The 72,089-nt window shown below is 40.4% G+C and overlaps 1 long non-coding RNA gene across 1 annotated transcript; it reads right to left on the reverse strand.

Annotated features, from left to right (window-relative positions):
- Positions 1-15,070: 15,070 nt before the first annotated feature.
- LOC127204460 (uncharacterized) lies at positions 15,071-56,862 on the reverse strand. The gene is made up of 2 exons (XR_007832470.1): positions 56,584-56,862; positions 15,071-15,279 (listed from the first exon to the last, which is right to left on the reverse strand). It is a non-coding gene; the product is annotated as an uncharacterized LOC127204460 (long non-coding RNA).
- Between the last annotated feature and the right edge of the window lie 15,227 nt (positions 56,863-72,089).

The raw sequence follows: 72,089 nt of genomic DNA on the forward strand, positions 1-72,089 counted from the left end.
AATGGAAACTGTTATGGTTCCCAGAGACTATCTTTCTGATAGTCTTCCTACCCAGATTTGCGACTGAATATATTCCAGACACTATGAGAAATAAATAATCGGAGTCTTCTTGGAAAGTAAAGGTAAATAAAGCAGAAAAGGAAGCCAGAAGTGGAGGAAAGGTGGGAATGATAAAGAGAAAAGAGTAGAGGGTGAGAGAGAGAGAGAGAGAGAGAGAGAGAGAGAGAGAGAGAGAGAGAAAGAGAAAGAGGGGAAGAAAGGAGAATGGCAGAATAAGAAGAGGGAGAGCATGGGAGGGGGACTAGGGTGGGTGGTTTGGAGGGAGAGGGTGGGAGGTGGGAGGGAGATTCGGGGCGAAGGAGGGGGAGGAAGGAATGGTTACAATCTGGTGCACTCACTGGCTCTGTGAAGTTAAGCCTTTCAGTTGCTGCTCTGTAAAAGGAAGCTCATGGGACCAGATGATTTTCTGGTATTTGAAAGAGAGGATTTAATTTTTATTAGGAAAATTAGAGTTTGGACTAGGTGGTATTATAGACTGGATCAATATTCACTAAACAGAACTTAACTTGTCGCTTGCCTGTGAATAATTTACTGAGTGAGGTCTTTGCACTCACACTCAAAGTCTGCACTAATGACTTGGTAATTATTTCAATTGATTTTTCATCAACTGTTGACTACTTTGTTGGCGTACCAATAAACAAAGACAGACTGTGCAGTCTCAGTGTCTCATACTTACATCTTACCACTGTGCTTCTGAGTGGAAATAAATGCATTGAAATAAACATCTCTGTGTATGTTTTACAAGAATTACCACTGAACATATGCAGTGTCTTACAGAATCTCAATTTGAACTACAGTGAGCTCAAGGAAAGATAATTATGTGACATGAGGAATTGTGAAGCTGACAAAATTCCATATACTATGTGGCTCATTCATTAAAGAAACTCTCAGAGTCATGAACAGACAGAGTATAGCAGTTAAGTGAGCAAACTGGAATTATACAAAATATAAACAAATCCCCCAGACCTACTGTTAAATGAAAAAAAAAAAAGAAGTTATAAAAGTGTTTATGCAAATATATGCCCCGCTACGGATGTGAAAAATGATACACACTTGAGTTAAAAACTACAGAAACATACCCATGCATACAGGAATAACCATCCAATTTAGCATGATGCTATCTCAAGACTGCCAAAAAGAAGATGGAAAGGTTGGAAATATGAAGACTAAATGGGATCTAGAAGAGTCAACTAAGTGAGGACACAAAACAGGTTAGAAGTAGTTAGAAGCCAGGGGCTCACGCTTCTGAGACTTTCTTTATTAATGTCTCTTTTAAGTATACAATGAAGTTTTCAGAAATTCACCAGCATCAAAGACTCTAAAAGAGCAACTGGGTGATTCATTTAAGTTGTCTTATTGTTTTGTTTGACACAGAGTCTTACTCTGTAGCCCATGATGTCCTGGAACTCACTATGTAGCCAGGTTGGCCTTGAACTCAGGGTGGTCATGCTCTGTCACCCTTCCCGGTGCTTGGATAACATGCGGGCCACCCAAGCTCCAATTTGAGTTTTCACTTTTCTTCCCAAAATCAATAACTCAGTTTTTGTTAAAAAAACAAAACAAAACAAAGGTTTTAAAAGGGAAAAACGAACCTTTTCAGGTTATACATTGGGCAGAGAAATATTCTGTGTTTATGCATTTCACACTTTGTTTCACGTGACACATTTGTGATTCCAGTGGAAGCATTTCAGGATACCCTTGGAGAAATCTCATGGCTCACCAAGCATTTTCATTTCTGAAAAAGGCAATGGTAAGCGTCCCCCTCACCTTTCCCCCTTAGCTAGTGGATCCTTTGTCAGGCATGAATTCACTCATCCAGCCAGTATTCACTGTGTACCTAGTTAAGTGCCAGGTACCAACCTGCAAGCTTCTGCATAGTGTTGAGCAGGCAGCGCTTTGAAGTCTATGGTATACAATGAACTCAAAGCACTGATAAGGGAATCTTCAGTGTCATGTCCTGTCTATTCTATCTTGCAGGGTAAATAGTTATTTAATCCATGATGATGGCCCCTGGAAATCAATTACTCCCCTCCAGGAATGAGGGCTGCTTCTTGAACATGACAAGAGTGTTTTTAAAAGAACAGGGACACTTTAGGACTTTGGAAGACATGGACCCAAGACACAAACTTTTAACTGTTCCTAACTTCCTGTCCACCCAAGCCTCAAGTCCAGTGCTCAAGTCTCTATAATGAGAAAGCCACACAATTTTTGAAGTTTGCAACAGATAATCTAGATACCCAGACAGACCCACAATCCAGTTCTTAAATTCAAAATCCACCCCCCCCCCAAAAGTATTCGTTATGCTTGGGCCATCCTCTCATTTTCTGGACTGTGTCCATCCACTGGTCCACGGTACCCTGGGAACAGTGTAGATGCCTGACAGAGGAGCACATGATGGGTTACTTAGCAACATGGTAGTTCCTGGTACATCTAGTAGGGATTATCAGAGAAGAGAAGTCTGAATGGATGCCACAGAAGGTGAAAATTGAGCTGAAGAAACTCCACCACTGCACACTTGAATTCACAGTGTGGTAACAAATGCACTCACTGCACCACCAAATTCTTAAGGATCTTTTTAAAGGTACGAACAGTGATAATACTAAGATATAATAGTTGTGTTTTTTTTTCCAGATTCAGACAAAATTAGAACCAGAAAATAATTAAGGAAGAGAGCACTTACCTGCTTGCCCCAGAAAAGTATTGTCTGAGGGATTTTGCCAAATACCTTGTAAGAAATCCACCCCCCCATAGGTTTGCAAGGCCTAAACACATACACACACACACACACACACACACACACACACACACACACACACACACACACACTTCTCTAAAAAAATTTAATTCTGATATTGTTAAGTAAGTCCAAGAAGGGGCTCTGGATGAAACACTTGCCAGAAACAACAGGTCCCCAAAGAGCAGCTGCTAACTCTGCCTCCTAATCTCTAATGCCAACAGACTTTGTATCTAAGCAGCTCACATGTATTTTCCCTTTCACTGGTAAAAGCTTCACTTTGCTCTACCTCCTTGAATATGGACACTTCCCCATGACCCCACACTCTGAATCCCTCAGTCCTGCCTTGTTTCTGGAGATGCTCCATTCCTCACTGGAAAGCCTCTATGCATTTGGTTCTCCTCTGTTATGAAGTACGGCTGCTGAACGCTAGTCACTGTCAATGGATGTGAAAGCGATCACTCTTTCACTCCTGGCAAATAGAGCAAAGGAAGGAACATCGCTCAGCCATTTAGGAGACCTGGGCACTTGGGCGGAGAGATAGGACACAACACATAAGGCCATCAGATTACAGGAGACTGTGTGATTGAGGAGTAAATTGAGCTTGAAGGATGAGATGGGTGCATAGCAGGGGGAGGGCTGACCATGTTTACATCTGGAGGCATGAGAGGGCAACAGGTACATTGGCCACCAAGTAAGTGCAAGGCCTCCTCCTTCAGAAAGCCTGTTTACTATCATGAGAACAAGGTCATATGTAAGTAAAACAATTAATACACACTGATCTAATCACCATAAAACAACAACAAAAAAAGCAGGTATAGGAGATGTAGGTCAGGGACACTTGCTTTAGGATGCATAGGACCACTCAAGCTGCACTCTACAGGATAAGGGCCAACTCAGCCATGCAAACAGCTGAGGAGATGTGTCCTGGGAAAAAGAGCAACTGATAGAAAGGCCCAGCCATGGGCAAGCGTGTCCAGATGAAGGCAGCAGCAGTAACCACTCATTTCATTTTTAAAAAGTTGGGCACAGTGAGCAAAATCAGGGGAAGCAATTCACATGAGTGGATTTTTAATAAAGAGCAGTCTTAGTCCCCTGAAACGATGATTGACAATAGATCTGATGCCCTTCTACATTAACAGTGCCTCTGGTATAGTTCAGGTGTGTGAGGAGAAGCACATACAATTTCACAGTCTCACAACCAGGAGAAGTAGCCTGATTTTTGGAGGCAAAGAGTATATTCTCTCATCAGAGAGTCTTGGGAGAAAAGAATTGTATGAATATAGTCCAGAAGCAAAATTTTGGAGGCTAAAACTCAAAGAGTTTGAAAGACAAAGCTAAGTGGAGTCTCTTCAGAATTTGCAAGAAGCACAGAAACCAAAAACCTGAATCAGCTCTCAGAGGTTGTCTTTTGCTTCTGTACTTAAAAATACAGGAGAATTTATGTGAAACTGATGTCCATTGAGCTGGGAAAGAAAATGTTGCTATCTTGCTTTGGTCATCTTGAGGTTAGATGCAGCGCTTGACATACAGAAAATCGTATGATTGCTCATCAGGAGCATGGCCAACATGAATTTTGGGCCAGAGATCTACAGAACTGGATAGTGAACATTGTTTTCTTTTGAAGTAGGCTCTCACTATATAGTTCAGACTAGTCTTAGGCTCGTTATGTAGGTGAGACCAACCTCACACTTGTGATCCGTCTCCCTGAGCATCTGCACCGCTGGGCTTAGGAGTCCTGTACCACCATTTTTGAATGTGATATTACTTCCCTTTGTGCCATAGTTAGTTTTTGCCAACCTGATACACCTAGATGCGCTTGGGGAGAGGGAATCTTATCGAAGGAGCTGCCTCCATCAGACTGCCTAGCAGGTGTGTCTGTAGAGCGTTGTCCTAATTGCTAACTGCCGTGAGAGGACTCTCCGTGATGGACTGTGACCTGTAGTGTAATAGATCCTGTCCTTCTCAGGGTACTTTTCGTCACTGGTCTGACACAACAGAACACAAACTACAATAGTTAGCTAGTTTACTAGTTTACTTACTGGTTTATGTCATGGTGCTGGGAGCTGGGCTGAAGTGTTCACACATAGCTAACATACATTGTCATCACTCAGTCTCAATCCAGCCCAGGGGAGAATTTAGTTATGTGATTTTTCATAGATATTAATGATAACATACAGCAAAACAGTTGATTTGGGGTTCCAATAATGTCAACTCCTAAACCAGATACAGATATCAATACTTACGGTGCAAGTCAGAAAAAAAAATTGGGAGAAGTCTGAGAAAATATGTATATTTAAAGATACAAAAGATAAAATTAGAGTTGGGGTGTTTACAATAGACATAAGAATCATCATCATTAAGTAGCTAAAGTGATTGGTCTTGAATAAAAAAATGCTTAGATGTTGTTTATAAATGTCTCCATAATTGATACCTTAGGAAGTTTCTTTATTTTGAAAGGGTGAGACTAAACTTTATAGTGGGATATTTCAGAGAAAAAAAAAAAAAAAGAAATAATGAAAGCTTTCAGATGAGGCTCACCTTAGGTTTTCCTTCTTCGAACTTAAAATATATGTGTTACTACCTCACTACTTGATAGTGAGTGTTATGCACATGTATCTACAGCAAGCCGGGTCAAAGATACAGGAAGGATGAGGCGGCAGAGGTCAGGATGCAAGCTGAACTAATAACACCGAGGACTCTCAAAGGATAGCGTTGTAAAGACAATGGATGCCTTGCGAGTGCAGAACTTGGTTCCTAGGAACATTGAAACAAGTCTAGGGGAAGTTTTGGGTAGGATCTTGGAAAATCAACACAAATATTATGCATTCACCTATACGGCAAGATGGTGGAGCACCTGTCCCACTTTAGGCTCTGTGTTGTTGGAAGGGTGAGCTGAGATAAATTAGTCAGGATGAGTGATCTGTAGAGTGGTCAAAGAATAAGTAACTTGAGCTAAGTTCTAAGGGTGAGGTTTGGAGGTAGGACACAGGTCTCAGGTCCTGCAGCTGTGAGCATGGAGTCAGGAGGAGTATGTAGCTCTAGGCTAGTCTTGACTGTGTGCCTCATGGTCAGGTTCTGTGAAAGACAGTGCCAGATCATGAATGTTCTAAATGGAGCAATGCAATTAGGTTTATACAGTTTTCCAAAAATAAACAAACAATGACTGAGCTCATAATGAGATATGACAGATGGGATAATGTTAAAAGGTTTGCCTAACTCATGGATTCACAGGCTAGGACCTTCATGTTTGGGCAGCTAGAAGTAATGAGGGATTTTTTTTCCTGCTGGAAAAGCTTTAGAGTTCTGAGGCAGCCAAGTGTAGCACACAACAAGAGAGCCTGTGTGTCCCAGAAGGCTCCCTCTTCTCATGAAGGCATGGCACTGCTGGTTTAGGGCCCCATGCTTATGCCTTCATTTATTTCTAACTACTGCTCCCCGGACAGCCAACTGCCAGGTACCATTAGGTTCAGAATCATCCTCATTGTCTTCACAATGGGAATCACATTTAGACAATAACTGTGTTGGGCTTTGTGATGTGGTCTATCTAAGTCTGAGATTCTGTTTCCTCAGTCCTATGACAAAAATACAAAACAGTTCCACACCACACAATGTTACTGCCCTTTTGGTATTAAGAAAGAGGTGGTGCGTGTGCTCCACAGGCCTGTGCTCTGTGCCTGATCAGGATCCTTGCCTCCATGCTTTTCTGGTGCACCCTTCGCTACAAGAACCATTTCTAGAGCTGCCATCTGGTTTGCAGTTGTATCACTGACAATTGGATGGGCTCTTTCTCTTCACCTTAACTCATTAATTTGTCCCATCATAGACGGAGCTTTTGCTTTTTGACACAATTGATTGTCCTTGTGTACCAATGTGTTGGCTGGTTACAGGGCCATTTTTGTCCTCTGCTATTTATGGGACTAGTATTCTTGAGAACAAGAATTTTCTCTAGGTTACTTACAGTGGCAATATGACAGTGGTAATACCTTTGCATTCACTACACTGTTTGGTACCGGCAGCTGTGAAGTCCTTGGGAGAAACTGCTGACTGAATGCCTGACGTGGTTGGTGGCTTGTGAAGGCAGGAGATATGGCCAGACAGTGATTCTCCCTGTACTCAGTTGTTGGGCTCTATGGCCAAATCTGTCAGCCCTCTGAGGCCTTGAGGACAGACCCGAGCCTGGCTCCAGTTTCAGCAACAGTCTCTGGTAAATACTTCTGCATAGGAATGACTCATCACGGTCCATCCAGGTACATACTGGTGCAAGCCCTGCCTGCCAACAGTCACGTAAACCAAACCCGACACTTAGTCTTGTCACCTGCTTCCAACTTCCACAGGAGCCACCAGACTAGCTTGACATTAAATAGCTTCTTCCAACCATTCTACCTAGAGTTAGAACTTAGGATTTTATTTTATTTATTTACTTATTTTTTCCATTTGAAATTTCTAATATTTTTTACATATACATTCATCTTATTACACAATACAATAAACTACATACAGCAAGAAGAACCACAAGACAATCAGGAATTATAAAAATGTTGCATTCATAGTGTTTACTTCACAGCCTTGAAGAAAACATCTTTCCTATCTTAGCAAGTCTAAAATTCTGAATATAAACCAATATCTATCATATCTCATCTCTATCAACTTAAAACATCTATCTATACCTAAAAACATCTTAATCTCTAAACAACTAAGCTTAATTGTAAAACCAAATTATCTGGTCTTCAATCCCATCAGAGACTTGAGAAGGAATAAAATTATTTACCTGAGTAGACAAGAAGTGCAAGTTAGCAGCTTCCAAATGAGAAGATGACAGAGACAGTCTTTAGCTTTTTGGCCCAGTATATCTGACAGACATATTTGTGAAGCAGGAGCTATTAAAGACTTGCTTACCCTGTCTTATCAGAGTTTGGCCGTCAACTCTGCCTGCATCTAAGCTTGCCCATTTTTAGGCAGAATTTTGTCTGTGGATGAAACAAGGACCTTTTGCCCAGTAGCTGGTTTGCTGCATTTGAAACTATCTCCATAAGGAGGTTCTTTGATGCTCATTATCTTCTTTGAGGTAGGCTGGGTGTTGTCAGGAGTTAACCTGCCTTGTTGTCAAAGAATCTTAAAAATAATAAAAGCATCTTTGAATGTCATAATCTGTATGTCTCTCAGGTTTTTGAGGACCTTAGCTATTTTATCTTATCTGTCTATAGAGTCATGTGTATCTGTAAAACCTAGGATTTATATTCTTGTGATAAGAATAGACTAGTAATTGGCATGACTATGATTTGATCAACTAACAATTAACTTGTATTACTTAATTGTCCTAAACAGCCTGCAAGAACACTTTCAATATATTGGAAGTAACCTTGCCTTATAATTGAGTTGTACATTTAATATTCATCAAAGGAAAAATACACCAAGAGGACATCTCAATTCTGAACATCTATATCCCAAATGCACATTCATAAAAGAAACATTTCTAAAACTTAAATCACACATCAAACTCTAAACATTAATGGTGGAAGACTTCAACATTCCACTCTCACCAACAGATAGATAGAGACAGAAATTAAATGGAGAAATAATGAAACTAATAGACCTCATAAATCAAATGGACCTAATTGATATATATATAGAACTTTCCACCTAAACACAAAAGAATTCACATTCTTCTCAGTACCTCATGGAACCTCCTACAAAATCGACCAAATAATTGGTTACAAGGCAAACCTGAACAGATACATAGAGTTGAAATAACCCCATGAATCTTATCAAACCACCATGGATTAAAGCTGAAACAACAACAGAAACAAGAGGAAGCCTGAAAACTCACAGAAACTAAACAACTCCCTACTCAATGATATCTGGGTAAGGAATGAAATTAAAAAAAAAAAAAAAAATTAAAAGCTTCCTAGAATGAAACTGAAGGCACAACATACCCAAACTTATGGGACACAATGAAAGCAGTGCTAAGAGGGAAGTTCACAGCACTAAGTGCCTTTTTAAATGAGGATTTTATTTTTATCTTTAAATTTTGTTTCTTAATCAGTCAAGGTGCAAGATTGGGCAGCATCCAATCCCTGTGAGGTGTATCCAAGTCTTAATTATACAGCTCAGAGCACGCAAGTCTGTGGTTGCCCAGCCTCATTCTCTGCTAAGCGTAGCAGGTGGCAGCCATGAACCTCTGCTTGCCAGGTACCATGCTGAGTGCCTTGCAAACACAGGGCTCTTTAAGGATCACTGATGCTCAGGTCTCTCATCTTTCTCTAAGGGCAGGCTCCCCTTGCATTGGCATCTTACCTGAGACCTTTACTTGTCCTTAAGTCACTTCACCCCTAAATACATGGAAGGTGTTATTCCCGTTTTATAGGTCACGAAACTAAGTGTCAGAAAAGCTAAGGAATGTGCTCAGGTCGCAGAGCTAAAGAGGAGGGACTGAGCCAGACAGCTGGACTCCCCATAGATTTCTGAATAGGAAACTTGTGCTCTTAACTGCAAAAAAAAAAAAAAAAAAAAGTTTAAAATAAAACTTAGAATAACATCAACAAAGCACACAAATGGATACTTTTAATTGGGTATTAACATGGGGCTGTGGGAATGGCTGAGTGGATAAAACACATGCTACATAAGCATGCAGACTAGACTGGAGGAGCCCAGAATCCACATAAACAGCCAGGTGGAAAGGTGACCCTGCATTTAGGAGCTGGAGTCAGGATGCTTCAGGCAAGATGGCTAGCTAGACTGGCCAAATCACGAGCTCCAGGCTCAGCAGAAACTCTGCCAGGCATAGAGGAAGACATCTGAGTGCAATGTCTGGCTTCACATGCATGCTCACAGCACCACATGAAGTCTTACACACACCTGCACCTACATACATGTATACACGCACATGCACACCACATGCACACATGCAAATAAATAAATGTTTAAAGAAAGGAAAACATGGGTACTATAAAGCAACTATCTGTCATATGATGCCTGGACAAGTTTTCATTTCTCTGCCATCCCATTTCCCCTTCCTTTCCAAAGGACTGTCTTCATAATCTTCCACGAGCATGTCAAGGCATTTTAAAAACACCTGGTTTGGGATTTTAGAATATTTTGTTTTTTAAAAATCCCAAGAAAATGCAGGAAGCATAGAAATGACGCCGCAGTCCCTGTTTCAAGGGCCTCAAGCAAGGGCCTGATGAGAAGTTAGGAGTTCTGTGATACAGTTGAAGTGCACACGCCGTCCAAACTACTGCCACAGACCCAAGCAGCTGCCTCACCTGCAGGAGCTTCAGGAACTGAGGCCAGCTCTTCTAACAAGCTGTCTGTCTCTGTGTGTGCACATGCGGGAGGGCGTGCGCAAGTGTGTGTGTGTGTGTGTGTGTGTGTTAAAGTGTCCAAAAGACAGGCTTTTTTCAAGGTTTTTCTTACCATCAAAACATATATTCAGATTTTTCTTAGATTTGAAAAAGTGACTGCCTTTTAAAATACCCAGCACCATCCCCTGGAGGGAGAGACCTGGTGGCACTCAGAGGAAGGACAGCAAGTAGCCAAGAAGAGACTTGATACCCTATGAGAATATATAGGGGGACGTAATCCCCCTCAGGAACAGTCATAGGGGAGGGGAATAATGGGAAAATGGGGGGGGGGAGGAATGGGAGGATACAAGGGATGGGATAAACATTGAGATGTAACAAGAATAAATTAATAAAAAAAAATACCCAGCACATTCTTGATGTTATTTAGATGGATACCAAGTACTTAGGTATGTACTTTGTAATGATGTAATGATAGACAAGTTCCTCTCACTCCATCTGGTCCTAGGGAGAATAGGACTCATCTTTACCTTTACCATGTCCAAAAAGTATACAGATGTGGTCCTCACGGTGATATAACCTTGGTTCAAGTCTGCGATTGCCCTCTGCACAAATTTCTTGAAATATGAAGCCATTAGATAAATGGTTCATCCTCTAGAGTCTCAGTTTCTTTGACAATCAATCGCCCATCTACTCAGATATTATGAGGCTAACACATGATACTTAGTGTGCTCTCAATTAGCAAAGGCCGTGGGTACATGTTGTGAGGTGCATTTTATTTTTTTAAAAATAATTGTGTGTGTATACAAAAACACATGTACCACAGTATGTATGTAGACATTAGAAAACAACACTGTAGAGTTGGTTTTCCCCTTCCATTTTTGTCTGGGTTTTGGGCATGGAACTCAGGTCACCTGTCTTATTCAGCAAGAACCTTTAACACTGAGCCATCTTGTCGGCTCTGAGATGTAGTTTATTTGTGGGCTATTGTCACATGACCTGACTGTTTCTTAGTGCATATTGCTTCCACTGTCAGATTAAGCTACATTTCTCATGTAGTCTATCTAGATGAATCTATTTTCCTTTAGGTACTGTACTGGAGACTGGGAGAGCTCTCTGAAAGTTTTAGGCAATCATTATGCTTTCAAATAGCTAAGAACGAGATCTTCTCACATTTTCCTTCTTTGCTGGACTCCAGTCTACAGAGTCTCAACCTATTCCTTCATTCAATCCTCACCTCTAGAGGCCTCACCATGACATAAAACCAACATCAGGAGTGAGTTTTCAAGAAGATTAGATTATGTACTTTATCGCATTAAATAGTATAAGTACTTATGCAAGATTATCCAATAATTCAGTGTCTCACAGTCACAGTTTGTATGGATTGAAAGAATGTGTGTTGGGAGTACATCACAAACTCTAGAAAACAAGTACAAATACCCCTGTCAACAAAGGCCACTGCACAAATTCAACAAATCCAAATGATGTGCAGAGATAAACCCAAGAAGATACTGAGGCATGGAAACAATTTCTAAACCTGTCATACTGGCAGCTCCACACTGCTGTTTAATGTTGTTTAGAACTTTTATGGTTGTTTTATAGAGAATATCTTTAAAGTAGATCACAACTGGAACAATTGAGAAATCACTCTGCTTCTATCTTATTTTTCATAATAATCATAAATGAACACCCATTTCTCCCAAAGGAAAAAGAGTGAACTTAATTAACCGATAAGCATATACATTTCTGAAATATTCTCTGACATTTCTCTTAATAATATCATTTGCATTATAAAGATAACCCATTTTAACAGTTACTGAACACCTTCTATACACAGGCATTTTAAATAGATTGACCAAATCTGGCCCATCTCTTGTAAATAAAGTTTTATTGAAACACAGGCCAATGTTCAAATTTATTAGGTAATGACAAGCTATGTTCAAAGTGACAGCACCAATTTACATTTAAGAACAAATCCATACATGACAAAAAATAATACAAGCTGTTTACTCACTTTGTATCAGTGGTCACTTTTGTAATATATTCTTAGTATTGAATAGGTATGATAGAAATATTATGGCCTGCCAAGTCAAAATTCTTGCTATTTGTACTTTATAAGGTGTTTCAATCTCCACTTAATGACAAATCCATGAAGAATTTTCATGTTGATGTTGGTATCAACATAAAAATGAGGAAATAAAAACCTTCCATGTATTTTGCTCCTATTTAGGCTTGGTATATGTTGATAGGCAGATCAGAGAGGGAATAAACGCTGTACCCATTTTTTTTTTTTGCAAAAAACAAAACAAAACAAAACCCCTCTAAAAACCAAAAACCAAACCAAAACAAAACAAAAAAACCCCATTAATGTTGTATTAATGAGACCAGGATGTTACCCTTTGATAAAACAAAAGCTGCAGTGTGAGTACGGAGCACAGGGCCACTGATTTGTAAAATATTTACCTCTCTTAAGAGCTAGGTATAAAGTTAAATCAAGATCAGGTAAACTATTTAAATAGTCCTGTAAGCTGTAAGGAAATCGAAGCAGTCATTAAAAGTCTTCCAACAACAACAACAACAAAAGCCCAGGGCCAGATGAATTTAGTGTAGACTTGAAAGAAGAGCTCCTACCAATACTCCTCAAACTATTCCACAAAATAGAAATGGAAGGAACATTGCCCAACTCCTTCTAATGAAGCCACAGTCATCTTGATATCTAAATCACACAAAGAGGCAACAAAGAGAGAGAATGTAATGTCAATCTCCCTTATGAGCATTGATGCAAAAATACTCAATAAAATACTCATAATCTAAATCCAAGAACACATCAAAGATATTATCCAGCATGATCACATGGGCTTCATGCCAGGGATGCAGTGATGGTTCAACGTATGAAAATCCATCAAAATAATCCACCATATAAACAAAATGAAAGAAAAAAACATATGATCATCCCATTAGAAAGTGAAAATGTCTTTTATAAAATCCAACACCCATTCATGTTAAAAGTATTGGAGACATATGGGATATAAGGTACATACCTATACATAGTAAAGGCAATGTACACCAAGCCAATAGCCAACATCAAACTAAATGGAGAGAAACTTAAAGCAATTCCACTAAAATCAGGGAGAAAACAAGGCTGACCACTCTCTGTATTTATTCAATGTAGTACATGAAGATCTAGCTAGAGCAATAAGACAACTAAAGGAGATCAAGGGAATACAATTACAAAGGTGAAGTCAAAGTATCACTAGTCACAGATGATATGATAGTATATATAAGTGACCCTCAAAATACTACCTGGGAATTCTTACAGTTGTTAAACCCCTTCAGCTAAGTAGCTGGATACAAAATTAACTAAAAAAAAACAAAAAACAAAAAACAAAAACAAAAACAAAAAAACAAAAACAAAAACAGTAGCCCCCTTTATATAAATGATAAATGGGCTAAGAAAAAAATTAGGAAAGTAACACCCTTCACAAAAGCTACAGATAATAGGAAATATCTTGATGTAACTCCAACCAAGCAAGTGAAAGACCGGTATGGCCTTTGAAGAAAGAAATTAAAGAACTTATCAGAAGATGGAATGATCTCCCATGCTCATGGATCTGGAGGATTAACATAGTAAATCCTGAAGTAGATGGAGGGAGGGTACTGGGTAGGAGAGGGTGGAGAGGGTAACAGGGGTAGGTATCATGTGGGCAGAGAGACGAGGAGGGAGGAGAAAGAGGACAGATACAAAGAATGAAAATCGGTGAAGGTGCACCTCTGGGACAGGGGAGGATCCTGGGAGTCTATGGTGGCAGGGGGAGGGTACTGGGTAGGAGAGGGTGGAGAGGGTAACAGGGGTAGGTATCATGTGGGCAGAGAGACGAGGAGGGAGGAGAAAGAGGACAGATACAAAGAATGAAAATCGGTGAAGGTGCACCTCTGGGACAGGGGAGGATCCTGGGAGTCTATGGTGGCAGGGGGAGTCAACTCTAGCTGTGACTCCAAGTAGCCGGTGTTAAAGAACAAGAAGTTGACATCCCCTTAGCCAGGTGAGACTCCCAGATGAAGGAGGGGGACACCAACCAACTCATAAAACTTTCAACCCAAAATGTGTCTTGCCTACAAGAAGTGTAGGGGTAAAAGATGGAATAGAGATTGAAGGAATGGCAAACCAATGACTAATAGAACTTGAGACCCACCCCTTGAGAGGGAGTCAACCCCTGACACTAGTAATGATACTTTGCTGTGCTTGTACACAGGAGCCTAGCATAACTGCCTTCTGAGAGGCTCCATCCAGGACCAGATGACACAGATGCAGAGACCCACAGCTAAACAATAGGCAGAGTTTCAAACTCAAGGAGGTTTATGGAAGAGTGGGAGGAAGGATAGAGGGAGATGGAGGGGTCAAGGATACCTCAAGAAGGACCTACAGATTCAACCAAGCTGGGCCCATGGGGCCTCACAGAGACTGAACTACCAACCAATGAACATGAGCATGCCTGGGCTGGACCTAGACCCCCTACACATTTGTAGCAGATATGCAGCGTGGTCAACATGTGGGTCCCCTAACAATGGGAGCAGGGCCTGTCTCTGACTCTGTTGCCTGTCTCTGGATCTCTTTCTCCTAGCCAGGCTGCCTTGTCTGGCCTCAGTGAGAGGATGCACTTAGTCCTGCTGTGACTTGAAGTGCCAGGGTGGGTTAGTACCCCTTAGGGGCCCTCATCTTTGAGAAGAAAAGGGAGGAATGGGAGGAGGAGGATGGTGAGACTGGGAAGAGAGAAGAGAGGGGGCTGGGATCAGGCTGTAAAGTGATTAAATAAATAAATACATAGAAAAGAAAACAAACAAACAAATAAAATGCCTGGTATTTGAATTATGGACATTGAGAACTTTCGAGCTTACCAAAGTTCTATCAACAGCACTATTTATTTGATACCAAGAGGGCATAGTGATTATCATTTAATGGGAGAGCACAGCATGCATGTTACCTGTATGTTGTTCTTCAATACAGACTTGCAAATACATGAAGAGCAGAAGGCCTGCTGTCCCAAACAGGAGGACCGAAAGGAAGACTTGTTTGGCGTTCATGACCATTTCAGACGGCTGCGTTTCTCTTCATGTCTGAATCCGGAGACCGCAAGGTTTATGTCTTCATGGACTTCCAATCTTCAGACAATTCCACAGAGAAACCTAGAATTCCAGAAAATTCACATTGTACACGTCTGATGAGATTTGTGTTCAAATATGGAAAAAAACCCAAAAAGCAAAAACAAAAAACAAACAAACAAACAAACCATATCCACAGCACTGAAGTCTCAACTATATGGAAAAAGAGAAAATCCTTCAAGAAACAAAGTTGGTACCTTATCTGTGGGACACTGTACACTCTTATCCAGCCCATAACAAGCACAGGGTAACATTTAATCAGGTGAAAATGTTGGCCAGATTTTAGCTGTTTCATGTTGAAAAGAGTTAAGTGAAAGTTTGAGTTACTTAGCCATGATTGTAAGGAGAAGAAAAGAAATAGAATGGATTGTCAAAGAAGGAAGAATGAGCTTTAGGATTTGTAGGATTTGGGGAAATTCTTCATATCATCAGTATCCAAGGGTGGCAGGATGCTCAAACCCCTCAGGGACGAGGGGGAGGTGTGTGTGTGAGAGAGGCGGGGGTGGAGGATTGACTGAGTACCCACATGTACCCAGGCTCCACCTCTGGTCCTCGGCCAAGCTTTTCTCCACTATGTACCCTTTCCCCTGCTAATGTATCAGTGTAAATGTTATATTAATGGCAGTGACAGTCTACACAAAGAAGGGCCCAGGTTCACTGTTGATGCAGTTGTTTGCTTTTGAATATTTTGATGTGCCATTGGTTGAAGTCTGCACACATTCAATACAGACATTAGTTATTGCCAAATATTTTCAATCCCACATTTGGTGAATCCATAGATTAGGAGAACTGACTGTATATACAATACAAAACCAGAAAGCTTAATTTAGCATTTCTCATTTAGGTAAAATAACAGGGTTATCCAATGTAAATGGTGAACTTACAATCTTTGGGAGCATAAAGAATAAATAGCAAAGGGCCTGGGTCTAAATATAACCCCCCAAGAATTAATTAATGAAATACATTACAGAGCATAAAAAGCTACATCAGCAATAAAAGATTGCTTAAACTACGAAACACAAGAAAGTCAGCTATTGAAGTCAGCTTTTTCTTTGAACACATTTATTTAATATAATCTCAGTCTATGTCACACTTGTCTATGACACCCACCTCTGAGAATCTAATGGAAATATAAACATTCTCCTTAGAAAAACATAAACACAATAGACTGCATCAGATGCTGGTATTTGTATGAGTCTCCCTTGAAACTCAAGGGAGCAGCTCCTTCTGAACCATACTGTACTAAACAACCCGGGTCCTCATCTGGTTAGAAGCCTGGCCAATGGGGTCACTGTCAAGATGGTATTTAAGACACCCAGCTACTTTTTAGCCACACACATTTCATCTCTGTAAGGAAGAGTTGCAAGAATGTGTCTTCAGTGTGAAGACATTAAACACACTGCTGTATCTATAGCTAGTCTCTTATCTCAAATATCAAAAATTTTGAGCCAAGTCCCTGGGAGGCGGAATACTGTGCATCTTAGTGAAAGGCTGCACTAGTCAGCTTTTTGTGCTGCGGTAAAAGACCCCATAAGAAGCCAGAGCAGGACCCCAAGCAAGAGTCTGGAGGTGGGGCCTGAGGGAGACACTGAGGAATGCTATGAGTTGGTTCGCTTTCCGTGGTACCTTACTCATCTCTCTCTCTCTCTCTCTGTCTCTCTCTCTCTGTCTCTCTCTCTCTCTCTCTCTCTCTCTGTGTCTCTCTCTCTCTCTCCTTTTTCTTTTTGTCCATCAGCTACATCTATTTCTGACGGCCCCCCGGCCCCATCCTTCCATCCTCCATGTCCTAACCAAGGGTCTGGCTTTGAGTCTCCTTATTTATCCAGATCCCTCACTAGGTGGAGTCTGTTGCATTCTTTTTCCCTTTAATATTTTTAAAAATATCACATAATTTCCCTATTTTTTTTCCTTACTCCAAATCCTCCCATGCCCCATCCCACCCCCTATCAAAATTTCTGGTTTCTTTTTCCTTGTAGTTTTTACATATTTATATACATAAAAATGTAAATGTAGTCTGTGGAGGCCATTTTAACCATTTGGAAGTGTGCCTTTTAACTGTGCTTTGGTTGAGTTCCCTGGCAATTCTGAGGCTCTTCTCCCTGACTGGCTCCTTCCCAGTACCCTGGTGTCAGCCCCAGAAGTGACCTTTTAATTTTCTAGTACCTCAACTAAGTGGAATCACAGTGTTTTGTTGTTGTTGTTGTTGTTGTTGTTAATTTATTTATTTTTATTGTGTGTACAAGTGTTTGACTGTATGTATATCTATGTATCATGTGCAAGTCTGGTGCACACAGAGGCCAGAAGAGGGCATTAGATCATCTGAAATTGGAGTTAAAGACAATTAACCTCAACATGGATACTGGGAACCAAACCAGGGTCCTTTGCAAGAATAGCAAGTGGTGATAACCACTGAGCCTTCTCTGCAGCCTCAGTATTGATTCTTCGGGGATTGGCTTGTGTCACACAGCACATTGCCTCCAAGAACCCTTCAGACTATAGTTTGTGTCAAAGCTCTCTTCTACTTTAAGGACATAACATTTTTAAAATTTGTGTTACCACAACTTGTTCGCCCACTCATCTGTCAGTGGACCCTTGGGTGGTGTCCACGGGGTGACCATTGTAAACAATACTTCTGTTTGCTGATGTACATCATGCCATTAAGAGTCTCCTGAGACCTGGTGGCACTCAGAGGAAGGACAGCAGGTTTCCAAGAAGAGACTTGATACCCTATGAGAATATACAGGGGGAGGTAATCCCCCTCAGTCACAGTCATAGGGGAGGGGAATAGTGGGAAAATTGAGGGGGGGCGGAGGGAGGAATGGGAGGATACAAGGGATGGGATAAACATTGAGATGTAACAAGAATAAATTAATAAAAAAAAAAACTTAAAAAAAAAAAAAAGAGTCTCCTTCCAGCACTACTTCTTGGCATGTTTCCAGAAATTTCACCTCTGGGCCGCAAGGCAATTCTGTTTTCAAGTTTTTCAGGAAGCCGTGGTGGTTGCTCTATTCCTTTCTATTCCTACCAGGGCGGTGCTGAGCTTCAGTTTCTTTCAGTTTTCGTTTCGAGTCAGCGTTTGGTTTGGTTTTGCTGTGTTTTGGTTGATGTCTCACTGGGTATGACAGGCTGGCTTCAAAGTCACAATCCTCCTGCCTCATATGCCACCATATCCTGCTCATATTCTTCACATGCTTATTAATTTGTCTTTATTTTCTACTTGTTTTCAGTATTTGTCTACGTAATGAATGTAAGGTAGTATAGGCTTAGCTTTCAGTTTCTTAAGCAATGATTTTAAGAAGTTTAACTTGGTTCTTGACCATTTGTATGAAGAAATATCTATTAAAATTTTTTTCCGTGTTTCAGTGATTCCTCCTCCTCAGGAACTGGTTACATTCTCACAAACCCCAGGACCACCTGCCCTGGGATGGAACCACCAACGGTGGTCTGGGCCCTCCCCCATCAATCATTCACCAAGAAAATGCCTCACAGGCACGTCCACAGGCCAATCTGATGGAGGCAAAAGGCCTCAGCTGCGGTTCCTTCTTTGCAAGTAACGCTAGCTTATATCAAGTAAAAAGGTAAACACTGCTGTGAATAATTGCAGGGCCAGGTAAACTTATCGTCTAGATATTCTTTTTTATGTTCTTTATCTCTTCCTTTGTTTGCAATAGTATTTCCTTATGCAGGCTAGGCTAGCCTCGAACTCTGGTTTCTCCTGGGTCTGCCTTCCAAGTGCTGAGATTAGAGCTTTGGACCACCACATGCATCTCATTTAGCCATTGCTGTGAAACCAGTTTTCACACAGAATGTTGCTTTAAAGCAAATATAAAAGGTCAGATTTTGTGGAGGAACGTATAAAGTATTTAGAATGATCATTTGACTAGGAAATAAAATACAACCCAACACTCCAGTGCATTTATGCACAAGAAGAAAATAAATTAACCAGAAACACTCACATTTTTTACATTTTAATTGTAATGTGGAAGGGGCCTGTGATTGTCATCATTTCAGGTCACTTTTTTCAAATCTGCTTTTCTCAGTCCTCTAAGGAAGCAGCAACTCTTAGAGATTTCACCAGTGCTTTGGGGGACTGCAAGTGTTCTCATTATGGCAAGAAAGTAGGTTTTAAAGATGTTGAAAATTGCTGACTTGATGGGTGATACTTTGCACCTATGCTGAACGAAAAATAAATACATATGGGTGTTCTAGTCATCTGCACTAAAGAACAGCTCCCTAGGGAAGCTGTGAGAAGAAGGCAGTTTTTTCTTCCTCTGATAACTGCAGTTAAACAAGGAACTGACGTATTTCCTGGGTATATAAGAAGATTCACATAGGAGGAAAACACTTAAACAAAATCTGGTACTAACAAAAAAATAGTTGTTTATAAGAACAAATAGACTTTTACAACCTGTCTACATAATTAAACCTTATCTCAGAAGAGGAAAGATAGAAGAAAACTCACAAATCACAGAGGTGCCACACACCTGAGGGGTGGTGGTGTGTGAGCCCACAGAAGCATCCCTTGGGGTTTTGCAGAGGAAAATTATTGCCTACAATGGTAGAAATAGATTAAGAATTTTCCCTGATTTTTTTTTTCCGGAGGTGTTGCTCACCTGTCACAATCTTCCTGGGTGAGGAAGTAGAAGAAGAGCCATAATTGTTATTATGGCAAATCTGGGGAGGACTAAGTGGTAAAAGCCACAAGGCAGAAAGGCAATCTGGCGTGAAACGGAGAGATCCGTTTGTTTTTCCTCCATCTCAGCCCATTAACCCAACGTTGGCATGAGGAAACGGCTCTCATTAAACACAGGTGAGGTGGTAAGAGCAACTGCTTTGCTTTAAGCAAACCTGAAGGTCAGTCGTGATGGGAACACGGACGTATTTAGAGAGCATATATCTGCCGCCAAGGCTGCAGCAAAGACTGGGAAAGTGCTGGAGACTGAAATCACATAGAATAATACTGGCTCATGTACAAGCACTCAGTGACATTTCTATAGAGGAAGGGTTCCTGAGTTTTGCATAGCCCCTTCTCTTCCTATTTAGGGACACAATACCTTCAACTTAATAGTAACTAATAACTTGTCCAGCTCCACTTGGAGGAGGGATAACAAAATGAAATCAATGGTTATATTTTACAATTTATTTGTATAGCCACAGTTCTAACTTCTGAGTGGTGGAATAAAGTATAGAAGTACCGTTTTCGTGTCTTTGTCACTTGTTTTCTCAGACAGTTGGGGTGTTTCCGCAATTATAAAAACAAGTACGAGAGCAATCACTTCATGCCATTATGGTTCTCAGTACTTGAGAACTTTTAAAACATGAAGGGCATCAACAAAAAATATTTTGCAACTTATGTATAGTAAACAATTATTAATTAGAGGCAATTTATATATAAGGAAGTGTTAAGTTGCTAAGGTTGGCAGAAGTTCATGATTTTAGCAAGAGAGCACTGGGATTTGTGGCAAAATTAATTTTAGGACTAAATTATACAGGCGGTTTAGTGTAGAAAGAACCAGAGCAGGGGTGCTTGTCTCCTGATCTAACCTTAAGTTGGAACTCAGCAGCCATGTCTCCTAACTGTATCCATGGTGGCTGGATCACATCCTCTGAGTGAACAGACACCATCAATGATCAACTACATCCATTAACTCTCCACGCTTAGACATCCTCTAAGCCTGTCTATACATCTATAGAACCAGTATCCTCACTCTCCCTCCATCCTCTCCAGGTCCCTGTGAAGGGTGACTCCATCACCCCATCCTTAACCTTGGGATTCAGCGATTCCTTGCCCTGCGCCACTCCACAATTGGTTGGTATCCCTGGACAGGCTTCCAGTTACACATCTCAGGTCTAAATGTCAGTCTCAGATTCCATGGAGGTTGAGATGATGCTATGCAGGGCAGAACTTAAGAAAGGATGTACAATTGGCAATTTTCTGCTTTGTTGTTACTGTTTTGATTTTTCCCTTTCTGCCTGCCACTTGAGTTTCTTGTTCATATCTCCTCTTGTTCTGATTTTGTTGGTTTGTTTGTTTTTTATGGTGTTAGGGATTGACCTCAGGGTCCTGGCACACTGGAGACAAGTAGTCTATCACTGACTCCCACTTTCAGCAGCTTCTATTTTCATATTGATTGTATATGTGTTGGAGGGACAGGAAAGATTTTGGCTAGTAATTGCTTATATTGACCTAGCAAAAACCTTCCGGTGTGTGACTTTTTCTGCCTCTAATATGGAGCCGAGTCTAACTATTGTTAGCTTGGTTTCTTCTTGAGCAGGGTGCTATTGGCATAATGACTAAGATGGCTGTGTCTGGTCTGCTTCTGTCTCCCTCTTTCTTTGCATGTTGAGAACTCTGCAGCTCCAGGGGAAACTTTCACTATTTGCTTCTTCAGTCATCTCTTTTTGCCCTTCGTTGTGAGGTAGCTGGGTGCTTCCTTCCTTATCTCCAGCTAACCCCACACCGGCAGTGAAGTTCCAGCTCCCCCAGTAACATCCACATTTACAGCCCTAACAGGCCCACAGTCTTCATCCATGGCATGGCTGTTTATTTGTTTCTGTTCCTGTTTATGAGTTTGGTTTTGCTCTAGCTCATTATTTGGGTCTAGAACTGACTAGGAGAGTAAGCACAAGCCCACACCCCTCTCTTCTCCATCTTGCCGTTGCTCAGCTCTGATTTACTTTCCCTAATGAAATCAGGGTGGCAGCTTCTACTGTACATGTCACATAGCATTAGAAAATATGAAGTCAGAGAGAAAATGATGGTGTTTCTGAAAAGCATTCAACCAGCATGAAGCTTACGATTTTGGTAATCTGGCTTAAGGATTTTCATTTGGTAAGCATGGTAAGTGTGCTAAAAACATTGTACAAGTCCATTGCTTCTGTTAGCAATATTGAGGTTAAGTTGTAGTATGCTTCTAATAATAGCCAGTTCATTGTGGATAGGGTTATAATTAAAGGGATGGAAATTGAAGACATGTTCGTTGAATTTAGATGATCCTTGGAGAGTGTGTTTAGAACCAAAGCCAGTAAATATTGAATGAATAACTTAATTAAATGAAGAATGAGCCCTTAATGTACATTTCAGATGAGATTAGGTGTAGTTTGTATAATACCACAGTAGGCTTAATTCAGTATTTAAAAACAGTCTTTTGTATATATGGTAGGGATTGAACCCACACACTCCTTCCAACATGCTAAGCACAATTGCCACTTGGTGACATTCCTTTCCACTTACCAATTTATTATTTATCATTTTATTGATGATCTTAAAGGCTGAATAATACTAAATTTATCCATTCTTTCTAAACTGAAATTCTGTAAGCATTTCTACACTTTCACCAAACCATTTCTTCCTTAACTACTGTTACTTTAAAATAATTAAAAGTTATAAAGAAGATAGAGTCTCCTATGTTCCATTCCCAGTTTCCTCCAATGGTAGCATCTTGTAGATGAATGGCATCATTACCAAAATGGGAAAGTTAAGAGTGTTACTGTTGGCAGGCGACAAATGTTACCCAAAGAGGTTCATCTCCTATTCACAGTAGCTGGTAAACATGCTATCTCCATGGCAATAAAGACTTTTGATCACAAAATGAATGAAAGTCACTAATCAGCAAAACTTTGAATAAAGTAGATTCTTCTTAGTAAGCTGGCTGAGCTCCATCTAATCACAAATGCTCTGAACAGTGGAAGATGGAGATGGAAGAGGCAGCCTCGGCAGGGCAGAGAGAAGGACTGGCTTGTCTTGTATTAGCTCAGGAGGTGGGAGAGGCAAACTGTGTTGATTGCTAGGTACCCCAAACCACAAAAACAACAGATCTCACTCAGATGCACAGGCGGGAGACAGTCCAGCTGACACCTCGATTTTAACCTGTTTCTGACTTCCAATCTACACAACTATATGATAACATATTTGTGTTGTTTTAAGGTATTAAAATTATTATAAATTTTTTAGTAGAAACAACAAGAAATCTAGCTAAGGATAATACCATTACAATACTATTTTGAAAGATGACAGTTGGTAAGATTGCTATGGATTGTGAAATGACACTGATAGTTTTCAAATATTTTTCAGATGGTTTCTCAAGTTTTGGGTTTTATGGCTTATTCTGTGATTGCTCAACCATTCAGTGTGTTTTGTCACCCAACCCTTTACTAGACAGTAATTTGTAGGTGTTTCTTTATTCATATTGTTCCTGTGATTTCCCACATAATTTATTTTTACAGGTACCTTCTACTTTTAGCTGTTGTAATTAAGATTTAATTATAATTAAAGTCTTTAACAAGACAAGGCTTTGCCTTTATGTTCTTTGTTTCAGAGTACAAGGTTTTGAATTCTTACATTCTATTATTTAATATATAGGTTTTACTTTATAAGCAATGTATTTTTTTTCTTTTAAGACCCTGTAAGGCTAAATTCAAATGCCCTTGGAAGCATTTGTTTGTATTAGATGAGGCAAAACCCTCAAATGGATTATTGCTAAATGAACCATTCATTCTGTGCTTCAGTTTTGCTTGGCATCGCCCACCTACTCTAAAGATTTTAGAGCTTCAAATATGTTAAAATATTAAGCATGCATAAAGTAAAAACGCTGTGTGGTTTTATATTTCTTTCCATGGAACTGTAAGAATGTGTAGTGCATATTCAATGTCAGTGAAGACTCTTCAAGACCACCACTGACCTCATTTGTATACAATCACTGAGAACACACTAACCAATAATGCAAGGCAAATACAGACTCATTCTAGTTTTTTAAGGATACACGTGAAGATACAGGTTCTTGGAGTTTCAGACTTTGGCCACAAATGAATGGGAAATAGCAATCTGGGTGGCCATCAGTAAAATCACCTGATGGGATTACCAACAAGGGATATGTCAGCACAGCAAGAAAAAACTATGAATTGCAAAGGGAGTTAGAAAGTCAAATGAAATGCCTTGTTTTGTTGCTGAAATTAGTACAGTAACCTCAGAAAAGATGAATTTTAAAAAATGGCTTTTACTACAAGCTTGGTATCCAAAGTGGTGTAACTAAAAGAATCAGAAGTCACAAGTAGAGAGTGGAGTTGGAGAGTATGGAAGGGACTCCTGTGTTGCTACTCTCATAGAAGTTACAAAGTTTAGAATGAAAGAGTGTAATCTTGGCAGTGTGTTCCTATGTTCCTTGTAAAAAGAGCTGGCTCAAAAATAAGCTATGGAAGAAGCTCCAGCATACAACAGGGACATATGCTCTACCATGTTCATAGCGGCCTTATTCATAATAGCCAGAACATGTAAACAGCCTAAGCGTCCCTCAGTAGAAGACTGGATAAAAAAACTGTGGTACATTTACACTATGGAATACTACTCAGCTATTAAAAACAAGGTATTCCCAAAATTTGTGGACAAATGGATTGAACTAGAAATGATCATAATGAGTGAGTTAACCCAGAAGCAGAAAGAGTCAAATGGTATATACTCACTTATATCTGGACACTAGCCCAAGGGGCATGTCCCATGAAAGTCTTCACTTATCATGAAAGTAGGACAGAGGGGAGGACATAATACTGGGACTCTAGGTGAGAGAAGCATGGGAGAATGGGGAAATAGAAGGATCCAGAGGGTCCTAGAAACCTACAAGAACATTATGACAGGCAGATCTAGGCCCAGGGATCCTGCTCAAACTATGGCACCAGCCAAGGACTATACATGCATTAAACATCAGACCCTGACCCAGATCTAGTCAAGGGACAGGACATTCTCCACAGTTGAGTGGAGAGTGTGGTCTGACTTTCACACAAACTCTGGTGCCCCATGTTTGACCATGTCCCCTTGATGGGGAGGCCTGGTGGCACTCAGAGGAAGGATAGCTGGCTACCAAGAAGAGATTTGATACCCTATGAGCATACACAGGGGGAAGAGGTTCCCCTCAGTCACAGTCATAGGAGAGGGGAGTAGGAGGAAAGCGAGAGAGAGGGAGGAATGGGAGGATACAAGGAATGGGATAACTATTGAGATGTAATATGGATGAATTAATTAAAAAATTAATAAAAATAACCTGTATGTTAATTTCCTGGAAATTTGAGGCCAGTCTGACCTACATGTGAACCTGTTCCAAGAAACTGAAAACTAAAACAACAACAACAACAACAACACAATAGCAATATATTCCCTCCTGATCTTGGAAGCTGGAAATCAAGGTAGACTCGGTGCTACAGCCCCCTAGGTGCTTATTTGCCTTCTGGACATCATATGGCTTCTTAGATCCAGTCTCCACTTTAACATCACATGCCCTTCCTCTTTGATATCATACGTCCTTTTCTCTGTGTCAGCACACAGCCTTTTCTCTGTGACATCACATGCCCTTTCCTCTGTGACATCACACACCCTTCCCTCTCTGACATCACACACCCTTTCCTCTGTGACATCACATGCCCTTTCCTCTGTGACATTACATGCCCTTTCCTCTGTGACATCACACACTTTCCTCTGTGACATCACACACTCTTTTCTCTGTGACATGACACGCCCTTTCCTGTGTGTGCTTCTTCCTCTCTCTTTTACAAAGAAATGCAGCAATACATGTACCATTGGATCCAACGGCCGCGCAGATCATGCAGTATAAACTCACCTAGAGATTTTAAAGCTAATTACAATAACAGAGACACTTTCTCCAGATAAGAGCACAGGTTCTGGGTGCTAGGAGATGGGCATACCTTCGAGAGTCTTCAGTCAACATTTTACTCCAGCTGACTCTTGGCTTCCTGGATGACAGTGCCCATGTTACAGAGGATCCAATCACAGCAAGGAGCTTTGGCTAGACAGTGATGGAAAATGGTATCTTCTGTCTTACTGAATATAAATAAAAAGGCTGCATGGAGTTTTTGCTGTGTTCAAAGCCCCCTGGCTGCTTTAGTGATGGGAAGGCTCAACAGAAGCCAGCACAGAGGAAGGCCTGGCTGAGAAGTCTGTAGAAGAATGGAGGAACAGCTCTGCCTGCACTCTGCCTGTGCTCGCTCTGCCTCTGAATTTGTTAATTAGGAGAGTCTAATACATTCCCTTTATTTCTCAATCTATTACAAAGCAATTGCCACTGGAGTGAGGAAACTCAGGGATAAATTATGTGTAGCATACAGCAGTTTTGGCAGGATAATCAGAAGTAGATGGAAACAAATATGCTAACATTTCTTGAGCAGTTATTACATGCAAGGCACTGCTATGAGCATATCATATTGATAACGTCGCTCTCACAACAACCTTGTTTTCTTTCCAGACAAGATCTACATGACAGATTCATTTAACTACATGACTTGTATGGTATTCCTGAAGGTATGAGATCAGAGGGACAAGCACAGACAGATTCCAGAAGGCCTCGCTGTTCAAACGGCTGTGGTAGCTTTGTCCTGCAGGTCTGATGAACTAACGAAAAGCATGAGGGGAGCAGGGCAGTCAGGTTTGCCTTGGAGATGATCACTTGGAGACGAAGTGAAAACAAAATGAAGGAGAGACAGCTGCAGACACTTGAGCACTGATGAGATAGAATCTCAGAGAGAAGACTGGACTAGAGTCCACTGCAGTCCTCACAGCCTCATGTGCTTTCACTATGTGTGTCTCTGTCCTTCATTACTGCCAGCAGTTTATCACAGTGGCAGTCACTGATGCATAGCAGTGAGCCTGACCACCTGAGTTCAAATCCTAATCGGAACACTGATGAGCTTTTCAACACTGGCCAGCATAAAACTGCCATGTGCCCCCAATTTCGTCCTCACACCTACACTGTAAACCATGAAAGGACCTATCACATGACGTTGATGTGAAACAATCAAATTCAAGAAAATATTTGGAAGGATTCTTGCCCACAGAAGCCCTCTACAACATCGTGATGTTGAACGCTTTATATCTTACTAGCTAAGTGCAGAAGCAGCTGTTCCGTAGACGGCCGGTAAAGATTTGCTGACAGACTGGATATGTCTAAGTTGAAAGGCACTCTGGTTTTTGTGAGAGGTTTGGTCTTTCAATCATATTGATTCAGTTTAGTCAATAAATATCCATTAGTTCTCGATATAAATAAAACTGTGCTTGGGAAAACCAAAATGAATAAGGCTTGATCCCTGATCATTATGAGAGAATATTTTAACATGTGTTCTCATATTTTGTCCAAGTTGATTCTAATAGAGCTTCCTAGAACAATTCTTAACAACTCTGTTCCCTCCTTTACATGACAGACTTTCCAATTACTGAAAACAATTATCCTGCCTGCCCTCAATCTTTTTTACTCCAGGATAAACAATAAATATACACGATTCCTTCAGCCATTCCTTATGGGACATGGTTTAGAAGACTTCAATCAATTTAATCATCCCTCCAGACACATTTCAGTTTGCTAATGCCTTCCTTTAAATGCAGGGCTCAGAAGAAGATACAATAATCCAAGCATGATTGAATGGACAAACAGTGCTATATGCATCTGCACCGTGAAAAATGATGGCTGTACTTGAGTGCATCTGCAGAGGAAATGGGAGAATAAAACAGGTTACAGGTTAGTGCCCAAGGGTTTCCTTCAGCTCACATAGCAGGGAAAGAGAAAACCTGGTGGTAATCCTGAAGGATTGTGAGGGATGGAAAATATTATATAGACTAAGGAAAGACATCAATATCCTATGGTGTCTATTAAATAAGTAGACATTTAATATAACCTCAAAATGTGAACCTGAGGTTAAAGAAAAGCAGAAATAATGATTATCTATGGATTGTGGCCAGAAGAAAAATCAACATAAAAAATGTAAGACCCGAATATATGACGTGGTTCATAAGGAAAGTGCATCCCTATGGGAATTGAACGCTGGTCCTCTGGAAGAGCAGCAGGTGCTTTTAACTGCTGGGTCAGTTCCTGAGACCCACAGGAAATGGTTTAAAGATCATAAGATTAAACTTTAGAGAGTGAAAGCAAACAGCTCCCAGCAGCATTCAGAAGGTGACACGATGGGTGTTAGAAAGCCGTTCTTGACTGTCTGCTGGCTTCTGTATAACGAACCTCTCATTCAGGAGAAGCATGACCCACAGCCTGAGATGGAATGAGCCAAGCTGGTGCTGAAGTGCCAATGGTTACAGCAAAATAGCTAACACCTGCACTTACCTAAAGTCAAATACCTAATACGATTTCAGTGAAACAAATTCCCAGCATAAATATTTGAGACTAAAAGTGTCATATTTCTCAAGATTAAAAAAGGCTTCTGCATACATTTTTAAATAACTTTTTGAACAATAACTCATTAAGCATAATACAATTTTTATTGGTTGTCAACTAGACAAAATTCCTGAAGAGGTGTTACGTTTGTGGAGAATCTGGTCCTCTCATACCATAGATTATAGGTACTTGATTTTGTTACTGCTCAGCTACACAATATTTATTTGGAAGACTCTTTATTCCTCTTTATGTATTATCTATATAGTACATTGGCTATTGTATAATGCCTCTTATAAAATGATAATATTCCTTTTTACATAATGGTAAAATTCTCTAACTAACATGAAACTCAAACAATTGAAGTATGTGTTTATCTGATATCAATACAGTTTCTTTCTTACACATGGTAAGGTGTGTGAGCCAAGCACTCAATAATATAGTAACCACACACAGATATTTCTTAAGTTCTATTGTACACCAATTGTTTTTCCTCTTGCATTGTATGTTAAACTACATGTAGTTATCTTCATCCACTGAATACAGAAGCAACAAAAAGTATATCAGCTAAGATGACACTCTAGGAATCTTGACTTTAAAAAGGATAAGTAAAATTAAAAAAAAACTTACACACTGGCAAAAGCCATACATAAAGAAAGCATGATATTCTGATAGCACACTACAAAATAGTGATAATGTTAAAACTATCACAGACATTTTCTAAGAGAAGCTTTTAATGATGGAGACAAATAAAAAAGAATGAGAAACATAGAACTCTGACAATCAATATCCCAGAAAAAACAGAGAAATGTTCAAAATTATATAAAAGGAGAGAAGTACTGAGATACACCAAGAATGTTATGAAGTTCATAAACACAAAGTTTTTAATGTTCTTAGTATATAATTTTAGTTAATTTTAGTTAAGAAGCCAATGAAAGAATACCATTATGATGGGCAGATCTGGGCCCAGGGGCTCTGCTCAAGCTATGGCACCAGCCAAGGACAGTACATGCAGTAAACTTCGAACCCCTACCCAGATCTAGCCAATGGACAGGACATTCTCCACAGTTGAGTGGAGAGTGGGAACTCACTTTCACCCAAACTCTGGGGCCTCATATTTGACCACATCCCCTGGAGGGGGAGACCTGGTGGCACTCAGAGGAAGGATAGCAGGCTACCAAGAAGAGACTTGATACCCTATGAGCATATACAGGGCGAGGAGGTCCCCCTCAGGCACAGTCATAGGGGAGGGGAGTAAGGGGGAAATGGGAGGAAGGGAGGAATGGGAGGATACAAGGGAGGGGATAACAATTTAGATGGAATATGAATAAATTATGAAATATATTTAAAAAAGAAGCCAATGAAGAGAATATGTGGTGAAATGAGGGCAAACCAAAGACTTGTTTTTGTTTCTACTCAGTCCTCAAATGTCTCAAACACAAAAGCAAGAAATTAGTGGGGGAGGGTAAGAGTTTCAGAGACATAGATGAGGCGGGGGAAAGCACTTATAAGAGAGATTAATCACACATTTCAGAAGGTGGACTGCAGGCAAAGGAGTGATAACTAGTGTAAAAGGCTGTAAAGTGCAAGCCTACGTGCTTCCAGAGATAAGAGGAAGATGCAAGATGCTGTTGGCTATAAAACCCAGAAACACTGCACTTGGCTTCTCAGGACCCGGCATTTAACAGAAAGGAAATAAAGAGCCCTTGTAAATGAAAATGAAATCACATGAAAAACAAAAGTCATCAGAAAGGTTAGGTGATAAAGGGATTTCTCAGCAAATAGAGTAAAGGGACAAATAGATGTAAATATCAAGTGAAAAGAGATCAAGGGAATGCCTCTAACAGAGTCAACTCTAAGTGACAGCAATCCCAGCTAGTGAGGACTGAGAAGTGAAAAGGAGAGGTTGCTAGTTAAACCATGCAGGCAATGAAACTGCAAAGAAAGGCTGGCAGTGAGCCTCTGATTTACACAGGTCCCTCTCACACTTATCACACTGGCCACTCTCACACTTAGCACACTGGCCACTCTCACACTTATCACACTGGCCATTCTCACACTTAGTACACTGGCCATTCTCACACTTAGCACACTGGCCAGTCTCATGCTTAGTACACTTGGCCACTCTCACACTTAGCACACTGGCAACAATGAGAATATCAGGGAAGCATTAGCTCATTCAGTTGGAACACTGGGACTATGGAAATGTCACTTTGGGAAGGACAGGGATCAGAATGACACCAGTGAGATTTGTTAATTGTAGTGTCAGAGTCTAGACAAAGGCGATGGAGCAAAACTTCATTCAAAATTCTCAAGGAAGAATATACATCAAGATATGTTCAACATTAGCACATTTTACCAAACTTTTAACCAAGCGTATATGCAAAATCACTATTTTCAGACAAGTTTTTAAAAAAAAAAAAACTCCCTATAGTCTGCAGAAGGGCCTCATCTTGCAAAAGGGCTCAGACCACCAGAAGAAACAGGATACAGAAAGGAGTTGATCTAAAAGAGTTGGGGAGAGAGGAGAGAGGAGGAATAGCTGTGGACAGTATGGTGAAGACATAGCCCACTGTGGGCAGCACCATTCCCCAAGCCCTGGTCCTGGATCATGAGTTCAGAAGGTGATCTGAGCAGCAAGCATGCGTGCATTCGCTCTCTCTGTTCTTGGCTGTGGATGTGATGTGACCAGCTGCCCCTGCTTCCTTGGCTTCCCCACACTGATGGGCGTAAGCAGGAGCTATGAGCTAAATTTAACCCTCTTTCCCCCCCCCCCCAGCTGCTTCTTGACAGGGTGTTTTTATCACATAAGAGGATGAAACTGGGCAATCTGTAGTGAAGGGTCAGGGTGAGTGCCTTTCAAACTGGAAAAGAAAAAAAAAAAATAAAGAGGCTGGCTAGAATACAACTGGCCATGTGCTATTTTTTTCTGAACACCTAAATAGGATATTTAGTCAATAATGATGAGCACTCTTGAATTAGTGATAAAAAACCATAGGCTCTTAAGAAAGTGTCAAGCAAGACATTACTTCAGGAGAAAAAAGAGAAAAAAATTTAAAATTATATTAAACATAGTTTCAAAACACAGAAACGTAATAACTGCTCTCTATATCTTAAAACCAGGCAGAGCTATATTTTGGGATTTAGAAAGAAAAGTTGAATAAAAAAAGGTAACATATAGATAAATCAAAATTATTTACTGATTACAATAACAAGTGTCTAATTTATGGAAAGTAGGGTACAGCTCTAACTCAGCTGATAAAGTGTCTGATATCAAACATGAGCACCTCAGTTCATTGAGAACACACACATACACACACCACACATATAGCTATAAATGTATATGTGGATAGCTAGGTAGGTATCTATGTGGTGTGTATATATGCATGTACAAATGAATGTATCAGCCTCATGGCGTGCCCTTGTTTTGTTATTGAGACAGGGTCTCTCTACACAGCGCTGACTGTTCTGGATCTCACTATGTAGATCAGCTTGGCTTTGAACCCTCAGGAATTCACGGACCAAGACAGCTTAGCCTACTTGGGGAATTCTAAACCAGTGACAGATGCTCCTTAAAAACAAAAGGTGAATTGCCCCTGAGGAACGTCATCCAAGATTGAACTCTGACCTATACACACATGTACACATATTATGCCAACACCTGCCTGCACAGCTAGGAACAGGCACACATCTGAGCATGTGTGTTCATCGGTACACAAACACATAAACTGAGAAAGTAAAATCTTAGATTAAGCATCAAAATGTAATAACTATTCCTCTACATTTTTAAGCCTAGCAAAATTATCTTTTAACATTTAGAAAATGAAGACATAATTGAAAGTAAACAAATAATTATCAATATTGATCAAGTAAATATAAATCAATTGAAAGCTAGAATAGCAATCAAAGGTCAGAAAAAAATAAAATGTTATGGCTAAGTGCAACATAAAGATAGAATGTATACATTAGTAAAGAGTAAGATTCATTAGAAATATATTTATAATCTTATATATGTTTGCAGCTATAACATAGTTTTACAAATATAAGCTAAAAATATGTTACAAGAGGATATGGATGAACCCATCAAGGAATTGGCATACTTTTGAACGCATGTTTTTCAGCAGCTCAAAATCACGGTTATCAAGAAAATATAATATTGGGTAGTAGTGTCAAAAACTTTATGCAAGGAAAACAAAGATCATTCTTTCACATATGTATAAACATGTATTTGTTTTAAGTGACAAAAATAATTTCCATTTTATAATATTGTATACCTGTTTCTATTAGGACCAAAGTCAGGGAAGCACTGAACGATTGTACCTGAGGCATATAAACATGGAACAGAGGGGACTATTAAGATGTGATCCTGAAGCTGGTCATCTATCCTAGCAAATAGAGGAGCACACAGAAGGAGCAGAGGGACCACGCTCTGTGCTCTCTGTGCTCTCTTTGTCTCTGACTCCTGGACTCACTGCCAGGATGTTTGTGTTGGTTCCCATTACAATGAGGCGGGATCTGAACAAAAGTGGATGCATCCCTCTGACACCTAGAGCATCCTACACAATTCTCTGCAGCGCAAACAGTAGAGACACAAAGAGGCAGAAGGAGTGAGAAACTGGAGAAAGCCATATCCCTGAGTTACTTCATGAAATTCTCTATTGACTGTCAGTGAGCAGAGTATAAGTGAACTTCTATTTGTATTTATATTAAGTACTCAAGATACCAAGTTGATGATACATAGTAGGATCCCCTGACAAAAGCTGGACACTTTAGTTTGAAAATACATACTCATGTATTTGTTTCTTGTTATTATTCTTTGTATTGTCTATATGTCACTTTATTTGTGTATCAAATAATATATTTTATTCCAAAACATAGTGACTAGAAATCTGAGGCATGAGGTATGGTGAAGCAAAAATTTTTTATTCCTCTGTGGCACATGGTACGACTGTGAGATGTGAAAGAATGAGAAAGCAACTAGGTTTTCAACTAAGCAAGAAAAGTGTCACAACATAAACCACCAATCATAAAACATACCTGCTAAATTCTCTAAAAATCTGGGATGAAACTAGACAAGGATAATAGCTGACGGATGCATTACAGAGCCTTGAGTGGAACATGAATTGTTTAAACAGAAACAAGACAGGAGAAATTATATATCCCCCTCCCTGGATTCTCCTCTGGGCACTGTCAATGTGGTAGGGCAAGGGACAGATGGGAAAGGAAAGAATTCACTTCTAACAATATGAAACAAAGAGAAAAGGGCATCAATGCAGTGGAAGGGCCACCTGAGTGGGTAGCTGCAAGGCAAATGTCTGCATTGGGACATGAAGTTTGGTAAAATGTTTACTGTAGACCCATAGGTCTCTCCAATGAGATTGGATCAATGAGAGCTTAGACATAGTAGACTGTAGGGAAACACTTTTCCTGTCAAAATGCAGCACAGCTGGGACTGTGCGCTTGAGAGAAATAACCATAGCAACCATTTTTATTGGGTGTTTGATGGTCTTCCTGTTGAGGGTGGGAAATAAGCCAAAACATCCTCATCTCTACATCACAACACAGTCACAGGGTTCTGAATGTCCCAACTCAAGAGCAAGTGACATAGGCTTGATGAGAGTGTTTTAAGACCTTCATTGGAGCTGCAGGTAGGTCAAGACCCCAACCCCTAATGTTTACTGTCACTGATTTCAGAATGGAAAGTAATTGGAAAATGGCATGTGGATTAGAGACATAGGGGGAAGGCAATGTGAGGGGCAGAGACAGAGAAAAAAGGGATAAAGCACAAAAACATTGCGAAAATATAATGTGTGTTATGGCATCGCCGAATAACCTCCCAGACCATGGAATCTAGCTAAGATGCAGAACCAACCAAAGTAATTCAGCATATAAAACATTAGTGAAACATTAACACACGTGTGCTGGTTTTATTAAAATAGGAAAAAACAAAAGATTGACATAACAGCACAAATGCAATTGAAACCTAAACTGAAGAAAGGGCGGCATTGGATCATCTCTACCTCCTTTCCATGTGTTTAATACATCATTGCATCTGACCTGAGGTAGGAGCAGAGTACAGTCCCATGATGTGTCTCGAGCGTGTAGATGCCTGGATCTCATTTCACCATGGTTGCTTTTTCTAAGTGGTCTACAGATACCACGGAGACAAAATCCAATCGCTTGGTAATTTAGATGTGCAATGATGAGAGTGACGTCAAGGTCAAGATCAGTGATTCACATTTATTCTGATGACTGTGATATTGGGTGTAGTTTACCATCTGCTGGTGACAGACTCACAGTGCTACTTTTAAATTTTTCCTGCGGCTGCAACATTTTAATATGTGTACAAACAGCACAAGTACATTTTCTACTGCTTGTTTTATTCATCCTTTCTGAGACTTTAGGTACAATGACCTATGAAATATTATGAATGAAAAATAGTCATGAACTTGGTCTAGAAGGCTGCATTCTGTTTGCAGGTAATTCAAATACACTTATGACATCTAGGGTTATTTCCTCAGGCGTGATCATTTACATGGATTTATTATCAAAAGTTTCCATTTGTGCAAAGTCTTATTATCATATGTGTATATGCAATAACTTAGAGTACAAATAGCTTCTAGCTAATAATTACCTACACCAAGTGTTTGCAGAGCTGTTCTTTCTTAATAGCAAATTCCATATGGAAGTCCGCCTTCCTAGAGCTATAATTCAAACAACTTCTAACTTATTCATGGTCTTGGAACTTCAGAAAAACGAAATAAAATATTAACAGTTTAATAAGACCACTAAATTCAATTTCAACCAGTTCTCTTAAGTCTTAGAATTCTCTCAGCAGCACTATTGGTATCATTTCTTTTACTACAGTTGTAAATATGAGTGGAAGAAAGGGAATAGGGACATGAGAACAAAGCCACAGTCACCTCCATGACTCCATGAAAACAGGCTCCCACCTTATACCAATTTGTTGCTCTTTCCCAATTATCAGAATGATAACAACTTTAGGCTGATCACTGATATTTGATTTCATATGGCCTGAATCAGCTGGAACTTTTTAGTAGGAAGATCTTACCACAGTGAAACTTAAAACAATGTGGGTTGTGCATATCAAGGGACCTATTTTCACACATCTTTCATGAACATTTTCTTTTTGTGAGTATTATAATAATTTATGAACTATGCTATGAACTATTGCACAAAATAGCTATCAATAGTCTTATACTTGGTTTGTTAGGTTGGGTGCTAAAATGTCAGTTGTGTACTACGACATAAGTTGGTTAATGAATGTTTTCATTTGTTAGAGGACCATTCCATTTGCTCTGGTCACATGGAGATTTTATCTGAAGGAGAACTAACTGCTACACTAGCACCAGGCAGTATTCATAGAGCCCGGAGTGAGACTATATTATAAACTTTAAGAGGAGAATGAAAATGTTTGAATAATTATTTTAAATTAGACATTTAAAAAAAATCAATTGAAAGTAATTCGCTTCAATTTTTTATTTATTTATTTTTACCTTTTGATGTTGAATTGGTTCTCAGTGAGCTTTTGATGAGTAAATGGAGAGCAGTTTTTATAATCATTACATTTATTTTGTGTGTAGTGTGCGTCCATGTTGTGGGTGTATGTGTGTGTGTGTGTGTGTGTTTGTGTGTGTGTTGTGTGTAAGGAAGCGTGTGCCACAGCATACGTTCAAGTCAGAGGACACCTTTTGGGAATCATTTTGAGTGTTCCATTTCCTGGGTTCTGGGCACTGAACTCAGGTCATCTGGACAAGCAGCAGACAGCTTTCACCATTGCGCCATCTCTCTGGCTTGAGATTGCTTTGATAAAGTGATGATATTGGGTTTAAGTATTTGTTCCTGACACCTAAACACTAATATCCTTGCCATCTCTCGTAACAATGCGAGGTGAGGACCACACTGAATCTTTAATCCCATTGAGCCCTGGCCACATTAGAATGGTCTTCGCACTGCATTTTCCCAGCTTGCAGATATGTTAATAACAATTATCACTGATCCAATACTATATCGAATTCTATAGATAAGCACCATATTCAGGAAGGGTATGAAAGAACAACTGCAATAAAACAAAAACATACTCCCATCAACGCATCATTTCCGTTCAGTATTTCTCATGCTACAATGTTCCCAAGTATAACTGGAATATGGAGCAATATCACTTTATACGATACCCTTTGATGCTGTTACCATGTGTGTGCCCTATATTGATTAAAACATTGCCTAAAATGTATTCCTTTAGGGGATTTTTTCTTGTTAAGCTTTTAAATTTTTCTTTTGAAGAAATTGTCTCACTAACCTCCAACTAGTAAAAGGCCTGTTATATATGTTATCACTTATAAAATTATTATGGGATGCTGGCTGCATATATCAGATATGTTCAGGAATGCTACTGATTGGCTAAACCACTGCACACAATAGCTCACTGCACTATGTAAAAATAATCCTATTTGTATAGTTGGCTGAGACTGTAGAGTCTTTCTCCTAGTTTTTTTTTTTTTTTTTTGACAGATATCTAAAGCGTGATTTTAGCCATAAGAAAACTATATAAGCTGTACCTGCACTCAATGATACTGAATAATTTGCTATGTTCTCTGATTTCTTTTTCCCACATGTAAGCAAACAACTGCTTGTTACTTTAAAGCAAGTGGACAAGACCTAGAGGCTTCACCTCCAAATAGTTTCCAGTATTTGGAATGCCCCAAGACATCTCCTCCTACCAATCCAGCTAGCGTTGTCATTCCACAAATTCAACATAGGCACAGTCCTGTTATAGGCCCTATAGCTCAAGTTTACAGCCTCAATTATCTGAACAGTTCTCCATTAAAAACCTTTTGCTAAATCAGGAGCCTAATCAAGAAGGAGGCCCACGGTCAGTAAGCAGGTCCCCTTTAATTCTGTACCTTCCTCCCAGCTTCTTGTTTTTAAAAAATGGCACTCACACATATACACATACACCTACCCATACACACATACATGCAATGGGTTTTACTGACAAGTACCTATTGATCTGAGTTCGCCTAAGTATTTGTGACAATTGGATCCTGGCTTAACTATGCGTTTGATAGGATTCTGAAGAAACTGGAGATCACAGGTCTGGTCATATTGGTTAAGCTGACACCTGTCTGAAGGGACTTCCGCTGTCGTAATTAATAGGCAGACTGCGATGCCACCAAGACAGTGGGAATCTATGTTTCCTGGGAACCAGCTAATCAACAGTGGAACATCTGTGGATCTTGTTACAACGGTGGTCACAAAAGTTGCTTCTATCATTTAATGATCATTGTGTGACTTGGACACGGAGATTGTGCCCTCTACCTCTCCCCATGTACATGTGCACATGCTATGGGCTGGCGGATATTTTTCGTTATGCAGTGTATTCTAATTCTTTAACACACATTATTACTTTTTATACTCAGAAGATCCCAAATTTACTCAGTGAGAGCCCATTGTGTCTGGCTTTTATGTCCCTTTGATGTACTCTATTCAGTTTTGAGCAATTTCTTTCTCAAGTGACGCCCAAAACACTGAGAGTGAAGAGAGAGAAGAAAAGAGTATGCTGTGTATGTGGCAGAGGGGGTGGGGTGGGGGGAGCTATAAAGAAAATGAGTGAGGCCTCTTAGGTCACAAGCATTTGTCTAATTTTAAACCAAATTATGAAGGTGGTATATGTGTGTTTTGATGTGTATGTGGTGGATTGACTGAGAATTGTCCATGTAGGCTCATGTATTTGAATTCGTCAGGGAATATCACTACCTAATAGGGATTAACAATGTGACCTTGTGGGAGTAATTGTGGCCTATTAAAGGAAGTGTGGAGGATCCAAGATGGCGGCGAGCAGTGTGGACCGCGTTTGGAGGCTCCAGTGAACAATTCAGGGAATTGCACAGATTTCTGAGCCAGGAACACCGAGGTCCGAACATCACGGCAGCGGGAGTGCTCCACGGTTCGGAGGGACCAGGGTGCGGAGGACCTGCGTGCCCCTGCACACGGGAGGAGCGTGGTTTTTCTCTGATCGGAGCGGCAGCTGCAGAGGCGGCAGCACCAGCGGCACCAGCAGCGGCGGCTGAGGTTTGCAGCTCATAGCCTTCCGGTGGAGGCGATTGGTGTGGTGGCTGGTGGGAATTGCTGCGGGAGAGGGGACTCGGGGCAGGATTTGGGTCGCGTGGAGCCTTTGAACCCAGACTGGACTCGGCGGACAGTTCGGCCCCAGAGTCCCGGGTATTGGCCCGGCCCAGCAAACAATTCTGCCTGAGGCACTAACTCAGCGTGGCCATAGCTCCCCTGCTGTGGCGCAGGCTCAGTTGAGCACGCTGCTCCACACTAGGCACCACCTCAGCTCAGCGGCGGCACAGTCCTGCGGTGGCACAGTCTGGGCGGAGCACTTGGTTTCACCACAGGCGCTAACTCAGAGCAGCTGCAGTTCTCCTGCTGTGGCGCAGGCTTGGTGACGTGCTCGGTTCCATCCTAGGCACCACCTCAGCTCAGCGGCAGCTCCCCTGCGGTGACACAGTCCGGGCAGAGCACTTGTTCCACCACTGGCGCTAACTCAGAGCAGCCGCAGTTCTCCTGCTGTGGCGCAGGCTTGGTGACGTGCTCGGTTCCATCCTAGGCACTACCTCAGCTCAGCGGCAGCTCCCCTGCGGTGACACAGTCCGGGCGGAGCACTTGTTCCACCACTGGCGCTAACTCAGAGCAGCCACAGTTCTCCTGCTGTGGCGCAGGCTTGGTGATGTGCTCGGTTCCATCCTAGGCACCACCTCAGCTCAGCGGCAGCTACCCTGCGGTGACACAGTCCGGGCGGAGCACTTGTTCCACCACTGGCGCTAACTCAGAGCAGCCGCAGTTCTCCTGCTGTGGCACAGGCTGGACAGAGCTCTCGGTTCCACCAGCTCTAAGACTCTGGTTGGACACAGTGTGCAGTTTGAATCCAGAATTCCTGGCTGAGATTGGTGGTCAGTTCGGGCCCTGAGTCAATAACTGACCAGAGCACGCACTTTGGGCCAAAAGGCCCTAGTGGAGCTTGGTGCGTAGTCCCAGCCCAAAAATTCTGGCTGGACCCTGTGTGCATTTTGGGCCCAAAATCCCTAGCTGAGCTTGACAGACGGTTCAGGCCCTGAGAATCTAGCTGAGTTCTGCCCGTGGTTCGGTCCCAGTGCTCCTGGCTGGACTTGGCAGGGAACACAGAAGGCTGTGGATACCTTGGCCTGACCCAACGCTCATTCAGAGACCCAGAACAATTGCAGGATCCACAGAAGAGGGGGACTGAGGACCACTGGCTGTGAGAGACCAGAACAACAGGGCTAACCTCCTAACATCCACACCAGTGAAGCTTTGAGCTCACAGCCTAGGGAAATCGTAAGAAAACAAGTGAATCTATCGTCAGACACCCTCCATTCAACTCTGGAAGCTACCCAACAAAAACAAAGACGGCAAGATGTCTAAAGGACAACGAAAAAGCATACGCAAAAAACCCCAAAACAACATGGCGTCTCCAGTTTCCAGCTATCCCAAAGAAAACCACCCAGAGAACTCAAATACAACGGAAATACAGAAAATGACCTCAAATCCTTAGTAATGAGGATGATAATGGAGGAAACAAATAAAATTCGTAATCAAATGCAGGAAGACGCAGACAAACAGGTGAGAGACATAAAAGAAGCACATAGAGTGGAACTGGAAAAATTGCAGGAAAATGCAAACAACCAGATGAAAGAAATAACTAAAACGGTTCAAGCTCTGAAGACCTATAAAGAGGCAATGGAAGAAACTCAGGAATATACAAAAAATCAGATGAAAGAAATCAAAAAATCAGTTCAAGATCTGAAAATGAAAATGGATTCAATGATAAACACACAGACAGAAGAAAAACGAGAACGTGAGACCTCAGAGAAGAAGGCGAGCAACACAGAGGTGAGCTTTTCTAACAGAATCCAAGAGATGGAAGAACGAATCTCAGGGCTAGAAGATACAATCACAGATATTGAATCAACCATTAAAGAAAATGCCAAATCTGGAAAACTCCTGACACAAAACATCCAAGAAATTAAGGACACCATGAAAAGAAGAAATCTGAGGATAATAGGCATTGAAGAAAGAGAAGACATCAGACTCCAGGGCCCAGAAACTATTCTCAACAAAATCATAGAAGAAAATTTCCCCAATCTAAAGAAAGAGATGCCTATAAACATACAAGAGGCCTACAGAACACCAAATAGAATTGACCAGAAAAGAAAAACTGCCCGCCACATAATAATCAAAACACAAAACATGCAGAACAAAGAAAAAATATTAAAAGCTGCAAGGGAAAAGGGCCAAATAACATTTAATGGTAAACCTATCAGAATTACACCTGACTTCTCAGCAGAGACCATAAAAGCCAGAAGGGCCTGGACAGAGATCCTGCAAACCCTAAGAGACCACAGATGCCAGGCCAGACTACTTTACCCAGCAAAATTATCAATAACCATTGACGGAGAAAACAAAATATTCCATGACAAAAACAAATTCAAACAGTACCTATCCACAAACCCAGCTTTACAGAAGGTACTAGAAGGAAAACTCCATCCCAAAGGGTCAAGCTACAACCAAAACTACCCAGGAAATAGATAACTATCCCATGGCAAAAACACAACTACACAAACGCTCGACTGGAAACAACATCAAAATTAAGACTCTTAACAGTCACTGGTCATTAATATCTCTCAACATCAATGGCCTCAATTCTCCAATAAAAAGACACAGACTAACTGAATGGGTACATAAACAAGACCCAACATTCTTCTGCATCCAAGAAACACATCTCACCCATAATGAAAGGCATTACCTCAGGGTAAAAGGTTGGAAAAAAATATTCCAAGCAAATGGTCACAAGAAGCAAGCAGGTGTAGCCATTTTAGTATCGAACAAAATAGACTTTCAACCAAAATTAATCAAAAGGGATGAGGAAGGACACTTCATACTCATCAAAGGTAAAGTCAACCAAGATGACATCACAATTCTGAACATCTATGCTCCCAATACAAGGGCACCCACATATGTAAAAGATCTCCTAAAAAAGCTTAAACCACACATCGATCCCCACACAATAATAGTGGGAGACTTCAACACCCCACTCTCACTGAAGGATAAGTCATTGAAACAGAAACTAAGCCGAGAAATAACATCATTAACCAATGCCATGGGTCAAATGGATCTAACAGATATGTATAGAACCTTTCACCCAAACAAGAAAGAATACACCTTCTTCTCTGCACCCCATGGAACCTTCTCCAAAATTGATCACATCGTAGGTCACAAAGCAAGCCTCAACAGATACAAGAGGATTGAAATAATACCTTGTATCCTATCAGATCACCATGCTCTTAGGCTGCAATTCAACAACAACAGAAATAACAAAAAGCCTACACGTTTGTGGAAACTAAACAACTCTCTGCTAAATGACACCTGGGTCAGGGAAGAAATAAAGAAAGAAATCAAGGAGTTTCTGAAATTCAATGAAAATGAAGAAACAACATACCCAAATTTGTGGGATACATTGAAAGCAGTGCTAAGAGGAAAATTCATAGCACTAAGTGCCTTTAAAAAGAAATTGGAAACATCGCACATAAGCATCTTAACAACACAACTGGAAGCCCTAGAAAAAAAAGAAGCAGAAACACCCAAGAGGAGTAGACGCCTGGAAATAATCAAACTCAGGGCTGAAATTAACAAATTAGAAACTAAGAAAACAGTCCAAAGAATCAACAAAACCAAAAGCTGGTTCTTTGAGAAAATCAACAAGATAGACAGACCATTAGCCAAACTAACTAAAAGGCAGAGAGACAGTATTGAAATCAACAAAATCAGAAATGAAAAGGGAGACATAACAACAGACACTGAAGAAATTCAAAGAATCATAAGATCCTACTTTGAAGGCATATACGCCACAAAATTTGAAAATCTAAGGGAAATGGACGATTTTCTTGATCAAGTTCACTTGCCAAAGTTGAATGAAGAACAGATAAACAAGTTAAATAGTCCCATTTCCCCTACAGAAATAGAAGCAATCATCGATGGTCTCCCAACCAAAAAAAGCCCAGGGCCAGATGGGTTCAGTGCAGAATTCTACCAGACCTTTAAGGGCGAGCTAATACCGATACTCTTCAAGCTACTCCAAAAGATAGAAATGGATGGAAAATTACCAAATTCATTCTATGAGGCCATAGTCTCATTGATACCTAAACCTCACAAAGACTCAACAAAGAAAGAGAATTTCAGACCAATTTCTCTTATGAACATAGATGCAAAAATACTAAATAAAATACTTGCAAAACGAATACAGGAGCACATCAAAGATATCATTCATCATGACCAAGTAGGCTTCATTCCAGGCATGCAGGGATGGTTTAATATACGGAAATCCATCAATGTAATCCACCATATAAACAAACTGAAAATAAAAAACCACATGATCATCTCCTTGGATGCAGAGAAAGCATTTGATAAAATTCAACACCCATTCATGTTTAAAGTTTTAGAGAGATCGGGGATACAAGGCACTTTCCTCAACATAATAAAGGCTATATACAGCAAGCCAATAGCCAAAATCAAAGTAAATGGTGAGATACTCAAGGAAATTCCTCTCAAATCGGGAACAAGGCAAGGCTGCCCACTCTCTCCATATCTCTTCAATATAGTACTCGAAGTTCTAGCCAGAGCAATAAGACAACAAAAGGAGATCAAGGGTATCCAAATGGGAAAGGAGGAAGTCAAATTATCCCTCTTTGCAGATGATATGATAGTGTACATAAATGACCCTCAAAACTCCACCAGAGAACTCCTCAAGCTGATAAACACCTTCAGCAAATTGGCTGGATACAAAATTAACTCAAAAAAGTCTGTAGCCTTCCTATACACAAATGACAAGCTTGCAGAGGAAGAAATTAGGAAAACCACACCCTTCACATTAGCCACAAGCAATATAAAATATCTAGGAGTTACCCTAACTAAGCAAGTGAAGGACTTGTATGAAAAAAATTTCAAAACTCTGAAGAAAGAGATTGAAGATGACCTGAGAAGATGGCGTGATCTTCCTTGCTCATGGATCGGGAGAATTAACATAGTAAAAATGGCCATCCTACCAAAAGCAATCTACAGATTCAATGCAATCCCTATCAAAATAACTACACAATTTTTTAAAGACATTGAAAGTTCAATTCTGAAATTCATATGGAAAAACAAAAAACCCAGGATAGCTAAAACAATCTTGTACAATAAAAGATGCTCCGGAGGAATCTCCATACCTGATCTCAAACTGTACTATAAAGCAATAGTACTTAAAACAGCATGGTACTGGCACAGCAACAGGCTGGTTGATCAGTGGAATCGAATCGAAGACCCAGATATGAATCCACACACATATGGTCACTTGATTTTTGACAAAGAAGCCAAATCCATTCAATGGAAAAAGGATAGCATCTTCAACAAGTGGTGCTGGTCTAACTGGAGGTCTATGTGTAAAAAAATGAAACTGGACCCATATTTGTCACCTTGTACAAAACTCAAATCCAAGTGGATTAAAGACCTCAACATAAAACCAGAGACACTAAGCCACTTAGAAGAAAAAGTGGGAAAGAGCCTGGAACATATTGGCACAGGAGACAACTTCCTGAACAGAACACCAACGGCCCAGGCCTTAATGTCAACCATTAATAAATGGGACCTCATGAGGCTGAGAAGCTTCTGTAAGGCAGGAGACACTGTCAAGAGAACAAAGCGACAGCCTACAGACTGGGAAAAAATCTTCACCAACCCTACATCTGACAAAGGTCTAATATCCAAAATATATAAAGAACTCAAGAAATTAAACACCACCAAACCGAATAACCCAATTGAGAAATGGGGCTTGGAACTAAACAGAGAATTCTCAACAGAGGAGTATCAAATGGCTGAGAAACACTTAAAGAAATGCTCAACCTCCTTAGTCATCAGGGAAATGCAAATCAAAACAACTCTGAGATTCCATCTTACACCCATCAGAATGGCTAAGATCAAAAATTCAAGCGACACCACATGCTGGCGAGGATGTGGGGAGAGAGGAGCACTCCTTCATTGCTGGTGGGAATGCAAACTAGTACAGCCACTTTGGAAATCTATCTGGTGCTATCTCAGAAAAATGGGAATAGGGCTTCCTCAAGACCCAGCTATTCCACTCCTTGGAATATACCCAGAAGATGCTCCAGCACACAACAAGAAAATTTGCTCAACCATGTTCATAGCAGCCTTATTCATAATAGCCAGAACATGGAAACAGCCTAAGTGTCCCTCAGTAGAAGAGTGGATAAAGAAACTGTGGTACATATACACTATGGAATACTACTCAGCTATTAAAAACAAGGAATTCCCTAAATTTGTGGATAAATGGATTGAGCTAGAAATGATCATAATGAGTGAGTTAACCCAGAAGCAGAAAGAATCAAATGGTATATACTCACTTATATCTGCATACTAGCCCAAGGGGCATGTCCCACAAAAGCCTTCACTTACCAGGAAACTGGGACAGAGGGGAAGGCATCCTATTGGGACTCTAAATGAGAGACGCATGGGAGAACAGCAAAATAAAAGGATCCAGAGGGTCCTAGAAATCTACAAGTAGAACAATATGATAGGCAGATTTGGGCCCAGGGGTCCCGCTCAAACTAAGGCACCAGCCAAGGACAATACAGGAGGTAAACTTTAAACCCCTTCCCAGATCTAGCCAATGGTCAGAATATTCTCCACAGTTGAGTGGAGAGTGTGATACGACTTTCTCAGGTGTTCTGGTGCCTCACATTTGACCATGTCCCCTGGAGGGGGAGACCTGGTAGCACTCAGAGGAAGGACAGCAAGTAGCCAAGAAGAGACTTGATACCCTATGAGAATATATAGGGGGACGTAATCCCCCTCAGGAACAGTCATAGGGGAGGGGAATAATGGGAAAATGGGAGGGGGGGAGGAATGGGAGGATACAAGGGATGGGATAAACATTGAGATGTAACAAGAATAAATTAATAAAAAAAATATTCATTAAAAAAAAATCTGAATAAATTATAATAAATTAATTTTTTTTAAGAAAAAAAAAAAAAAAAAAAAAAAAAGGAAGTGTGTCACTGGGGGTGGACTTTAAGGTTTCAAATAAGCAACCCAAGCCCAGTGTGCCTCTCTCTTCCTGCTGCCCTCAGAGCTGGATGTAGAAGTCTCAGCTACCATGACTGCCTGTGTGCCTCCATGCCACCTGCCATGAGTATAATGGACTAACCCTCTAAAAGTGTATGCAAGCCTCAGTTAAATGACCTCCTGTATAAGAGTTGCTGTGGTCATGGTGTCTCCACAGCAATAGAACACTGGCTGCCTAAGACGTGTGGTATATGTGAAAGAACGGCCACTTGCAGGAATAAATAAATGAATACTCATCATTTATTCCGCAAATGTTTACTTCACCCAACCCTGAGGCAAGCACTCTGGCAGATTACTTCTGGAAGAATACAACAAACACCAAACTGGATGGACCCTATATCTTATAAGTCACACTAACGAAGGGAATTCTAAAGGATGTGGGTACATAACTTGAATATTTATGCATACAGAGTATGTATTTGTGTGTTTGCATGTAAACTTATATCATGAGCAATTTGGCTCACTTGAGGGGCTGAAATTGAGTTGCTATAGTGATAGCATTAACAAAGATTTAACCAGGCAGTATCTGAGCACGGTGTTCAGATTGTTTGGGGGATGGGATGAGACAGAGTGCGGGGAGTTGGGACACGTGGAAGCCAGCCAGCCAGCTGGTGCAGAGTGAAGAGGATGCATGGGGAAGAGATGAGAGTGCAGGAGTCTGACCTCTCTGGGCTTCGAGGAATCAGGTGTGTAGTTTTGGTCTTCTCCTTGAAGAAAGTGATGGGAGTCTATGTAAGTGACACGTGCAGTCAGAAGCGTGATAACTAGCTATGCAATGGGGCAGAGGCTTGTCTGTTCCTGTACTGGAAGAGTGGCATGTCTGCTACGATCTATCAGAAGAGTGACAGCTTACACACCAGTGGTGACAAAGTGTGTCTGTAATGTACCATGGGAGCAAATCCCAAAACATGATGAAAGACTTGATGGTGGCTGAAGGTGGGGGACTGTCGAGACAAAACCCAAGAGGTTTGTGTGACGGGCGTAAGCAAAGGTGTTCCAAGTTTGGTAAATTTATAGGGGCTCTCTGAGTTATGTTTATGGGTCCTAGAGTATTCTATATTTAAATGTGCATCGATACCTCATAAACTTCTTGCTGAACAGTACTTGAAATCTGTGTGAGGGGAAAACCTCAAAAAAGCCAAAGTCCTGAGGGTCTAAGTGGACGATCTCTGGTACTTGGGAGCTAAGTGATATTCAAACTCACCTCTTCTCTGAATGCTGCTGCAATGTCCCTGTCTTCAGTATCTGAAAAAGAAGATAACTCTGCATGGTTTTCAAGTGATGCATACGTAGGCTCAAGTTATATTGTGGTATGTTAGGTAAAGGTAGGGCTCCAGGTACAAAGAGCTGGAGAAACTGCAGCACTTCCTGCAGCTGATATGAGCCATACAGAAGTCGCAGGCCTGTTCTCCCTGATCATCAAAGGTCCTAGCTGAAAACAAAGTGCAAACGGCACAGGCTAAAATGTAACAGCATATAGGTAGTACACTTTCAGTCCAATGACATCATTTACAAGAAAGCTTTAATATTTTTGAATTTTATTTTATGGGGGTTTTGCCTACATGTATGTCTTTGCACCAGATGTGTGTATGTTATCACACTGGTGCTGGGAATCGAACCCAGGTTCTTTCTAAGAGTGCCAAGTGCTTTTAATTTCTGAGACATCTCTCCAGATACTGTTTTATCTCTCTGGATAATTTGCCTAAATTTTGACTTCCTATTTAAAGAATTCTGTGAAAAACAAAACAAATTTGTTTAGAAATATGTTTCTAAAACTCATTACCTTTATGTCACTTTGAACCTAACTTTTTTTCACATTATATTCAAGATTTTATAAAATGGTGCAATTTCTGAACAGATAATACAATAAAAAGTATTGACAAATATAATCTAAAAGTCAGTATACCAAAAACTTCTATAAGTGTATAAACTCTGGTTGTGACAGCATTGCCCGTACTTGCACTATTTTAAAAATTAAAAACATTTTCTAGACAGATTGTACAATAATTTTCAGCATATCAGCCTCCATCATAATCAACATATCTCTAACATTTAAAATCCATGAACCTAACTTTTAAAGTGAAGAACAAAGGTCATTTTCCCTAAGACTTCACAGATGATGTTTCCTTAAAACAAGCTGACAGTGCTTTCATTTTTTTTTCTGATGTAAAAATAAAGAGAGGGAAATGACAGAAATGATCGCTGAGCTAAGTGGAATTAAGGGACTTCCTGGTTGTGAAACTGCTGAAAAAGTAAATATCACACTCTTGGACATGTCTCTCTCTTGTGTGCTTTTCTATTTTCATTAACGGCGTGAGATTATGAAGTATCCACCAGGAAAACACAGGATAGGTGTTTTCCTTTTCCAAATTGTGTTCTGTAGAGTTCAGCTATGGCAACACCTCATTTCTGTAGTAAAAGGGGGTTATATGAATGGGATGATGGGTGCATTGCATCTGTTCATCCTCATGACGGTTCCTCTTGTATCATAAAGTGAACAGGAGAGATGAAGGATGGCTGCACTATAATATTTGCCTTTATTTCTCCCAAGAATAAAAACCAGAACAAGAAACGGCAGATATCCTAATAAAATTTCACTGCTTCTTTAGATCTTCTTGGGGATGACAGCAGCTCTTCCTGTCCTAAGCACCCCACAATCCCACAGGACAACTTTCTCTTTCTTCAACTCCCACCGCATTGTTGTACCAACATTAGAAACTGTAACAAAGGTAGATGGAGGAAACTCAGGCGGTCAACTTGAGGTTGGACTTGAGTCACTCAATTGACCAAGAGTCTAGCAGTGCCAATAAACCATCCACGGTGAAACAGCCCTAAAGCAAATTGTGCTCCAAACCATGGCTGCATCTCTGTTGTAGGAAAAGCTCCTTTTCACATAGGAGACCCATGACCTTCAGTGTAGAGAATCTAGAGCCCCGTCAAAGCAATTGTTACTCCTGTACATACAGATACACCCTGATCTTCACCAAGTGCTTCTGCTTTAAAGGGAGTAAGTTATGTAATGTGTGAAAGACACATCAAAGTGGGACATATCTATGAAAATAAATGTATTACAATGTGGTCATTTGTCAATATTGTTTTCTTAGGTCTAATATTGAGATGATATTTTGTATTAATTTCTCATTCTCACAAGTAAGATTTATATATGGACATAAAGAAAAATATTGGAAGTAAGAACATTTACATTTTTCCTGCATTTTATATAACTTTATATCACATGTATATCTATACACACATACACACACACACTCCTCAAAACTCTCTCACCATACTAGATTTTTGTGAAGAGAAGATAAATTAGTATGCTTTTAAGGGATAAACATTGCAAGGATTAAATATCTCTAAGGCAAACAATGAAACTCTATAATCTTCCAACTCCTATATTCTAGCTTGGACACATTTACTTCAAGCAGTATAACAAAATTCTAATTCAATAGTTTATTTTGGTTGGCAATAGATTTTGGCCTTTGCTAAAGCATGCTTCAAAGCATTATATATTATGTGTTACTTCTAATATTGGACTAGTTCAATTTCTTGTTTGCATAAGCATATTTCAGGAACATTAAAAATGCAACTTTAATAGGATTTTTCTTTCTGTTTCTAGTGTCTAAACTTATATATATATATATATATTATACACATAAGCAAATATAATATAAACACATACACAAAATACAAATGTGTGTAAATATATATATTTTTATTCATATCTGTGCATGAAAGCCTTAAATTCTCTCTATAGATATGTATTGAAACAAGGTTAAAGCTTGGGAGAGTGAAAAATATCAGTCCATTTATATACTTGAATTCACCATTCATAGTTATCTACAAATGAACAGATCCTTAAGAGAAATGAGTATGAGCACGAGAGGAGAGTTTTTACAAATGTGACAACAGAAGTAAAGGCAGAACACAAACCCGAGTTAGAGGGCAACGCAGTCCATGCCTCCAATACTGAGGACAGGACACTGGGGGCAAGTGAGTTAGTGAGTTAGTGGATCCCACTTAACGGAAGTGTGACCAGACAGTAGCAGCATGAGACATAATCTCAGCCTACATAAAGATCCTGTTTCCATAGCTCTATGGCTTTCAATGAGGGTAGTGTCGCCCTTTGGCAATATCTTAGGAAGGGGTGTGTACCCTCAGAGGAATCACAGTTGGAGTCTGGTTAGCAGTGACTATGCCTTTCAGTAGGAGGTCAGGGGCTCCCACATAATGAAACCTCCTAAATATTTCATACAATAACACATGTGGCATTGAATGGAGCTTCTGAATATCAAAGCATAGGACGGTGCCTTTCATAATTAGGAATTTGTAAAGAATTTCAACCAAAGCCTAGCAGTGTACAGCGAGGTTGCTAGGGGGTGTAGGCACTCTGCGTGCTCTGCCATCTGACTTTGGAGCAGAAACAGTGTAACAGTAATAGAATTGGAAAGCAGCAGCAGCACTGAATCCATAGTTTTCCCTTGAGTTTCATTTGTTTCCAACACCATGGAAGTCAACAGCAGAGCCCTTTGCAGTAGAGTTTCTACCACTAAGTAACAAACAGAGTGAACATGCTCCATGGAGCTGTCAGAAGTTTGGAGGCAAAGAGTTAAGAGTGTTCACTGTCTAATTTGCAGAAACACAGGTCCAGATTTCTCCTGCTCCAACCGTCTCTATTTGACTTGGCACGTGTTCCCCATCTGACAGTAACAACTCTTTCCTTCTTCCTTCTCCACACAAGTGAGCCTGCTTGGTGATTAGTCTACCTTTGTTTCTGTCTACCCTCGCTGTCTCATTTTCCTGGATTCCTTACACCCCAATTCTTCTATATATTTATTGTCTAAATTCACATTTATTATGTGTGCATCTATACTAATGCATATGCACGCACAGGAGCTCTGGCTCCCTTCTGTGTCCTTGTGAAGTTATCTTTAAGCAGCACAGAGAAATGCACATGGTTACAAATCAATGTTGACTTGGGGTCCCTTTGCAATACTGATATTTTAGCTAAGTACATCAGTGCAAATTACACTTCAAAATATTAATGAATTAACACAAAATATTCGTTTTTATCAGGAGGTGGAGACGAAAGGCCAAGGACCAGAGTCTGATGCAGCGACTGGTCATCCAATCAGACTTCTGCATTCATCAAGACCTCTGCATCATTTTGCTTTATAACCACCACAGACCAGTGATGTTGTCCCAGGCAGAGAGCCCTAGCACTCATGTCTTACTTCGCAGTTTACCACGCAGTGTCTGGGTTGGAGTCAGTCAGAGTGGGTGTCTGGTTTCTGCTCTGCCATTCACTACCAGTGTAGCCATCAACTCACCAGGACCCCTCTGGGCCACCGTCATTTCCTTAACTATTAAGTTGTAATAAAGTATTTTAAAAGCCTTTTTAATCTCTGTGAAAAATGTATGATTTTCATTCTAACATGTCAGCACTGACCAGGAGAAATAGATTCCCATAATAAATGTAAAACACACACACACACACACACACACACACACACACACACACACACACACACACATATATATCCTGTAGGTCTCAATTTTTATGTTTCCAACCACAATATTTCCTTTAAAATACTCATTCTAGTCTAGTTTCTGAAAAATGTCATGCTTTATAAAAACTAGAATGTATCCCTCCACATTTAGCAGTTAGTGCCTTTACTCTGAGGACATAGTCTCCACGCTGAAGGCTACATCTCCTTTCCTATTGGCATTTCTCTCCACATCTATAAAAGCTACAATTTGGCTGTGAATTCTTGCAATAAAAAAAATGATCTTATCTGCTCTTCCAATCATATATTTTTGGCACACCTAACCTTTGACCCAGCAGTTTCCCGATCCTTTTGAGTCCACAGGGTCAGTGACTCCACACAGACTATATGCAACTAAACACTGACTATAAACAAAGCGTTTAACTGCAACTGCTGTGGGTGAGAAGCAGCTTCTTGTTCTAGCAACTATTTCATCCACAAGCAATTTTTCCCTAGAGCTTTTGCAAAACACAATAGAAATCTTTAAAATTGGCAGTCTTGTTGAACTTCAACTATTTTATCTAGCCAGGTCCACGTAACAGTGGAAACTTGAAAGAGGCCCGTTGACGAAATGAGGTTTTGATTTGGAACATAGGTGCAGAGATCAAAGGAGCCAAATACCTCATTCAGATGGCTTCTCGCTGCCACTGATTCTGCAAATTTCTCCACAAGGTTTGGGGATGCCACTTAACACCGTGCACAGGTGTGGGCTTTAGGAAAACACTTGAAAATTCAGCTTTTGTGAAACCTGTAAATTAATGTTTCTGTTTAGCTTTCATAAACACTCATTATGATTCTCTAAGACATATGACTAACCTCTGTTAGATGTGAAGTGAGACATATGTCCCCAAATTTGGACTAAACCACCCTTAGATGGAGGCTGAGGCGATAGCTCGGTACCTGAAGGCCTTGCTGTAGAACCATTGAGCACCTGCACTCAGCTGCCCCAGCACTCAAGTAAAAAGCTTGCAGCGGAAGTCCCTGCCTGTATTCCCAGCACTGGGAGCTGAGGACTGGCAGATCCCTGGAGCTCACTGACAAGGCAATAGAGTCAATCAGTGAGCTTCAGGTTCAAGGATTACCTCAGAAAATATGTTAGAGAGCTACCACCAGTTGCCTTCAGTCTCATGTGTCCAGACACACACACACACACACACACACACACACACACACACACACACACACACCTCATTTTCCCAGGACTATATCCAATGCTTGACATGTCCATTAAATGACATACAATAGTCTTGATTATTTTGCTGTGGATTGTGGATAATTCACTGAAAAGTTTTTGTTCCAGATTTGCTTATTTCTGTCACCCAGCTTGTTTCTGGGCAAGATGCCCACCTGCCCCACCTCCTTAGAAACTGGTTTGGGTGTTTGAGCCATGTAAGCTCATTTAAAAATTAACCTAAACAAAAACAGAATTAGAAAGGCAACTTGCCCACAATAACAATGAAATCCTTTTCAAACCAAACACATAACGTATTCTAAAGACAAACACAAATGGCTTTTTAAATAACCATGATTTTAGATTATCTTTGCCTCTATTCCTCTCATTAGAATGAATAATTCAGAGTGCTTACTATACATGGTAGAACAGCTTCCCCTCAATAATTCATTTTTAGTACACCAAAAAATAAGAGGTCTCACATTCTTATGTAGAAACAAAGATTTAAATCAGACCATATTTTTAAGGGGAACTTTACATTCAGAATTATCTATAGTTTTGGATTTATTCTCTTTACTGTGCTGCTTCCTCTAAATTAAAGCCTTAAGATCAGGGTAGTCCATGACACAGGTGACAGGAAGCCCTGCTCTGTATTTCACTATTCTTTAGGTATCAAATACTTGCAATATGAGCAAAATCACCCCAATCTTTCCCCTAAAATGAAGAAAGTAATTTGTGGTGCTATAGCCAGATCTGAGTAAAAGTAATATTTCTAACATTCTGTCCATCCTTTAGGATTTAATTTTGAGTGAAAACAATCCCCAAACTTTGGGGGATAGGGCAACTTCTGAACTGTGTGAGCAGATACACACACGTGTGTGCACACAGAATTTTTGTGACATAAATAAACATAAAGACTTAAAGCGAAATTTGAGCCTATGCAAAAAGTAGTCCACAGTGGTGCAACTTTGCAATCTCAGAGCTGGGGAGGTGTAGAGAGATAGCTATGGGGCTCATTGGTAGGTCAGCCAAGCCTAACGGTAAGCCCCAAGCCTATGAGAGACCTTGTCTCAAAAAACACGGTTGATAAACCTGAGGAGAAACAACCACAAAACTTCTTCTGTGGCTTCCACATGCATGTGCATGCATGCATCCACACACACTCACACACAAGGTGCATCTGCATACACATGAGTGCATACATATACACAAAATCCTTTCTAATATTTGAGTTATAGAATGGGGAATTTGATGGAGAGGGATTTGAAAACCTTCAATTTCTCTTGGATGATAACATGTATAAAACAGAGATTGTACTGAATTTGTCAATTGCATGCATACTGACTCATTCACATCCAAGACATATGTGTAGAATACTATTATCCATAAATCATTCATCTTCTATAAACCACCCTGTGTTATGCATGGCAATATTTGTGGAAGAAGTACCATGCATTATTTAGGTCTATATATGGTGTGTGTGGGGGGGGGCAGGGGGTGTGGTGTGGTGATTTGAATAAGAATGGCCCTATAGTCCCATATGTTTAAATACTTGGTGAAACTCTATGGGAAGGATTAGGGTGTGTGGATTTGTTGGGGAAGGTGTGTTACTCAGAGTGGACTTTGAGGTTTCAAAAGACTAGTGCCATTCCCAGAATGCATTCTTCTTCCTGTTTCTGGTTCACGGTGTGAGCTATTAGCTATTCTTACCGCCAACCCTCTGCTCCACCATCATGGACTCTAATCATGAAGCCATAAGTTCAGTTAAATGCCATCTTTTATAAGTAGCCTTGGCCGTGGTGCTTTTTCAGAGACACATACTTGGATAAAGTAAGTGAAACAGCAGATGTGTGTGCTGTGTGTGCATAAGAGGAAGGATGGAGGATAGCTAGGTAGCGTCTGTTCGCTCCTCCTGTTATGTAAGTCCTGGGAATTGACGTCAGGTCATCAAGCTTGGCAGCAGGCACCTCACCCCAGTGAGCCATCTCTCTTTCCCTATATCTATTTCCTTCAATGTCTGAAATATTAGTTTTGTACTTTGTAGTGTTTTTTTTTTTTTTCCCAGAAGATGGTAGACCCAGAAGGCAGTTATATTCACCTTTAGAGATCAAGACATGTTACACCCATGTCCTCGGGGCACCAAATGATGCCCATTTCCACCACGAAGGAAAATAATATCATTTGGAAGACACTGTGGCTGCATTAATGTCCAGCTTCTCTGTAGTATCAGAAGATGAAAGTACAGAGAGTTAGACTCTCCTTGGCTAAATGGCTCAAGACTTTCGATTTCTTCCTTGGGTGGAACCAAAGGTGTGCTGGGGAAACTTAGGAGCCTGACAACGTTTGTGAAGCTCGGGTCAACTCGGTGTTAGTGTCAGCTTTGGGGATGCTCAAGCAAAGGTGTGAAGTGAGGAAGCAGGCTCAAGTACCTGTGAGAATAAACCCTCATGCTGCAAGGGAGTGGGAGAGAACAGATGGTTTGGGGATGATTTAAAACACTTGTTTTTGGACTGTCACCAAGCTCTCACAATCTGATGTTCAGTTAGTAAATACCAACTCTATATGCAAGGTACTAGTTTTCTCAAGGGAGGTGCTATCCTAATGGAGATGTTAAAAAGCAGATGAAACAAGAAAAAAATTACTCCTCATTGTTTCTAGGTGTTTGATAAGCACCGTTTCTTACTGACTATTTAATCACAATGTTTCCCATTTAATGATAGTTTAATTTCCCCCTTTTACTAAGCAACTGTGAGTGTCCAGGTATTCTGTCTGAAAGCTTTGGATAGAATTATAAATTCATTCTGTCTCAAAGGGATTCATTTTGGCTGAAGCGCTTCATTTAAACAGCAATAATAAATGTGGAAGTTGAGAACTTTTGCCCATGGAAAACAATGATATTCTTCTTATCCTCAATTTGGTGGACAGGCATATGGTGTTATGATTATGCTGGGGAAGTGGCAGGTGGCAGAGCCCTTGAATCAGGGAGACCAATAGATACAAAGTATGGTCACACTGTGCTTTGTGTGCGTCTGCAAGAAGTCCCTGTTCTTTAAGCCGGCAGGAGCAGGGATAGTAAAAATAAAATGACATACAACTAGAATAATTTTGGGGAGTGAATACTGGTAATCAGAAAGGGGGGAACCCGAAACGAGAAATTTCCTATTTAAACATCCACAGTGTTTGGGTTTGGATTCCTTGGTACAACAAGGTGGGGGTTGCTCACAGAAACAGTCTGCTTTTTACATACATTCCCTTCAAAACTCCACCACAGATTCAGGTACAGTTTGCTTGCGGGCTGATTGGGGACAGTCAACTGGGATCAGAGAGAGAGAGAAAGAGAGAGAGAGAGAGAGAGAGAGAGAGAGAGAGAGAGAGAGAGAGAGAGAGAGAGAGGGAGAGAGAGAGAGACCACAGCTGTAGACTTCACACTTGGGAACTTAGTTGACAAGAACTCCTGAGAGACGTTAGACATTAGTAACTACCTTTTAGCCTTTCTATAGAAACATGCGGATGGGCAGGATGTTCGAAGGCGGCAGAAGAGAGAAGGGTGGGAAATGGCACAAGAGGAACCCCACAGTGATGGAAACCATGCATGTTTCCTCACTCACCTTCTTCACACCTGAGGCTCAGTTTACCCCTCTCAAGACCTCTCTTGCTCCACCAACACCCAGCCTGGGATTGGGTATTTAGCTCTAGCCTGGCTGGCAGTCTCTGCAAAGTCTTGCAGAGTTTGGGGCCAGTGCAAAGGAGGCACTAGGGCAGGGACGCTCGTCTTTCTACCAAACAAGCCAGAGGACTGGACAGACCGGCGCTGGGAAACTCAACACTCAACGCTCTTCTCTCCGGTGTCCTGTTTCCAAGCTTTACCTGTCCCGACCCGGTGTGTCTCCAGAATACTGGAGTTCACGGTGGACCTCGGGGATGGGAGTGGGATGTGGGCAGGAGTTCAGTCCAGGTAACCACTAAGTTATCCCTGAGTGCATACACTAGCCTCCAAGTCTTCAGACCCTCTCTCTTTCCCAGCACCTTGCAGGTCTAACAAAGTGTACTGAAGTCGGCCAATGACCCAAGAGGGAATTACACGAGTCAAAAGATGACACTCTTAACCCCGGGGGGTGATGAAGGTACCATGCACATCTCGCCCGCCCACAGCAGCGCCCACCGCGCAGAAGCCCGAAAGCGTACTGACTCAGGGTACCGAGTATCCCCCAGCCCCAGTGCGGTTGGTTACCTTGGCATCGGTCCCCGGCTCTTTGCAGGTACTGCTCCGGCAGAGCGGGCTAGGGAAGAAACTTGCCCACGCTCCGGGGCAAACTCTGCGGAACCTCTCCGCGCGGCGGGCCGCTGGGTGCCAGAACGGAGTACTAGGCGAGCAGAGCAGCTCCGGGCCCCGCAGAGCTCTGAGGCAGGCGGCAGGGGCTGCGGCACCGCCCACGAGTCCTCCCGCCACCGCCAGCCGCGCCCCCGCAGCCCCGCGGCTCCGCCTCCCGCCTTTAATCTCCCTTCCCTCTATCCCAGCTGGTTCCGGCTCAACCTGACTCTGAGTCCTGGCCCTCAAGTGCAGTCTGGTGGCTTAAGTGACTATGGGCTCCCCAGCAACAGAAGCCCTTGCCTTGTCCTTTGGGAACTCACCTTTGCTCTTCTCCCTAGGGCTCCGACCCACAGTCCTGAAGGACAAGTCAATAATAGGTTATCTCATGGACTATGAAGACTTGAGAATTTTTCTGGTTTGAGCAGAGGTTATGTTTGCTTGCTCCTTTTCCTTGTTCCTGTTTAAGAACAGCGCAGCCAAGGGCTTTTTAAGTGCCGGATGTGCTTTGAGGGACTTCAACAGCGACTTTGGATGAAGTTGTCACTGGTAATAACAGACCCAGTAGCTTTCAGGCCCTGCCTATCAAACCCGGACAAGCTGAAGCTGGCAGCTTGTGGAGAACTTTGCAAAGAACAAGACTACAGAAATTAAAAAGGGAAAAAAATCATTGATTAACGCATATTGAGGTTTAAAATTTAGCTCCAAATATGCTAGCAATTATCTTGACCAAACTAGGGCAAAAGAAAATCAAGTGAACTGAACCTGTGATTCCTTAGTTTGCATTCAAGTAGTTTCTATCACTTCACAACAAAACTGCAAGAAACTTACTTTGAAAGCATTAAATAGTGAAACTGTCCTGAGCTTTGCAGTCCAGACAGTCTGTCCTAATGGTAAACTTTGGTGCACTGGCCTTCTGACTCCAGTTCCTCTGAAACAAAATCTAGTTTATTTTTCTCTCACGATGCTTTTACTTTTACTCATCTTAAAACTTACAGCAAAGTACATACCATAAAATTTGCCATTTTACTTGCTTTTGGTGTGCTGCTCAATGGTAAGATATATATATATGTTGTAAAATAGATTTCTAAAATTTCTCATGCTAAGAAACAGAAACTCTTCATCCGTCAGACAACTAGGCCCCTTTTCACTCCCTTCAGCCTCTATGGGGTACCCTCGTACTTTCTGCTTCTGCAAATTTGGCTGTTTAGACTTCTGATAGGATTAGTATCCACAATATATAAAGAACTCCTACCACAACAAAAAGTCAGATCACCTGAGGACAAAGTGGGCAATTAGGTCAAATGGACTTCTTGAGAGCTGTTCTTTTTGTGCCTTGGCTTCTTGCCAGCACATGGGACCATCTTATCTTATCTTACAGGGAATTCCCAGGCTGAGTGATTTTCCAGGGCACAGTTAATGCTCTCTGAGCTAAACTTCACTGGCATGTATTGTTCTTCCATGAATTTACAGGCCCCTGTTTGCCCCCAGTGTCCCATGGACCTTTTAAGTTGTCACCGTCCAGGGAGCAACTTCTGATTAGACTTGCTTGTGACAGACTGAGTATTTGAGGTCGTTGTGACATTTTCCAGTTTTCATAATCTATTTCATTCACTCACCTGCCATATAGGACAGTGCATACTAGGAAAACTATGACTTCTCATTCATGAAACGGTGCCCAAAATTTTGACAAATATTTCGAATGGCTGGATTGAGTTGAAACTTGAATTGTTGTTAATATCCAAGGTTTTCTCAAGCAAATGCCGGGGACCAGTGTCCTATGCTTTGTCTGCTGCATTTAGTTACGGTTTCTGAGAAGTGAAAACATCATCAGTTAATTTCACAGCTAACCTAATTTAAATTTTACATCAAGAATTAGTTCTAGAACGTGGCTTCACGTCTCTAAGCTCTCCAGGCTATTAATTTTGCATAGTTACATACTTTTCATTTCTTTGCGTGTTACGTGTTCAAGTGTTGACTGGTTCTGAGCAACCTTGAAGCGTAAGGCTCACCCTCCTTTGACGTGGAGGTAACGATGGTGATCCTAAGAGAGGCTTCTCCACCGCAGCTCAATGGCAAGAGCACTGCTGAAGAACTTCAATCTCTGGCAGGTGGGAAATGTATACAATAAAGATGCTTACACAACTCGTTCACACCTACAATGAAGATGCAATAAACTGAGGGGTGACGGTATACACCTATAATCCTAGTCCTGGCAGCATGTGAACTATGATGGGAGGGAGTGGAGGCACATGTCTCTGAAGTTCACTGCGACTGTCAATCAGTGTGGGCCTGTTTTCTTTAGAGGCCCTATCTTAAGAAAATAAGATGGAGAACAATTTAGAGAGACATCCTGATGTGGATGTCTGGTTCCCACAGGCACAGATGCGCAGCCCCACATGAAAGCTTGCATAACCACACACACACACACACACACACACACACACACACACACACACACACACACGTTAAGCTGGGAGTATAGCACCACTATTGAATAGCTCTCGTCACTTGTGCTTTGTGTTTTCAGACCATGTAGGTGTTATCGATGATTTGGCTTAATGGGTAGCCAAAGTTAGAACTCAGCAGAATGCCTTTCAAACACTATGCTGGGTCATGTGGGCATCACACATACCTCCGCACCATATTATTTACAGCTCCTAGTCTTTTATGGAGGGAAAGCAAAGATGTATTGACCTGGAAACAGTTATTTTTACAGGAGTCAACAGAGCATAGTCGGGTAGCTGCAGCCATTTCCTTTATCTGATCTTGCTCTTAGTCTTCAGGGCAGAAAGCAAACAAGACAAAAGATGATAAAAGGCTTTCTGCTCATTCAGAATCAAGAGAACAGAACTGCTCTACTGAGGCAGAAGAAAAGTGCAGCACAAGCCTTGCAACAGAATCCATGGTCTTTTCTAGATGTTTCTAGAGAAAAATAAAGCTACACGGCCTGAAAGAGAGAGAGATTTAAATATGTTTCTTGGAAATATTTTTCCTTGACAATATGAAATGGAGAGAGTATCAAATACCTGGGCATTAGTGTACTTACTCATTCTTTTGGGGGGAGTGTGTACTAGTGTATGCATGTTAATACAGTATATGGATGCAGTGAACGCACATGTGTATGTGGGTACATGTGGCTGTGTGCACACTTGCTGCCTTTCTTTAGCTCGTCCCTTTGAAGCAGGGTCTCTCACTGACCTTAGGGCCAGGCTGGTTGACAACAGGCTTCGGTGATCTTCCTGCTCCCGCTCTCTGACAACACTGGAACTACGGGCAAGTGTGTGCATATCCAGCTATTTACATGGGCACTGGGGATTTGAACTCAGGTCCTCATGTTTGTGTGGCAAGCACTCTTAGCCCGAGTCATCTCTGTAATCTCAAAACTGTATCTTTCCACATGAAATTGGTCAAGTCGGTTGTGTAGCTCTGCACGGCATCTGCAGGCATAGTCAGTGACCATCATGGCACTAAGTGACCTTTCGACTTTGGAACTCCTGTCATTCCTGCTCAAGGTCACTTACCTTGACAAACAACCTTGGCAATTGCCTCCTTCAGTGCATCCATTCCCATAGTGACATCCAATGTGAACTATAATCTGAAAGTAAAATGTAGATGTGGACTTTTCTTCAGTAGGAGAAATTCAAATAAAAGTGTGCCTGCTGCCAGGAGCTTAGGTTGAGTGGTCAGGAGTTATCTGTGGTATGCAGAACGGGGTGTCATACAAAGTACCGTACAAATGGGCTGTCTGCAACTTAAGAATGCATTTTAATCTCAAACATAAAAAGGACAAACAGCAAAGCATTACACACTTTCAATAAAAGGTAATTTAGAAACAGTGATTTATCCTCATCACAACAAACATCGTATAATAACTTATAGAATAAAAAAATTATTGTGTGCTATAGAAATAAAGAAAAATATACCTGCATTAACTTTTTAAGAATCACATTCATCTCTTAAAGATTAAGGTATAGAAGAAAGGTATATGGTATATGGCTTGCATATATATGTGTATATATATATATACATACACACACATATTAAAGCATAAATTGAGCATCAGAAGAATACTGATAAAAGGAGCAGGCCATGAGAAAAATCAATTACGCAAAGAAAGAGGATTCATAACATATGAGGAAGAACCCTTTAAACAACTTAACACTTTAAATTATAAAATATAATACCGGTTAAAGAGAAAAATGTAAGATAATTAATAGCAAATGACAACGAAACAAGATGTATTGCCCTCGCTTTCGTGTATCTGTTTCCTCAAGGAGGGAGTAATTCACAGTAAGTCAGAATAGTCTGTACCCAACAGTACCCAACAGTTTCAGTAAATAGAACAGCTCAATAAATATGTATTGATTGGTTGATTGAATAAAAACTGCTTGCAGTTATTTTAGAAAAATCAAAGTCACTTGGAAAGTTATGTGTCTAATTCTTTAAACTAAACAAATTTGCATTTTCTCCTAAAAATGAAATAAGAATTTTATAAAAGGTGATGTCTTCATGTAACAAAACTTAAGCTAAAAGTAGAAAAATCTTACCTGAAGCTGTGCTGCTGTATACAGAAATTTTATTTTAAACATTAATTGGTTTAAGTATATTTAAGTTGAGCCATTTTGTTTTCAATTGTCTGAAATAGGAAAAATTTCATGTGAACAGTTTATAAAAATGTAACTAATGTAAACTAATATTGGATGTAAAACTTTCTTTTCCAAGGGGTGTTGAGCTTTGAGTTATTAACATAGCCAATAAAATAAATTGATAAATGACTTCAAGACTTTAAGTGAAAATAAAATTAATTGGAAATAGTCGACATTGATGAGAACCCTTCAATACTGTAAGTTTCTATACTGTCACATCAACACAGAACTAATAACAGATCATTTTTTGCCAAAACTTTTATCAATTAATTCATTAAGCATGACCCATCTAGTCAGTATCACTATTATGTGTTGGTACACTGGTTACAAAAATTAATAAACTGTGGTTGCTTTTAAATGACGTTAACTGTACAAATCTATATCAATAAATTTAGGAATAGTAAGGTTTCAGGAGAAAGACACACACACAGAGGAAGAGATAAAGGAAGAGAAAAAGTCAGACAGACAGACAGACACAGAGAAATGGAGGGAGGGAAGGAGGCAGAGAGGGAGAGAGAGAGAAAGAGAGATCCTGGGAGTAAACAAAAACAGCTTTGTATTATATTTCAGGGGCATAGTTTTAGGCTGTGTGTGTGTGTGCGTGCGTGCGTGCGTGCGTGCGTGTGTGTGTGTGTGTGTGTGTGTGTGTGTGCACGTGTGTTCAAAAGGAAGAACAAGCTAGCTGGTCAAAAATGATGAAATTAAGAGAGGCTGTCAATGATGTGTCTTAAGATAAAACACTGTAGTAGAGCACACATAAAAATTCTGTAGCCTCCCTTCCCATGCAATGAAATGTCCCCTTGCCCAATACTGGGAGTACCTATGATATATAGCTCACCTCACCAAATCTAATATCATTTCAGCCGCTAGGGACACAGACCATGGTGACTGTCCTAACCTTTTTGAGGAATGGATTCTATTGACTGCTCCTTCAATACGTGTTATCTTTAATGGAAACACGAGCTTTATCGAGTGATAGAGTGATAAATAATGAGTTTTAAAAACCGATGTATAAATCAAAATTAATATAAAAGTCACAAATCCTCATATTGGTAGGTAGGCTTACATAATTAACATATGAAATCATGAATGTATAACAGATGCTAATTCTAGCATTTATCTTTAAAGTGAGTGGGAAAAAAGGACCAGGTCAGCTTAATATCATTAATAAAGAATATGTTGTTTATTTGTTTATATCTCAATTTATGCCGACATATTGTTATTCTTCCTAGCTTCTGCATTTTGGTCCATTTTTCATTTCTCTTTCTATTGTAATATAAAGGAAATTTTTGGTAATCCTCTCCTAATATTTAGATCAGAGAAAAGAAAGTTAATAATCTTTAGATATTTGCCTTCCTGCTTTGTATTTCTGAGAGGCAATGATAGAAATTTAAACTGAAAGACTGCCTAATTTCACAGAGGAAAAACAATCCTATTCTTGGCTTATTATTGTAAACTCAACTTGAACTTTATAAGTGAAGGCAAAATAAATGAATTCTCTTATTCAAGTTTCTCCTTCCTTCCTTCCCCCTTCTCCTCTTTCTCTTTTCCTCTCCTCTCCTCTCCTTTTCCTCCTTTCCCAGGCCCCACTTTGCCCTCACCTTTCATTCTCTCTTCTTGTATTGCTCTTCTGAGGGTCTTGCTGTATTGCTCTGACTGACCTTGCATTCCTGGGCAACATTGATGCCTCTCTTACCCAAGGAGCTATCTCTTAAGACACATCCTAACAAGCGGGTTCAAATTGGAAAATCTCTTGAAGCAACCATCACAAAAGTTGAGTCTCAGTTGATTTTTAAGCTAAATAATGACTGGGTGGTAGGATATCAGAGTTTCCCCCATAGCTCTCGTCTTCTTCTCTCCCATTTGTCTGCTTTATAGACTATGCACAGTTATGTGCATTGTAATATTTGATACACAATGCCCATCTCACCCTGTAATAGTTCTCAGGTAAAGGCATTCCCATATCATAGTTACACATTGATACAATGGGAATTGATACAGTGGGAATTTTGTTGTGAGGTCACACATTTTATAAACTTTTGCAGTGTCATAGCTAAAAAACCTTATAAGATTTCTTGTTTTCCTCAAAGAGATGGTATAAGGAGTCTGTGATGTCTGTTTTCGGACTTAACTGACCAGTGCCAGGTCACTTCTTCCTGACTCAGTGTCCATAAAGTACAGAGCTGCTGTGTGAATGGATTTTTTTAGCCACTGCTAAAAGCAAAGGAATAAAATACCCAAATGGCACATGTTACTCTTTGCAAAATGCTGGTAGCACTAGTTTGAAGGTGCAAATATCATCTCAAGTTTAGGAGTTCACCAGAGACTGTTGTAAGCTGATTGAAGACTTTATAGGAGAGAAAGCTTCTAGAAGGGCAAAAGCTTTCCCCAAACTACAATGTGCCTATGGTTAGTTTTATGTCTATGTGGTGAATATGAGGATTTAAAACAAGAAAAAGCAAAATGCCAAGAGCTCTTCCATAGCCATGTGTAAAATTTTATGTGATTCATTAAGGGTGATAAAATCGTATTACTTTTTGCCATTAAAAACTATTGTGGATGTATTGAACATCAGTGACTCTTACAGAATATTTCAAAAGCTGCAATGAAATAGTCTCACCAGCAAGGACAAAGCATAAAGTGTAGGGAGACAAAGAAGACGCCCAGAGTTTGTTACTTCCACTTCACTTGAATATATCCACAGCATGTCTATGCATGAGACAGAGTAAATATCTATAGACCACATTGCCTACTGTGTGTAGTCTCTCATCTTGGCAGAATAAATGTGGGTCCTGCTAAACCTTGCTATTCAGTTTAAATTTTACCTGCAAAATTATTTTCCCCCAAACAATTTTCTGGCATATATTTCTTTTCTGCAGGAAAATAAAATAAAGGACTAAAAAAAGACATATCAGCTATCAAAATACAAAATACTGAGAATGCTCATTAGTGAGAATAGAACTATGTCAGCCAAGTTAGGAATATTCAGGCTTATTATTCCTTTTGTTAATTTACAGATTAAAGTATGAAGTATAAAAATTCTAGGGGAATTCTTACCATGTGTGCTTCTTTGTCCTGGCTTCCATAATATCAGAGAATATGAACACGGAAATATAAGTGGAGCAAAGCCATGTATTTACATCTGACACCAAAAAGTGCCTGACACACTGTGGGTAAGCAACAATCAATTTACCAATAAGACTGTATTTAATGTAATATCCTCAAGAAAAGGCAAATAATCTAACATTGTTTTCATTGTCTTCAAGATGGAAAAAAAAATGGGAAAGATTTAAAAGCAACTTGAGTAGCCTAATGGGGAAGCAGAAAACACCACATAACATATACATGTTGCTCTATCTTATTCTGGGGGGGGGGGCGTCCTTGGCCATTGGTCTCTGTGGGTGAAGGAGCAGAAGCAATGAACTAGAACTTCATGAATGGTGATTCAATGGCCCACAAGCATGAATGGAAGTGACCTCCCAGGATCAGCTTCGGGGAGGCAGATCAATTTCATTCAGGGTAAATGAGAGGGTTATGTATAACTTTTAGGAGGAGGATATCCAGGGTGGGCAAAGGTCATTGGCTGAAGGGTTAAGGTACTGAGATATGCCTCCTTTACATGGAGAGGCATTCCAGGAATCCCAGGTGCTTACTGAATGTGTTCTTATTGTGAGACCAGGTTAGACCTGCATTTTTCCTAAGGTCTATGTGACATTCTTTGTGCTAGAGGGTATGGGGGTCTGGGGTTCCCGGGCAGAGGAGAGGAAGCCTCTCCAACAAAGAAAGTCCTCCACTTTTCCTGAAGCTTAGGGCTTTCATGTTATGGTGGACTGTGCCCTTAGCAGCAGGGTTTCCCCTCAAATACATGTATATATGTACATATACACACCCTCTGCAGATATGGAAATTTCCTGGCCTTCTGGACTCTGTTTGGCTTACCATGAGAGGGACATTGGAGTGAGAGAACAGAGTACATCCTTATTTCTTTTTAGTTCCTGCTTTTTGAAGTTGTCAGGTGAACATGAGATGTCAGCATCTGCTCATAGCTCTGGGACCTAGGATTACTTCCTCCCTTTCCAGCTCCAATGGTACCAACTCCACCCTTTTCTCTGGTGTTCTACACTATCTCTGAATGATTTCCTGCAAAGCCTTTTCATCTCTGTAAAACAATACACATACTATGCTTGTTGCAGTGTCCCCAGTCTTATTTTGCCATCTGGCACAGTGTCCTTTACCTAGTAGAAAAAAAATCATAAAGACTAGCTTTCCAGAAGAAGGCACATTTCAGAGGGGTAGAGACATATCATTCATTCATCTAATCATTCCTTCCTTGCCTTTTTAGATAGTCCTCGTCAGCACATGTCTTTCTCTGGGTACTATGCATGGTCTACAGTCAGAATAACAGTGGGTCACCAGGTCTGCTAGAGAGGGGTAAAGGCAGGTGATCACTCATGCTTTTGGAAGAAATGCCTCGAGGGATGGGGAGGCTACTACTTAACTTTGGAGTTGCAGTTCAGTCAGTGGGAGAATAAAATGAAAATTAACTCTAGACTTGAAGAGTGAGGATAGAAGCGGTGAGGAGCATGCGTGGTGGTTTCTACTCAGGTCCCGTGGTGAGAAAGAATGTGGGGGTATTTGGAGAAAGAAACATGTCAGGATGGCTGAAACTTAGGATGTGATGGAGTGAGGCATAGGATGTTGCAGGTGTTGGCAGGAGTTTTCTGTGCTGTTTTAAGGATGTAAACTTTGTTTCAAAAGCAATGGGGGAAGGTTAGGAAATAGACCACTGTGGAATCGCACTTCCAGGAAACCCATGCTGCATGCAAGGCTGGAGACAGGGAAATGTGTGACGACGGGACCTTTGCTCTCACAGCCAGGGGATGATAGTGACATGAGCTAACGTCTGAGCTCTGGGGTGGGGAATGCAGAGAGGATGAAGAAGTGGAACCTTAGATAGTTAGATGATGGCAGCATAGGCCGCAGTGGATCGAACAAATACATGGAGCTCTGCTTAGCAACATGAAGGTGAACTTCAACCTCATAGCCTTTCAAGATGTTCAGTCAGGCATTTCCAGTGTAGAAACAGCCATTGTTCTGAGCTTTCATGGTAGACTGGCCTTTCTGTCTTTATAGTAATTTGAACAGGGTTCACCAGAGGGGTGTGCTGAGAATAAATACTTGCTAAGTGAATAAACTAATCAGCTCTCTTTTTTAAAAAACCCGTGTTTATTATAAAGCCTTAATGATAATAAATTTTTACTACGAAATTTTCACTTTGTCTTCCTGGGCCAAGAGTCGCCTTGAGCAAGAATAAAATCAAGGAACCTAACGCTTGGAAAATGAAAATAAAGCTATTTACTCCCTTGGGTTAAGAAGGATATTCCAGTAATAAATTTCAAAAGCCTCTACAGAACTTCTCTTTAAAAAATTAAAACTATTGCAAATACTGCTTTTATGATCCTGAGCACAAAGATATATCTTCCTTTATCTATTCTGTAGGCAGTCCAGCACACTACGTATTAGAAGTATGATATGTTTTTTTTTTTTCTACTCTGTGTAATGCTATCCTCAGCACACAGAAATAGATTGTCCTTTTTAGTTTACAAAGCCTTTGCACTGATTATCATATTTTTACTTGAAATAAATTACTCCAGTTTTCCAGACATATTCAAAGCATAGTTACTATAAAGATGATGGTAGTCAGAAAACTTTACATAGAATGTAGGCATTTAGGGGGGAAATGCGGGCCAATGATGTAGATCCATTGGTAGGGGTATCTGATAACAAGCCCAAGGATATGAGTTCAATCCTGGGACCCACATAGATAAATGAGAGAACTGACTGCTCCAAGTTTCACCCCAACGGTCACATGTACACTGTGGTGCTGCACACATGCATGCACTCAAGCACACATAAAAGAAAAAAATACACAATGAAAATCTAAAGATATTTGAGCTTTGGCAGCAGCAAATAATTTTTTAAAAAGTCCACCGTTAATTAAATGTAATTGGAGCCACAAGTTTATATTGATTAAATGAAGCTGCATCATTAAGTTATGAATCTTCCATAAATATAGAAGGGAACACATGGATGAGATGGAACCGGTCCTTGGTAAATCTCTGCTCCCACTTCTGTGTGGCCTGTGTGCTGTGGTGTGTGGCTTCATTTGGGTTTGATGCTACAGTGTTTGTACGTGGTTATCACACTTGCTCTGCATTCTATTTTCTCTCCAAAGCCTGCTCTAAGTTTTGTACTTGTGCTCATGTGATCCTAAAGAGGGTTAGTCAGTGAATCACACTGTTTCCTGCGACATTCTCCTTCTTATGTTTTTACCATGAAATGAACCAGTGAGAGAGACATGTACTAGAAAAAGAAATTTTCTCTTTCATGATTCCCACCATTAAATTTTCCATTAATGTTGCACTTTCTTTATTTTTTTTTTAATTTTTAATTTTTTTTGGTTTTTTAAGACAGTTTCTTTGTGTAGCCTTGGATGTCCAGGACTCACTTTGTAGACCAAGTCGGCCTCAAAGCTGCCTTTGCTTCCCAAGTAGTGTGAGCCACCATGCCCAGCTCTAATGCTGCACTTACAATAGTTACGTTTTAGTAGTGCTAACTCTTTACTGTCTTAAATTTGAGTGACAATTTTCTGTTAAACATTCTGTCACCTCTGTGATAACTAAAATATTTCTCACTGAATGAGTATCAATAATGAATTGTATCATGCAGCCAGAGCAATAAGACAACAAAAGAGAGATTAAGGGGATCTAAATGGGAAAGAAGGAAATCAAATTGTTCCTATTTGCAGATGATATGATAGTGTACATAAGTGACCCCCAAAATTCTACCAGAGAACTACTACAGCTGATAAACACCTTCAGCAAATTAGCAGGATACAAAATTAACTCAAAAAAAGTCAGTAGCCTTCCTATATACAAACGACAAGCATGCAGAGGAAGAAATTAGAAAACCTACACCCTTCGCATTAACCACAAGCAATATAAATTATTTAGGAGTTACTCTAACCAAGCAAGTGAACGACTTGTTTGAAAAAAATTTCAAAACTTTGAAGAAAGAGATTGAAGATGACATCAGAAGATGGAATGATCCTCCTTGCTCGTGGATTGATTGGGAGAATTAACATAGTGAAAATGGTCATCTTAGCAAAAGCAATTTACAGATTCAATGCAATCCCTATCAAAATACCTACACAATTTTTTAAATACATTGAAAGTTCAATTCTGAACTTCATATGGAAAAACAAAAAAACAGAATAGCTAAAACAATCTTGTACAATAAAAGATCCTCCGGAAGAATCCCCATACCTGATCTCAAGCTATACTATAAAGCAACAGTAATTAAAACAGCATGGCACTGGCACAGCAATAGGCTGGTTGATCAGTAGAATCGAATCGAAGACCCAGATATGAATCCACACACATATGGTCACTTGATTTTTGACAAAGAAGCCAAATCTATTCAATGGAAAAAGGATAGCATCTTCAACAAATGGTGCTGGTCTAATTGGATGTCTACATGTAAAAAACTCCAATTGGACCCATATTTGTCACCATGCACAAAACTCAAATCCAAGTGGATCAAAGACTTCAACATAAAACCAGATACACTAAGTCAGTTAGAAGAAAAAGTGGTAAAGTGCCTGGAACACATTGGCACAGGAGACAATTTCTTGAACAGAACACCAACAGCCCAGACCTTAAGGTCAACAATTAATAAATGGGACCTCATGAGGCTGAGAAGCTTCTGTAATGCAGGAGACACTGTTAGTAGAACAAAATGACAGCCTACAGACTGGGAAAAGATCTTCACCAACCCTACATCTGACAAAGGTTTAATATACAAAATATATAAAGAACTCAAGAAATTAAACACCACCAAACCAAATAACCTAATTAAGAAATGGGGCTCAGAACTAAACAGAGAATCCTCAACAGAGAAATATTGAATGGCTGAGAAACACTTAAAGAAACGCTCAACCTCCTTAGTCATCAGGGAAATGTAAATCAAAACAATTCTGAAAATCCATCTTCCACCCACCAGAATGGCTAAGATCAAAAATTCAGGTGACACCATATGCTGGGGAGGATGTGGAGAGAGAGGAAGACTTCTTCATTGCTGGTAAGAATGCAAACTAGTACAGCCACTTTGGAAATCTATCTGGCACTATCTCAGAAAATTATGAATAGGGCTTCCTCAAGACCCAGCTATTCCACTCCTTGGAATAGACCCAGAAGATACTCCAGCATACAATAAGAACATTTGCTTAACCATGTTCATAGCAGCCTTATTCATAATAGCCAGATCATGGAAACAGCCTAAGTGTCCCTCAGTAGAGGAATGGATAAAGAAACTGTGGTACATTTACACTATGGACTACTACTCAGCCATTAAAAACAAGGGATTTCCACAATTTGTGGACAAATGGATTGAACTATAAATGATTATAATGAGTGAGTTAACCCAGAAGCAGAAAGCGTCAAATGGTATATACTCACTTATATCTGGACACTAGCCCAAGGGGCATGTTCCATGAAAGTCTTCACTTACCAGGAAAGTGGGATAGAGGGGAGGACATACTATTGGGACTCTAGGTGAGAGAAGTATGGGAGAATAGGGAAATAGAAGGATCCAGGGGGTCCTAGAAACCTACAAGAAGAACATTATGATGGCCATATCTGAGCCCAGGGATCCTGCTCAAACTATGGCACCAGCCAAGAACAATACAAGCGGTAAACTTTTAACCCCTGCCCAGATCTAGCCAATGGACAGGACATTGTCCACAGTTGTGTGGAGAGTGGGAACTCACTTTCACAGGAACTCTGGTGCCCTATATTTGACCACGTCCCCTGAATGGGGAGGCCTGGTGGCACTCAGAGGAAGGATAGCAAGCTACCAAGAAGAGACTTGATACCCTATGAGCATGTACAGGGGGAGGAGGTCCCCCTCAGTCACAATCATAGAAGAGGAGTAAGTGGAAAGTGGGAGGGAGAGAGGAATGGGAAGATACAAGGGAGGGGATAACAATTGAGATGTAATATGAATAAATTAATAAAATATATTTAAAAAAGAAACCTAAAGAAAAAATAAATTATATCATGCATTAAATTAAATTGTTGCCGACATCTTTCTTATATGAGTACACTAACATGTATATGTAACAAAATTAGAATCAATATGTGATATAGCTTAGTAAAAAATAAGTAACTTAAAATATCAGATGTTTTCTATATACACATATATGAATGGAATATGGCAAAATAATAGCTTAGTCTAGAATTTCCATGGAAAGCTTTTGTACGTTTAATCAGGGAAATGTATAGTGGAAGTTTTGGTTTCTTAAAAAACCCAGTTATGTTATGATTTTGTTTTAATCCCAAGTGTGGGATATAGGGCTGTCCTTAGTTTGTCCATAGCTGATAATTCCTTCATGCAGCCTAAAGAGGGGTGTGGTCTTTGTCAACTGCATTTAGTTGAATTCTCAGGACATAAGGAGGGTATAAATATCAGAGCCTAGAAAGAAGAAAAGACTTTGAGAGAATGCTTCAAGGAGATTGAGAAGGAAGAAGGCAGCTGGTTCTTCTGGTTAGTCAAACAGGTCTGCTGTTTCCTGGTTAGCTGAACTGCTGGATATCATGGTGACTGAGATTGGTATTGACCCAAAGAACCAAAGACCCTAACCAGGCAGAAGTAGTCAAAGAGAACTCTGACCCTTCTCTCCTCTAACCTTCTTTCTCTCCTACCTAGTGTTGGGGTGATGGTGGAAGTGAGGTAGAGGTATAAGAAACCTAAATTAAAATAGGTTTAAAAGTTACATGCTACAGGAATTGGTTAATAGATTGCTTTCATATTAGAAACGTGGTTTACTTCCTTTAACAATAAAGTCTTGTACTTGGGTGAGGCTTAGTGGCTTAGTGGCCAAGTCATTGCCTATGGAAGAGTGAGGGTTCATGTTTAGATAACAGTAACAGACTTACATACTGGGTAAATGTAGGAGCCCTCTTATAATTCCAGCCTAAGAGAGAAAGCTGGCTAGCAGACCAGCCCTATCTGTCAGGGAACTCTGATTTGATTGTGAGTCTCTGCCTCATTTAGTGAGGTGGCAAATTAATGGACCACAGTTTCTGACCTTAACCTTGGAGTTCCATATATATATATATATATATATATATATATATATATATATATATATATATATATATATATATATATGTATATGTATATGCGTATGTATATATGTATGTATACATACATACATACATACATACGCATATACATATACATATACATATGCCCCTACACATGCAGACATACACATATGAAACTGGAAAAAGAAATAAAAGAAAATCCTTTGTGTATCATTATAAAGATAAGACCTTACATGTAAACACTGTAGAATCAAGTCTGTTATGTAGAGTTTTTGTTTTGTTTTGTTGTTGTGCCCTTTACATCCTGATTGTAGCCACTTAAAGGCCTCCTCTCCTCCTGGTACTACTCTCTCTCTCTCTCTCTCTCTCTCTCTCTCTCTCTCTCTCTCTCTCTCTCTCTTCCCCTTATCCATCCTCCCCTACTCCTAAAAAAAAAAAAAAAAAAAAAGATCCCAATCCATGCAGGAACATCAAGTCTCATCACAACTGAGGGAATCCTCTTCCAGTGAGGCCAGGTAAGACAGCCCTGCCAGAGGTAAGTGATAAAAAGGCAGCAACAGAGTCCATGTCACAGCCAGCCCCTGCTCCCTTAATTGGAGACCCACATGACGAC

This window comes from Acomys russatus, chromosome 20 (genome assembly GCF_903995435.1).
Source record: "Acomys russatus chromosome 20, mAcoRus1.1, whole genome shotgun sequence".
Classification (NCBI taxonomy): domain Eukaryota; kingdom Metazoa; phylum Chordata; class Mammalia; order Rodentia; family Muridae; genus Acomys; species Acomys russatus.